The sequence below is a fragment of the Macrosteles quadrilineatus genome, unplaced genomic scaffold (assembly GCF_028750875.1).
Source record: "Macrosteles quadrilineatus isolate MER2022 unplaced genomic scaffold, UCM_ALF_1.0 Scaffold_1__1_contigs__length_201487025, whole genome shotgun sequence".
Classification (NCBI taxonomy): domain Eukaryota; kingdom Metazoa; phylum Arthropoda; class Insecta; order Hemiptera; family Cicadellidae; genus Macrosteles; species Macrosteles quadrilineatus.
The window spans coordinates 173,201,665-173,273,753 of record NW_026542594.1 but is presented as its reverse complement, the minus strand read 5'-3'; the positions used below and the strand labels follow the sequence as shown (position 1 = coordinate 173,273,753).

Sequence of the window (72,089 nt, the reverse complement as noted above, 5' to 3'; positions counted from 1 at the left end):
GAATTGTTTTTCACATTACTTCAGGCTAGAACTACGGGTGGTGGTTGACATTATCACATGGATAAAATTTATTGGTGATTGGGCGGGATTTGAACCCGGGATTTTTGGAACCGAAGTCTCTCACTCTAACCACTAGATCAGCTCACTCCCCCAAACATGTACGAGTAGTGATAAAAAAAAAAACTTACAATATGAAATAAAACACTTAAATATAGGATTTTGAGACACATATTAATACCAAAAAGTGATGTATCGTTGTCATTATTAAGGTCTTCAGGATTCCTTACTAACAAACAAAAATAGTCATTTCGTGATATATTCTTACTAGTCAGTATAAATTGAATCCACTTAATTACGTTCCTCCAAATATAATATAATGTTCTGCAGCATATTTTGTCTGCAATTCTTAATGTAGTCGCAATCACAATGTATTCTGTGGTCTACAATAAAACAAACTAATTTAAACTTAACAGCAGGAAGTGAGTTTTCAATTTAAAGCACAATGATCATCTCACACCACCACCTATACAATTACCATAACATACTCACTGTGGGCCAATGTTGATTGTCTTGTTTAATATTGTTTGATATCTCATATGAGAGCTCTAAACAGGCTATTTTGGTTTGTTGTATAATCGCACTAATAAAACCATTCTGATATCAAGATTCCACCTCAATTATTCTTTTTTGGATTTCTTGTGGGTTTTCAAAATGGTATTCTGATTTCTAGATACCAGTATGATTTGCTTTAGTCTTATCAAGACAAAATAAGTTTAAACATAATTTTTGAGTTGAAAAAAAAAAAATGGTAGTTTAACCTAATAGAACAATTTTAAATACGCTCCCATAATTTAATTAAACAACCCATATTTTATTCCCCACGGAGATTCGGTGTTTTAAAGAATGTAATAAAAACCTTCAAGATTAATAAAAGTGCAACGAAATCATGCACATTTTATCAAAAAAACATGGATAAAAATAAAGCACTCCTCGTGAAATATGAGTGCGAAAAGGTCGATTTATTTGAAACACGTTTGACCAACCGGAAAGTAGCTTTTGATGTCAAACAACTTTGGAAGAATGAACAACTTCCATTGCATACTTTACGTTATTATTACCTCCTGTTAACCTCTATCAAAACCAAAATAATTCGATTTAGTTTTTCTATTGTCAAACTAAAATAGTTCACTGAAAATGTACTAAAATAATTATATTTAGTTTTGGATCGATTATATTTATTACTATAACAAGCATATAACAATAACATAGCCGTTCATTTATTTCTCAATTTGTATTAGCCTTGATATAAACAAACATAAACTGTGAATATATTATTATTTATTGTTTAAATTATTTAATCTGGGCACTAGAAGAATAAACAGTTTATAAATTAAATGGTAATTATTATAACATAAATAATAATTGCCTGTAATTGCCTGTAAATAGTAATTGCCTGTATTACTGCTAAAAATAATTTAATGTATTACTTTAACATTTCATATATGGTTGAAACGGTTTTAACTTCATGAAATAATTATTTTTCAACCAAATTTTGATTTAATTTGACCTCTTAGCATAGATAAAATATATTTCCTTAAGTATGTGAACTTTATGGATCAGCTGAAGACAATTTTATTGTTAGTTCCGTCTGGTGCCGCTAGGATCGTAAGAGGATATCCCTGATTATGTGGTAGTTACCTCGAAACATGTAGTTTACCCAAAACAAACGAGAATATTGTGAGTTAACAAAATATATATATTTTTTATCTACAGATGTATTTTCATAGAAACCTGTAACTTAATGCTCTAATAGAAAAATGTCCTTAAACAAAGAAACCATCTAATAATTTAGTGGCATTTAAGGAAATACCCTTGTTGTAATACTCTTGCTGTAAAAAAAAGAGAAAAAAACAATCAAGTTAAGAGTGAAAAGAATAAATTGTATTATTCTTGTTTATATTAAACGCTTTGAGTCAATTCTCTTTAAAGACTTCTAGAAAAATCTGCCTTTTCATTTTTAGCAGGTCTTTACTCTTTAGTAAATTTCGCTTCTCATAGGTTAACGTGTTTAAAACTATTTAAAAATAAAGAATTATTGTCTACAAGGGATGAACGAGATGAAAGAGAAAAGGTTAGTTTCTTTGTATTAAATTAGTACTTACCACTCAGTCTGATAGTACTCAGCATATCATTATGGGAATATTTATTGACAAACTATAATTGTGTAATTTAGGCATTATCAGATTCTTGATGCATTTAACATTCAGTTTTGTATTTTCCCCTTTATTCTAATTCAAACTGATATTTGATTTCACTATTGGCCATGTAGATTTTGTGAATAGTGTGAGAAAATGAGAAATGAAGAATAAATTATATTTTAAAAATCATATTGCTATCAAAAGTGTGATAATATGTAAGGGGAAAAGGCAATAAAAAACATTATTAAATTACTGCGAATCAGTGATTACTATTTTTCAAATGCAACAAGTTTGAAAGTACAAACTGTTGTAATTAGATTTTAACTTATACGTTGATCTTAGCATCCTTTAGTTTTAACCCTCCAAAATATGGATACAGTATTGTTTTTTGAAATAAAGATCGTAAATGAAAATACAAGATTATAAAAAGATTCTAAAATTATAGTGATAAGATAAGAGAAATACGTAAATTACAGAGTACTGGAAATCGAGAATTAACTATAACCAAATTAAGAATTTTAGAAGTCAAATCAAAGTTTCTTTTTATTATATTAAGTGTTCTTTACTGACGGCTTCGTAAATATGTCTGAAATCTGAAATCTGCAATGTTTGATATAATTTTTGTTTGGATGCTTCCTTATACAAAGCTCTATTCGCTATGTAATTTAGATTACATTTACGGTTTTAATTTTATAACATTTAAGTAGTTTATCTATAAAAATATTCTGCATTACGATGTCTATTAATTAGTTCAAATTAATGATATTGTTTAATAACATAATATCAATCAATCACTTTTTTATTCAATCTTTTCAACACCATTACGAACGTTCTTAACTACCTGCAGACTAAGTGAATTTACATTTCCCTGGTTAGATTTTCACTAAAATATCAGATGTATACCCTACTTAAATGGTTCAAAGAATATGTAGTGCTGCTGCCACAGAAAAGCTTATAAAGAATTGTGTTTTTTTTTTATGAACATTGTTCGTTGCACTATCCTTTAGACCTCTTGATTTACAATATAATATGCTAGTTATGTAGTGCATCATTTTAGCAACGATACAGGTTAGAAATCTAAGGGTTTCTTTGATGAGTGGTTCAATTTAAGACCAGACAAGATACAAGTGAAGGTAGCATCAGTTCATGCCTGGTAATTTTAGATGTTGTTAGTAATTTCAGTATGATTAGGAAATTAAATTAATCATAATATTCAATACAAAATATTTAATTTAAATACTAGAATATAATGTTTTTAGTCCACTATAAATTCTTATGTTTTTAAATCAAACATTTTAGCTAGGTAGTTATCTATATTCTTAAAGGTAAGGTAGGTTTCTTAAAGGTATCGTTTAGGACCATTTTCTTACGAAATTTTAAACATAGGATTAATTTAGGTAGGCTTTGTAGGTTATCCTTTTGGGACTCTTTGTATACCTTAAGACTATGGAACATAGTCTACAAGTCAGTAATGGAATTTGTGTTCAAGAATTTACTGGCTGTATTTAACATGCTTTAACTAAAATTCATATTCATATATATGAATCATTATATATCATTATATATCATATATAAGTCCTATAATGGTTTTCCTTATTTTCGCGAAACAATTATTTTTTACTCCCAAATGGGATTGTATAAAACAAAGCTTTATGAACTTATAGCGACTTTTTCAATCGCTTAGGACTCTTAAAAGCTTTGAATATGTAATCAAAGTTTCAACGAATTTTGTAAACCTCTGCTAAATATTATTTCCTTCCCTAATTTACTTCTATATCCGTCACATAGGAAGTACCCAGTACTTTAAAGATAATATTTTGAAATGAATAGCCCTTTTAATAAACAGTTATCGAAACGTTTACAAAAAATATAAAACCTAAAAAATGTAAAAGACAATTCTTGAGCAAACAATCAAAAATATTTTAAATTTATGTATATATTCCAAAAAAATTTTTTACATGACACACCGTGGGTTTAATCGCTATTATATTTATTGTTTTTGTGCGTAAGATATATTTACACTCGGTGTACATTTTCCATTTATATTTATTATGCCCAATCGTCAAACCACAAAACATATAATCTCGACATTTTTCATTTAAAGTCAAGTATTGTTATTCAGGGTAATTCTAAACGATTGATCCACTTTTGAAACTTTATTAATGAAACAAATATACAACCTATCATCATGGGATGAGAATCAATTGAAAGAGGAGGATCTAAAAATTTGTTTGACGCCATTTTCGTAAACTCAGTCGCAAAATTAGCCTCTTCAGAATTTTTTACATTTTTACTACGATTTTAAATTAATTACACAATTTAAAATTGATGAATCTCTAAAATACAGAACCACAGCTTACAATAATGGTGTACAACAATAACTGAGTGGTAAATTATAGAACTAATTAATTTAAAATCGTGGTTAAAATCTAAAAATGTATGTAGAGGATAATTTTTCAGCTATGTTTACCAAAGAGGTGTCAAACAAAACTTAGAATCTCGTCTTTCAATTAGTTCTCATCCCGTGACGATAGGTTGTATTCTTTTTCATTAACAGAGTATCAAAAGTGTATCAATAATTTAGAATTACCCTGTATTTAAACTAGATAGCAATACCTTTTTGGACGTCTCGATTACATAAATACATTTTATTTAGTGAACTTTTGTTTTCATCCCGATAGATATTCAACGAGTAAAAGTAAAGTCCATATTTCAGTCTGGAAATAGATACAGGAATACAATATTTTATGCTCGGTGAAAGATGAGTGTGAAAAGCTTGATCCATCGAAACATGAATGACCGATCCGTTGGTAGAAGCATTTCATGTCGATAACTTTTATAGCATGTAACGCTCTCCCTTTTTTCTTTTTTCTTTTTATCGTGTGTAACTCTAAGTTACAAGAAGAATGTATTGAGTATGTATACTTAACGTTATATATCGTTTTGAACATTAACATTAACATTAAAGTGTTTATAGTGTATCATATTAGTGTATCAGTTTATCGTGTCCATCTGTTTTATTCATTTGAAGTATACTCAAAGGGCACTTAAAATATTAACAATTCTACTCCCTGTGTTACAATATAAATATATAGTAATGCAAGCTATATATTAAAACTTTAACTGTACTCCAATTTTATAAAAACCTGCTTTATAACAATAAGATATTAGTCCTTAAACATTCCAATAAATAAAACTGCTATGTTATTGGTAGCATAAGTAATTTATCATTAAAATATTATTTTAAAATACTATCCATCTACATATAATAAGCATAAATACCAATAATATGAAATACTGCGTGAGGATATTAAAAGGGGAAATATACGTATGAATAAAGGTCTTAAGGTTAAGCTGATAAGGTTTTTTTTTATGTGTATGGTGGGAGAAATCATCATTAAAATTTATGACATTCCATAGGTTCCCCTTGAGAGCTATTATTTTTCTTTATGGCACTTGGGAAAGCCATTTATTAAGACACAGTCTTTATATAAGGAAAATTATATATTTAGACTTACAATCCATACATATATAAAATATACCTATACGATTTTAGATGTCATAAGCATAATGTTTTATTTTTAAACAGAGTAAAACAATTGAAACAATAGGGTGACTGCAAATACATATTTAAGTCAAGGATTAGGCTCCTTGTAAAAAACGGCGAAACGAAATTTTAAAATATGCTAGTTAGCTAATAATGTGTTGTTTTTTTATCTCGGGGGCTCATAAAGTGGATGAAATATGCGAAATTTAATATTTACCAAACGCCTTATTTTTAATTTAAGGAATCATATTAAAATTTAAATGTAAAAATGATAATACTTTTGTTTTGTTGATGAATAAACGGATAAATAAACGGATAAATAAATTTATTTCCTATACTAAAAATCACAGTATTCTCATTCTTTACTAATGAGAGATTCAAGCTGCGAACGTTTTCAAGTAGTGTTACCTGTTACAGAGTAAATCATATACAATAAATACATTGAATTTTTGAGGCCAGCAAAATAATAGTATTGCCAGAAGGAGAAATTTCAAATTGATTTTTACCTCAAACATTTTCAATAATACATTATGGTAGAAACGCTGTGTAAGTAAGTATCCTAACTATTAAAAGTTAGAACAAAGAAAATGTGTCATGTGGAATATAAAAAAACATGGATGTTTTCTAAATTATAGAAAATAAAATTTATTTAGTTGTTTCTTTGATATTTCTTGATTCAAAATTTTAAGAAAGGCAATATTTGTAGATTTCGACAAAGCTAAGTCTTACCACACATGATTCCAACGTCGATCAGGTGCAAGTCACAACGTTTCATAGCATAAATCTAAGATTACTCTGCACGACTGTCAAGTAAAATTGGAGCTGACAAATCGGAAATTGACAACAAACTCGATTACTTTTGGTATCTCTTGTGTGGTGGGTTTGAATTTTATGTTTCATTCCATACTTGAGGAACGGAGATTGATAACAGCTTTGTTAGTTATTTGTTGCACATATAAATATTTTGATTCTAATTTCAAATCCGAGTTAGTTGTACTCAACACTTTGTTCTGGATTGCAGGAAGAAGTACTGGCCTACTAATACATTTGTCTATTTAAATATTGCATTTTCCAAGTAATTCTATCACTGAATGTTCCAAATCCATTTGTAACAACACTTTGGATACAAATAATGTTATTTACAAGTATAAATATTCATAAATAAGATACATGTTCCTGAAATTTCATGAATATCGCTATTACATTTAATGATTGCTGAAGATCTTTCTACATAGATCTTTCGAGGGTTAAAATCACGTTATAATAATCCACCCTTAGTTGGAATCAGATTGAATGGACCTCTATGAAACCCGTAGCCTTTCTATATAAACGTTGAACTAAAAACGGTAAATAAAAATAGTAGAAATTGAAATTGAGAGTAAGGTATGACCAGTTATGTAATCGTCAGTGAGCTGATTAGTCGCATAATAAACGTCGGGCCTTCTTTAATGACTTTGCCGGTGGAATTTCAAGTTTTCTTAGTAAGTCTTTACGCCTTAAATTGGCCTTTCTAGTGATAAGTTCAGCTTTTCATTTTCACACCCCTAAGGTTATTAAATATTTAAAATTAGTCTTAGGAATATCCTCATTTACTTAGACATTTCTGCAAAGGTGTGTGGAAAGAATATGTTTGTGAAATGTATATGTATTCTCCTTAAAGATTTCTTCGGCTTTTGGTAATTAAAAGTTGCTAAATACATTACAATGCTTATAAGAACAATAACAACATGGAATTTTGAATACATATTGCATGAAAAGGTCTAACAATTTCTTGGTCTATCAGTTTCTTGGTGCATTTAACATTCAGTTTTGTATTTTCTCCTTTATTCTCATTCAAACTGATATTTGATTTCACTATTGGTGATGTCGATTTTGTGAATAGTGTGAGAAAATGAGTAATGAAGAGTTAATTATATTTAAAAAAATCATATTGCTATCAAAAGTGTGATAATATGTATGGGATAAAGGCAATAGAAAAGTTATTAAATTACTGCGAATAATCAGTAATTACTATTTTTCAAATGCTGTAAGTTTGGAAGTACCAACTGTTATAACTAGATTGTAACTTATACGTTGATCTTAGCATCCTTTATTTTCAACCCCTCCAAAATATGGATATAGTTTTTGGAATAAAGATCGTAAATAAAAATAAAAGCTTATTAACAGATTCTAAAATTATAGTGATTAAAAAAGAGAAATACGTAAATTACATAAAGTACTCTGTAGTACTGGAAATCGATAATAAACTATTACCAAATTAAGAATTTTAGTAGCCAGTTTAAAAGTTTCTTTTTATTATATTAAGTGTTCTTTACTGACGGCTTTGTAAATATCTCTGAAATCTGCTATGTTTGATATAATTTTTGTTTGGATGCTTCCTTATACAAAGCTCTAGTCGCTATGAAATTTAGATTACACTAACGGTTTTAATTTTATATAATTGAAATAGTTTATCTATACTAGCTTAAAAGTACCAGATATGTTATACCTTATTTTCGGTAAACAATGATTCTTCACCCCAAAGGGGATTGCATAAGACAAAGTTTTATGAACTTAATGCGACTTTTTCTATCATTTTGGACTCTTGAAAGCTTTGAATGTAATCAAAGTTTCAACGAATTTTGTAAACCTCTGCTAAATATTTCCTTTCTTCTTTACTTCTACATCCTTCACATAGGAAGCACTCAGTACTTTAAAGATAATAATTTAAAATTAATTACCTTTTTAATAAACAGTTATCGAAACATTTACAAAAAATATAAAAGCTAAAAAATGTAAAAGAAGCTTCTTGAGCAAACAATTAAAAATATTTGAAATTTATGTATACAGGGTGATTGATATAAGTGTGCCAGCCGTTTTATTCGAAAACCATAATAAATATCAAAAAAAAGTTAAATAATAAGTTCCTTGGATTTTTATTTTAAAAATTGTAGTAAAGTCGGAAAATTTTTTTAGCCGCCATTTTTCCAATATGGCCGCCAACTTTGATTTTTCTTATGGAACACCCTGTATTTCATGATGTATTCCGGTAGAAAATGTAATTTTAAGACGATTTATTCTTGTAATTCTTTTCATAAACCTAACCGTTTCAAAGATAATAATGGTTAAAGTTGTTAAATTTTGAATAGTTTTTGAATAAAACAGCTGGAATGCCTGCTTAGGCCTTTATCGAAACTCTTTCTTATGCCTAATTTTTAAAACTTTAAACATTATTATCTTTGAAACGGTTAGGTTTATGAAAAAAATCCCAAGAATAAAATCGTCTGAAAATTACATTTTCTACCAGAATACATCATAAAATACAAGGTGTTTTGTAAGAAAAATCAAAGTTGGCGGCCATATTGAAAAAATGGCGGCTAAAATAATTTTTTTGACTTGACTAAAATTTTTAAAATAAAAAATCCAAGGCACTTACCATTTAACTTTTTTTGATATCTCTTATAGTTTTAGAATAAAACGGCTAGCACACTTATATCAATCACCCTGTATATTCCAATAATTTTTTTTGCATGACACACCATGGGTTTAATCACCATTATTTTTATTGTTTCAGTGTGTAAGATATATTTACACTCGGTGTACATTTTCCATTTATATTTATTATGCCCAATCGACAAACCACAGAAAATATAATCTCGACATTTTTCATTTAAAGTCAAGTATTGTTATTCAGGGTAATTCTTAACGATTGATTAATTAATTGATTGATTAATTAATTAATTAATGCACTTTTGAAACACTATTAATGAAACAAATACACAACTTATCATCATGGGATGAGAATCAATTGAAAGAGGAGAATCTAAAGATTTGTTTAACACCACTTTCGTAAACTCATTTGCAAAATTAGCCTCTACAGAAATTTTTAGATGTTTACTAATACTTTAAATTAATTACACAATTTAAAATTGATGAATCTCTAAAATACAAAACCACAGCTTACAATAATGGTGTACAACAATAACTGAGTGGTAAATTATAGAACTAATTAATTTAAAATCGTAGTTAAAATTTAAAAATGTATGTAGAGGCTAATTTTGCAGCTATGTTTACCAAAGTGGTGTCAAACAAAACTTAGAATCTCGTATTTCAATTAGTTCTCATTCCACGACGATAGGTTGTATTGTTTTTCATTAACAGAGTTTCAAAAGTGTATCAATCATTTAGAATTACCCTGTATTTAAACTAGATAGCAATGCCTTTTTTGTCGTCTCGATTACATAAACACATTTTATTTAGTGAACTTTTGTTTTCATCCCGATGGATATTCAACGAGTAAAAGTAAAGTCCATATTTCAGTCTGGAAATAGAGGCATACAATATTTAATGCTCAGTGAAAGATGAGTGTGAAAAGCTTGATCCATCGAAACATGAATGGCCGATCCGTTGGATTGAAGCATTTGATGTCGATAACTTTTATAGCATGTAACGCTCCCTTTTTTCTTTTTTTCTTTTTATCGTGTGTAACTCTAAGTTACAAGAAGAATGTATTGAGTATGTATAGTTAACGTTATATATCGTATCGAACAATAACATTAAAGTTGGGAGTTTATTTAATTGGCATGTTTATTTATTATTTATTGTTATTGTTTGACGTGGCCTATTGTTTGTATGTAACTGAATGGCCAATAAAATCATTTGAATCATTTGAAAGTGTTTCAGGTGAATTGATTTGTACATTTCGTCCATCTGTTTCGTTAACTTTAAGTGTCATCAAAGGGTACTTAAAATATTAAAAATTCTTCTCCCTGTGTAACAATATAAATATATAGTAATGCAAGCTATATATTAAAACTTTAACTGTACTCCAATTTTATAAAAACCTGCTTTATAACAGTAAGATTTTAGTCCTTAAAAATTCCTATAAATAAAACTGCTATGTCGTTGGTAAGTTAAATAATAAAATATTATTTGTAATACCATCCGTCTCTGATATAATAAGTATAAATACCAATAATATGAAACACTGCGTAAGGATAATTAATTTACGTATTAATAAAGGTCTTAATGCTGAAACGTTTGCACAATATTGGTTGGTAGGTTAAGCTGATGATGGTTTTTTTCTAGATTTATGTGTATGGTCGGAGAAATCATCATTAAAATTTACGACATTCTATAGTTTTCCCTTGAGAGTCATTATTTTTCTTTATGGCACTTGGGAAAGCCATTTATAAAGACACAGTTGTTATATAAGGAAAATGGTATAAATCCATGCATGTATAAAATATACCATACATTTACGATTTTAGATGTCATAGGTATAATGTTTTATTTGTAAACATAGGAAAACAATTGAAACAATAGAGTGACTGCAAATACATATTTAAGTCAAGGATTAGGCTCCTTGTAAAAAACGGCGAAACGAAATTAAAAAAATGTTAGTTAGCTAATAATGTGTTGTTTTTTTTATCTCAGGGGCTCATAAAATGGATGAAATGTGCGAAATTTAATATTTACCAAATGCCTTATTTTTTAATTAAAGGAATCACATTAAAATTAAAATGTAAAAATGAGAAGACTTTTTGTTTTGTTGATGAATAAACGGATAAATAAACGATGAAATAAATTTATTTCCTATACTACAAAACACAGTATTCTCATTCTTTACCAGTGAGAGATTTAAGCTTCGAACTTTTTCAAGTAGTGTTACCTGTTACAGAGTAAATCGTATATAATAAATAAATTTACTTTTGAGCCTAGCAAAATTATAGTATTGCCAGAATGAGAAATTTCAAATTTATTTTTACGTCAAACATTTTTAATAATACATTACGGTAGAAACGGTGTGCAAGTAAATATTCTAACTATTAAAAGTTAGAACAAAGAAAATATGTCATGTGAAATATAAAAAAAACTTGAATGTTTTCTTAATTATTATAGAAAATAAAATGTATTTAGTTGTTTCTTTGATATTTCTTGATTAAAAATTTTAAGAAAGACAATATTTTCATATTTTGACAAAGGTAAGTTTACCACACATGATTCCAACTTTGATCAGGTGAAAGTGACAACGTTTCATAGCATAAATCTAAGATTACTCTGCGCGACTGTCAAGTAAAATTGGAGCTGACAAATCGGAAATTGACAACAAACTCGATTACTTTTGGTATCTCTTGTGTGGTGGGTTTGAATTTTATGTTTCATTCCATACTTGAGGTTCGAAGATTCATAACAGCTTTGTTAGTTATTTGTTGCACATATTAATATTTTTATTCTAATTTAAAATGCGAGCTGGTTGTACTTAACACTTTATTCTGGATTGCAGGAAGAAGTAGTTGCCTACTAATACAGTTGACTATTTAAATATTGTATTTTCCAAGTAATTGCATCACTGAATGTTTACCATACACTTTTAACAACACTTTGGATACAAACAATTTTATTAACAACAAGCAGCTATACCCGTGCCTTGCAACGGGTTCAGTATACAAAAGAGACATTATCTGTTCTTTGAAAATGGCTTAAAAAATTGTTTCATTACTACCATTTAATTTAGAAACGAAATTTAACTGTATTACTTAACTTGATAATAGTACGTTTTTTACTCAGACTGAAAACACTTAGTTATGCTACCTATATAAAAATAAATTATACATTTTAAGGTATAATCATGTTGAAAATAACATGTTGAATGGTTTGTACTATAAACGAAAAGCTATCACAATAGTTCCAAACCTTCCAATAAGTATATTGTAGTGTATTTTATAACTTATTTTGGAAATTATAATCAGGCAAATGGAAAATTTGCTTAGTCTGCAGGTTTGCTACGGCAGGGGGATTTTCTTACTATTTACACAAAAATGTATTTAAAAATAATTCTCATAAAACTCAGGATATCACTAATACGTTTAATGATTGCCAAAGGTCTTTCTCCATATGTAGATCTTTCTAGGGTTGAAACCTCGTTATAATAATCTACCCATAGTTGGAATCAGATGGACCTCTATGAAACCAGTTGCTTTTCTAAATGTTAGACTAAAAACGGTAAATGAAATAGTGGAAACTGAAATGGACAGTAAGATATGACAAGTTAAGTGATTGTGAGTGAGCTTATTAGTCACACAATAATCGTCGGTCTTTATTTAATGACTCCGGTGGAATTTTAAGGCTTCTTAGTAAGTCCAAATATTTGTCTTCTCCTTAAACATTTCTTTGATTTGAAGAAATTACAAGTTTATACATTATAATGCTTATAAGAACAACAACTACATGGAATTTTGAATACGTTTTGCATGATAAGTATTAAAACATTGCACAGAAATATTACGTAATACGAAGAAGAAATTAGGAAAGGAGGGTAATTCATCTGTCAACAGCTTATAGTCAAAACAATTTAATAAAAAGTTTCTTAATAAATGGACAAACTTGTACAGCCCTACTAATACTATCGGCCTACAGATTACAAATAATTTCACTACCTTATCAACTACTAATCCCTATTCCATAACCTAAATCCTACATTCCCCTTTAGACTTAATGCGAAAGGTTTCTAAAAGCATTCGTTATCGAACGATCTACTAATACACACACGAGCTGTAATATGCAATTATATTGAAGTGGAAGTGGGGGATGTGAAGTGTTGGGGGTACTTGTTATCGAGCACACTTCATTATTGAGGTGGTCACTTGTGGGGGCGGTGGGTGGGGGTGGGAGAGGGGTTAAGAAGGGGGGGCACTTGTTGAGTCAGGTGGTGCTGCGGCGCAACTGCTAGTAGTAGCCTGGCTATCGTAGTGTAATCTCTGGGACCTATTACGTCACTAGTTTATAATCTACACGACCAATTACATATACATGTACAACTATGTGAGGTAGTTTTGTAAAATTATGTTTTGACATTTCAACACTAACAGTGACGCAGTATGACCGTGTGTTTACAATTGGAGATTTATCTTATAGAGTTAGTGAAACAGGTTAGTAGTGTTTTGATGTTTAACAATAATATATATAGTAAGGTAAAAAAATGTTTGACTAAGAAATTATCTTAATTGAATTATAGCAATTAAGATTTGTTTTAGCACGGTATTGTGTAGCATTACTATTATCGAAATCAAGGAAACATTTCAAATATTTCATGAGTAAACAATATAGCATGACAACATACACAGTAAACATAGCATAACAAAACATAACATTTACGAAAATAACTTTTCCATATAAATCATGATGAGTTCATAATTCATGATTCAGTGCAGTGTGGCAGTTTTTCACACACATATTTCATATTCCATTTCTGAAAATGAATTGAAGGGAATATATTTTACTTTTTTTGGCCATAGCCGTTTATTTTCAAGTAATACGTTGATAGCATAATACAGTTTCTTTCATATCGTATTGTTGGATAACCCACTTTTTGACATACCGTATCGTTAGCACTCATAACAAATAATACGAGTTATTGACTTGGGTTGACACTGTATAAACTGTATTTTTAACGAACGACTAAAAACTGCATAAACATGTACAATTTTATTCCTTATTCTATATATTGTCGTAGGCTTATGCCAATAGTTACATGAAAAAGTGGCACTGAGTCAAAGTCTAACCTTTTTACTTCTTAAATCATGATAAAAATATGAAACTATAAAAACGTCTTAAACTATATTGTAATTTTTTTTTTACTTCAATACATATTTAGTGTAAAATAGTTATTTTTCCATTGAATAGGCTTTCAAGTTTTTTTTTCAAACATTAGGGGTTTTTCCAAACTATTGACATTCTGTCAGCTGTCGATATTCATTACCGTTACACATCATATTGTATTATAAATATCCATCTGTTTGTAACGTCATTACTCGTAAAAGTATTAATTTAAGATTCTTGCATTTCTTTTATCACTTAAATACTATTTTCAAAACGGATTTTAAATGAAAATTATTACAGTTTAGTTACGGTAGCAAAACTTTATTACGATATTTTAAGAATCGAATCCTGTACAGCGTTTTGGTAATTTCAATGACCAATTTAAACAGAGACCCTGGTGGGAATTTTAATATTTTCTATTATGCATCCATCTTTTGGTAAACATATACACCGCAACATTAGTGGTTAGGCATGGATCCTACTCTTGTAATGATCACTTAGCCCGCTATAACTGCTTTTAGCTTTTAGGATTAACGCATTATCATTATTATTTGTATATAAGGGTTACTTTATGGATTGAGAATTAGACTGTCAATAATAATCATCTGTATTTAGACTACAAATAAATATTCAATTGATTCTTTTTAGTATGGATACAATGTTTTACAAAAAGAAAAATACTCTTAACTTAAACTAAAATAGTTTTTGAAACCAATAAGAAAATGAATATCAATTACAATTTGTAAATCAACGCTTTGATTTGGATACATCTAATATAGTAAGTTTAAATAAACGTATTGTACGTATAAAAATCAACGAATGTACAAAAACAAAACGAAGTATTGCTTCAGTAAATCTAAGTATTTCAATTCATTTATCTGTTATAAGAACTCAACAATCCAATTAAATACCCTATACCCATTAACTCTTTTCTTAACCCACTGACGATATACCATAGATAGACAGGTAGATAATAGAGGATTTTTTTATGTATATTTGTATACATTATAAATATATGTAAACGTTATACATGTATACGTTATTTTTCTCAGCCTAAGGAACAAAATCGCAAACTCTTCTTAGGGGGTTTGTATAAACTTGGCATACACTTTATTCTTTTGATCTTAATATCCTTCAACTTGAAACCAATACAGTCTGCAAATAAAGTATTGAAACAAATCTGTAATTTTAAAACCGAAATAGATAGAAACATTCTGTTTGTGGCATTGATTGTTAAAAAGGTTCCACAATTTTTTACATCAAAAATATTCTTTAACCCCCTTCACCTGGCAGGGGTAGAAGGTGACTTAAAAAACCACCTTTCATTTTGAAGGGTTTGTTAAGACATAAGCAACGGTGAAAACTTGTCGATATGTCACCCCTAACCAAAATGACAAGTATTAAAAAATTTGAATTCGTGAAATGGTTGCTTTTTTATCAAAACAAATTTTTAAATACCTGCCATTTTGGCTAGGGGTAACATATCGGCTATTCAGGTTTGCACCATTGCTTATGTCTTGACAAAACCTCCAAAATGAGGAGTCACTTGAGTGACCTCTACCCCCACGCTGTTAGTGGGTAAAAAAAATATTTTTTGTGTAAAAATATTACGGACTCTTTGTTAAAAATCAATGCGAAAAACAGAATATTTCTATCTATTTCGGTTTAAAAAATACAGATTTGTTTCAATACTTAATTTACACACTTTATAGTAAGTTTATACAACTTTCCTATATCTTGTTTAATTATTAAGTTATGTGTCCTGAGCTTAGACTCAACTTTCAAATCCTTCTTTTACACAATGGTTTCTTATCCTACTCACATATTTAAATCCTATATAGGATTCTGTATCTCGATCCAATTCAGCATTTTTCATCCCTAATTCAATTAGCATACCATATATCTGAGCTCCTTTTCCTAAATATAAATTTAAATTCAATAATTTATTTAAATTAACTACTTCCTGATTATGTATAAGTTTCATACATAGTTTAATCTTATATCCTGATATAGTTTTTAGGTGTAGTATCCCCAATGATTATATTCTATGTGCCTGGTTTCTCTAAGATAACTTACTTAAACCATTTCAGAAAAACTTAAACCACGTTATTTAAGAGCCAGTCATTAAGATTAAAATATTTTCCTGATTTTCTTGTCATTCCAAGCTTACTGTATTCTCATGTTCGCAACACTTAATTTACTTGTGTTTACTTTATGCATAAGAATGCACATTATTTATCATTTCCCCATCCAGATATGTCAACTGATATATCTAAATAATTGCAGTTGCAAGTCTTAAATATTTAAAATCACAATCCTAAATCATGATCTTACATTCACGTTATTTTGTACGAGTATTACCTATTACTTCATTCTAACTGTATAGTTTAATCATGTCAATTCATCCTAAACAATAATTAATCCTGGTCCTAAATAAAAACGTATAAAATACGCAAAAGATTAAATACGCTATGACATTTCAACTACGGCAAGATTTAACTGTGAACTTAATACAAAAAGTTAATATTTAGGAGAAATTTCATTAAATTTGAGGCGGGATTAAACAACAACATGCTGAAACCTGTTTGTTATCATAACTGATAAGCCTTGAATCTCATTAGGGATTCAATATTGCTTTGTTACTTCGTGGTTAACCTTAATAACGGTTGTAACAACACTAAGCCATCTTATAACCACGGTAAACCCGCAAACGAGCAAGACATTTGGTTTTATAAACCGTAACCTAGATAGCAAGTTTCTGTTGGTGTAAAGTCGCTCGGTTGTGGCAAAATGCCAATCGATAACTATCAATAATTTACTTTCGAACTCTGTCTTGACATTTGTTCTACTTGGTTGCCATCGTTTCCGCAAATAGAAGGATATAAATTCTCTTTGTTATATTTACTGAAATATTAATAGGGATTTAGTAGTTACCTAGTTTTGTGTTAATTAAAATTTATTAATCCTCGTAGAATTTTGATGTGTATAAAGCCACAGTGAAATTGAAACCTACGTTTTGAAGGTGAAGATGGTAGGGTGAGGGGTTTGAAATACCTTCCATTTTGGCTAGGGGTGACATATTGGCTATTCGGGTTTGCACCATTGCTTATGTCTTGACAAAACCTCCAAAATGAGGGGTCACTCGATAGGGATTGCTGTTTTTAAAAAAATGAGTGACCCCTACCCCCTACCCTGTTAGTGGGTTAAAAAAGTATTTTTGGTGTTAAAATATTGTGGATTCTTTGTTAAAAATCAATGCCACAATCAGAATATTAAACAGAATATACGTTTTGGCGGTGTAGATGGTAGGGTGAGGGGTTTGAAAAACATCACCACTTGGTATTTTTCAATAAGACCTAACACACAGTAGCCTACATAATCTTAATATCACCATTGATTATAATTTTTATTAATTCTTGAGTTATCAATGGTTATTTAAGTAATTCAATAACTCGCACTTTTAAATAATAAAACAACTAACTCATTACCTAATAACATACAATATTCAATTGTTTATTTATATTTATATTAATGTATATTATTAAATGTGACTTACACTAACCTAAAGGGGATATATTTACCTATTTAAATTCAAAAACTCATAAGCATATTACTTATACCTTTTACGCAACAATGTCAAGTACAGGGTCAAAACATTTAAACTGCTCTCCTGAAAAGATCGAAAAATCAAGATACGTCAGTATGCATCTTCCGTGACGATTTATATGCATTCTAATACAAAAATATTAGTACCTTTCCACAATAACAAAAACTTCCTTTATTATTTAAAATCCGTTGATGTAACTCGAACAACATTTTACAAATCCGCTCAGTTCTGAAAGATGAGTTTTAATACACTGGTTAAATAATTCAAACGAGTTATTAAGATGTAAAAATAAACAATGGTACGTTATGTAATAATGTAATAAACTCTCGTGCAACTATTGCTCTGATGGGGCAGTGGCGTGTAATATAATTGACATTTAGCAGGCGAAAATAAAGCTGCAAATGATAATGGTTTCGTGGAAAACAATTTAGCCAAAGAATCATGCATGAATTTATATACGGTTTAAACTTTTTAACAAATGGAAAGACAAAACATATTTAAGGTTAATGCTTTAACAATTCATCGTAATGTTTTAATTTCTTATAACCATGCAGTATTACAAAAATAAAAAACTACATTTTAGGAGTACAGTACCATAGTTTCCTGCCAATTTACTTTGTTTTCATGCCAATTAACTTGCTATCTATTATACAGAGTGGTCATACTTATCAGGCACATTGTAAGGGTACATAAACAAATAACCAAGTAACATAAAAACATGGGAATTATTTAATTGAAAAGCAAATTTTAAACAGTTTTATAACTGCAACAAATACTTATACAAATGTCAGTAACTATAAAAAGTAGTTATAAAAAGTGTGTAAACATCACTAAATGTGAGTGTATGTTAGATTTTTTCTCAATGACTTGTGTTATGGCATAGTCAGACTGTCAAAAATGGACTTTTGTACACCAGCTGGGCATGATATTTGGCGTATTAAACCTGTAACTGACTTAAGTAACAAAATTACTAATGTGCAATAAAAACCAAAGCCTTTGGTTTCATGAGAGCAAATCTGTAACTCTTGGAAGAAGGCTACGTTTAGATTATGGCTGTAAATCTCCGTGTAACAATTCTATTAAATGGTGGTAGAGGCAGTTCGAACAACGAGAATTGTACAAAATATAGTCTTAACATATTAGAAGGGTCCTCTCCTCACCTCAGGAGAAACATAAATTAAAATATCAGTTTAGCTGATTTTTTCAGTCTTTCTATAACTACTTTTCCTATTATTGAATTTTTTGCAGTCACTTTAATTTTTTAATTTTCTATTTAATGAAAGAATTTCCATGTTTCTATGTAGCTTTGTTATTTAGTTATTTAATCTTAAAATGTGTAGGGGGGGGGGGGTTATGACCACCCTTTATTATTAACACGGTAATGTCAAATTTGTTGTTATCGTTTTAAATACTTAAATAAATATATATAGGCTTATGTTAGATCAAAACGATGATTAGAGCTTTAAACGATTTGTGAGAACGAATATTCAAAGGACTTTGCCCCACATTCTGATTTCCTAAGGGCACAACTTTAAATAAAATATTAGGTTTAGTTTAAGTTTATTTTTAGAGTGTCTACTACGTAAATGATATTTATTTTACCTAATATTAATAGTCTACCTGATTAGAACTGTTTGTAGGGGAGGCTGTTAAAGGTTCAACTACAAAACCAGTTATCTCAATCGCTTCATCATAAATTGGTTATGATTGAGGCTTGGCCAAGTGCAGTATCAGGCAGCACTCAGGGTAGCTTACGCATAGCATACACTGTTGGAACTGTCCTTTTTGGTATCACTGATGTAATATATGTAATAGTATATTACATAACTAGTCCCGAAAATAGGTGTTTACCGGACGAGTGTGGTCGTTCCCGTGCGAGACGAACTCGGGTACGGGATCACCATACGAGTCCGGTAAACCCATTTTGGAAGAGTGACGTATGATATTTTACGCCATACTACTAAATCTGTACAAATCCTCATATAATACTACCTACTAAATAACTAACAATCCCACTAGTCATGCCCTCTAAGAGAGGTTATGTTTTTATTTATATCAGCTGTTTAGTGTCCGGTAAAAACTCATTACAGTACAGTAGTACGAAATGAACCACCCTATGATTAAGCTGGCGGTAAACAGCTATTTCTGGAGTAAATCCTTGCGTGGGAAGTTCGTCAAAATAGTGTAGGTAGTGTGGCGTAATATTATATTACGTTACTAGTCCTGAAAATAAGTGTTTACCGGACGAGTGTGGTCGTTACGGGATTACCATACGAGTCCGGTACACACATTTTGGACGAGTTACGTACGATAGTTTACGCCATACTACTAAATCCGTACAAATCCTTATATATTTCCACCAATTAAAGGACTAAAAATCACTAGTCATAACCTCTAAGAGAGGTTATGTTTTTGTTTATAACCACTCACTGCCACCTAAATACAGTGTAATCAGCTGATTGGTGTCCAGTAAAACTAATTGCAATACAGTAGTACGCAATGAAACCCCATTTGAATAAGCTGGCGGCAAACAGCTGTTTTCTGGACTAAATCCTTGCGTGGGAAGTTCGTCAAAATAGTGTAGTGTGGTGTAATAGTATATTACGTTATTAGTCCTGAAAATAAGTGTTTACCGGACGAGTGTGGTCGTTCCTGTGCGAGACGAAGTCGAGTACGGGATTACCATACGAGTCCGGTAAACACATTTTGGACGAGTGACGTACGATATTTTACGCCATACTACTAAATCCGTACAAATCCTTATATATTTCCACCAATTAAAGGACTAAAAATCACTAGTCATAACCTCTAAGAGATGTTATGTTTTTATTTATATCAGCTGTTTGGTGTCTGGTATAAACTCATTACAGTACAGTAGTATGAAATAAACCCCCATTTGGTTAAGCTGGCGGCAAACAGCTGTTTTCTGGACTAAATCCTTGAGTGGGAAGTTCGTCAAAATAATGTAGTGTGGCGTAAAGTTATTGGCATCTTAGAGGAAGACAAAATACTACAGACAAGGTTTTATCGGTATAGACTCTGCCCACGCAGAGAGATTTCAAAAATTCCAGATATGATGGGAGTTAGAATTAGGATAAGAAAACACCGTGGTTGAAATGGTGGCATTTTGAGTTGGGCTACTAACTCACGCAGTTATTGTCAAATCACGACTATTTTTAATTCGTACCTGATGAAAGGGTTCAGTTATTAGGTTTGTAGTGAGTAGTTATTGGACAATAAAGCCGCAGGAACATTACACGACAGAACGGCGTAAACACACCTGAGTGCGTAAACATGTTTCTGTCAAAAATCTATTTTACTATTCTCAACCTAAAAAAAACCTTTTCAAAGCTACTGACCTACCATAGTTTCATTGTTAAAGTTGCGTAAAACTGTTGGTCAGTCTCGTGAGTTACATTGGGCGGGTATCGATCGTACATTCCTGAGTCTATAGGGTAATAAACTTGGGTTGTTACACACGATATTCCTTTCCTGACCTCCTTAGACTACGTTTTGTATAATACTAACTTAATCAATTCAGTGAGTAATATCTATTATGTTGAATAACTTAGTGTTATTTATTTCAAAATGCTGTTTGCGTAAAATTCACTATACCCTTAAAACATTAAAACTTTTACGATTAAACTTTTTAATATTTTTGTTTACATAATATTACTAGGCTATATGGAATTTTTATTTTCCGTTTGATTTCAGATCGTCATGGAGATCTAGGACAACATGGGAGCACATCAGTCCAGGCTGGACAAAACATTAAGTAACGAAGAAGGTATATGTCAATTAATTTAATTAAATAAAAAAATAAACTAATTACAAGCAAAACTCACTATTCTCTTACAAAACGAAAACACGTAAAGTTGAAGTTTAGTCGTGTCTCCAAACACAAGATCATTTTATGTATCTTGTCAAACTTGTCAGTTTTACTAGCATGATCAGTTTGAAACAAGTAGTTTTGGTAAAAATTGTTATTATATGTGATATAATAACAAACCTATTATAATGTATAATTAGTACTTTAAGATATTGTGCATCTTTGAGTTTGTTAGATGATTAATAAATGAGTATAGGTAATGTACAGTATAGGTTTACATACAAACCCTTTTGCATGTTGATAGTTAAATTGTGATTCATGAAAAATGTACTACTCTGTAGAAAAAAGACGTATAAATACACAAAACGCGATATAACTTGATTTAATCTAATATAACAAAAATTATTTTATGTTATTTTTCAACAAACCTATAAAACTCTTACGATCGGATTTTGATAGAATTAACTTTTCTAAATAACCTAGAAACAAAATGTACGATAAGTTAATGTCCAATAATAAATTGTAACTCCATTTGTGATTACTTTTTGGTGTCAACTTATTCGAGATAGCTTTATTATTACATGGCAGTGTCTCAAAACCTATAACGATATAATACAGGTTGTTTCATTACTAAAACACAACCCACATATTACGACCAAGGTCGTTTTATGTCACGACTTCAAAAGTCATCTCCCTTTTACATGTCTTAGCTAAGAAACACATGACAAGTAGTCTTAATCAAAAGACCGCTCCTTTCAAACCTGACAAATGAAACCTATTCAGCTCTCGTATTTTCTTGCTCGTTAAGGACAGAGGAAAAGGGTTGGAAAGATATAAGAGTTGGCAAAGGTAGAAGAGGCAGACCATAGCAGGGATTGATTACTGTACCTTTGAGGTTATTCTAAAGATGCGACGCGATTTTCTGCACTGGAAAAACAATTATTAAAAGTGCAGCAGTCGCAACCGTTTGCCGGGGATAGCTCAGCCTACAATGGCTGGGTAAAGTTCCAGGGTCTGCGATAAGGTCAGGGAAACCACTAGGCCAAAAGCCGGGTCTAACCGGTATAGGACTGGCTCATACACGGGCACTGTGAACAAGTCAAAAACAAGTCACCAAAACAAACGTGCAATAATCACTACCAGGCCTACGCCGATTCTCCACACTCCTAGGGGGTCGTTGCTGACTACGCAACTCGGGCTTCGTCCTAACTATCCAATAGTTAAGCCCAGAGTGCCTAAAACACGGTGAGTTACACGACGACTTGCCAATAAAAACCACAACGCGTGTTATCACCAGGCGGGGTCTACTAGGCCACTATAATCCAATACACAACTCTAATGCCCAAGCTAAGAATCAAACAGTTCACTCAATAAAAATACCAGATAACAATACAAGTGCACTATAGGTAGAGTGACTACAACACCAGTAGCTGGTCTCAATAAATACCAAGCCAAACAAGCAAAACTAAATGGCAATGGCACTATTAAAATATCGAGCTACTTAGTAGCAGATAAATAAATATTAAATACTCCAAACACTATAGATAAATATATTATCTGATAGCCGGTACTCCGCTATCCAAGCTACCAAGATAACGTGTTGGACTACCAAACAAGCTGTTCAGGTTAAATTAAAATAATCAAATGAATAAACAATAACAACCCTACTACTGCTACTGCTACTACCAACTTTATGTTACTTAGCTGGGCTTCTGTTAATCGGCTAATAATATTAGCTACTAGCCTACTGGCCACGTGTTTCCAACTACGCACGCTAAATCGTGCAGCTTAGGTTTGTCGGGCCTCAGAGTTATATTAATAATATAACTAACTCTAGGTACAACGCAAAATAATATCTACTACAGTCAATTAAATTATATTATTTGCGCTCTAGCACCTGCCCAGAACCGTCAGGAATACACTTTAATATTATTCCTGACTAATATTAATCCTAACTACTGACAGGCTTTGACCAGCACGGTTACAACTCTAACTCTCTAACTCTCTTAAACCAAAATATAATAAAACGTCGTCCACTCACCACAAGTGGGTTACTGACTCACTACCCAACTTGAATGCCGACACTCACTCCTTGAGCACCAATATCACACGACACCGTACACTTCTCTGTACCACCCACGTACGCCGTCCGTCTCCACTGGACACCAACACTGCCTTCTTCACTGTACGGGATCCACCACTAGAATGTCCTTCTCGGCTATCCAGTAGTCCCAGGATACCCAAGCTTATCCGAACTGATAAGCCGGGTCAAAGGGCGCTAGCCAGGTTCGCCGCCGCCGCTCGTTCACCTCAACAATCGGTGCGCAGCAAATAGCGAAAATATACCCCCCTAGGAAAAAGGCTAGTTACATCCCCCACTTACATCGGGATGAAAAAAAGAAAACGGCCAAAAAGAAAAAAAAAATCTTTGAACTCCGGCCAAAACAAAATACTCCAACCCCTAACCCAATGGTGAACCCTACACCACAGGTCTCGAACTTTAAAACAAAGAAAAACTCTTCTACTAGCCACTACCAGCCAACATGGTACTGATAGATTTGGCATCAGGAACCAGACGGGGATTTCCATTGCAAGGGCCTTCGGGGTCTTCGTCACCAATTTTGACACTGTCTAAGCGGCCACCTTGGCCAGAACAGTCATCACCCACGCCCATTCTTACTACCTCTGTCTCACATGTCACCAATCCGAGGTCGTTCGTTTTCGGTGGCCTTGCCCAGTTGACCTCCTGATGTCTGAGCTGGCCTGCCGTTTCCCGCCCGACATCCACACTGATTCACCGTCAAACCAGGTTTGCCACATCCATAACATGAGATGGTCCTCGGCTTACCACAGCCTTTGGCAAGGTGACCGATCTCCTGGCACCTAAAGCACCGCACACCATCAGCATCTTCCCTTGTCATTGCGGGCCTTCGTACACGAGCCTCGATCGAGTATGAACCAACCCGCTGCCCAACTGACTTGGCTTCAGGAGACGGTCTTTCAAAACTACCTCTTTCGAACGTGACAGTCTCAAGATTCTTTTCAGCTTTCTTCCTGGGAACGTAGGCGGTTTCCAAAACCAGCGCTACATTTGGTGAAGGAGGAGGTCGGAAGGCCGCCTTCTCTCGCAGATAGGCCTCATAGTCTTCAGCCAACTCCACCATCTCGGCCAGGTTGCTGAAATCACGCCGGCGTACCATCAGCTTGTACTCGGGACGCATATTGTTGTAGATCAAGTCCAATCTACCATGCTCCGACAACGTACCGCTACGCCTAAGCAAGGTACTTATGGCAACGACGTAGTCTCTAAAGTGTTCGCCTTCACCCTGTGTCCTTTTCCGGATCTCCTCATCCAAGTTCCTCCAATATCCCGGTGGGAAGAACTGGATTTCAAACTGATGCCGGAAAGCTTCGAATGAATACAGGAGCTCCTTACAATTCCTGTACCATAGAAGCGCTGAGCCTTGCAGCAGCTCCGGCAGCGCTCTGAGCAGGTCCTCTGATGATATAGAGTAGGACCCCCTCAGCTCTTCAAGACGCTCCAGGAATGATACAGGGTCTCTACGGCCATCAAACTTTAAACCCCACTTCCGGACCATGTCACACATCTTGGAGCAATTCTTCGGCTGCACCCTGCTGGCCTCATTCGAGAGCATATCCGAGCCTCGTGGCAGCTTCAAGCTAGAAGGCCGGACTGGTCTCTCAGAACTATCATTGGGCCGCTGCCATCCCTCGGGTCTACTAGGTAACCCAAAGGTAGGCATTGGAGCAGCCACCACAGGGGACGTAGGGTTGGCGGGTCTTTCGAACCCATAGCCGACCCCATTACTCGGCGAGCCTCTCGCCTGTCGCACCACCGATGCCAGATGTTCTCTAAGAGTCCGGGTATCAGTCTCCAAAGACAACCCAAGGATCTCTTTAACCACCTCTAACTCCCTGCTAAGTCCCACTATCTCTGCTTGATTCGATTCCGCATTACCCAGTACCTGAGGTACGGTTCTCAGGGGGTCAGGAAGCTCCACAGTTGTAGTAGCGGGCGGTAAATATGTCGGTGCAGCAGCCCCAGCTGTACACAGCCTATCATCGCTGTACCGACGGGCATTCCGCTGCTTCCAAAACGACGAGAATCGCTGCCGTAATTCCGCAGAAGTACCAGTGGTCACCAAACCATACTGGTCCATCGTCCTCATGAGCTCCCCTTTCGAGAGGTCATAGATCCATCCCACGCGAACGTCCCGGGGCTGCGACCCCAAGGACAAAGTCGCTGGCGCGGAATAGGTCAACGAAGTTGTCACCGTCGTACATCGACATATAAAATTAACTGGATCGGCTGCTAGGCTCCGCGACCCGAGCCAACGACCGGGGTTGCGTTTTAGATTTTGCAGGCGTAATGTGGGATTAAGCGACTCGCTGCGCCACATCTTAGCATTGTCGCGGCCAGGACGATGTACTTTATCCATGCCCTTTACTCTCTACTAAAACGTTGTAAGGCATTTTAATAATCAATTTTCATGAACTTTTGTACAAGTAATAAAAATGTAAAAATAACGCTGTGAGAAGCCGAGTTCGGGTACTACAATTAATAAATATTAACTGACGGCGGATATTTCACACTGAGGTTTCTGATCAAATATAATTTTAATTCCGATTTTATTTTTTTTTATGATGGAATAAAAGTAATAAAATAGTACAATTAAGAAACCTTTATGACTTGGTTCTTTCTTCACTTACTACTCTAACGAAAACAATTATGTTTCAATGTTACAATACAAAATAGTCTATGTAACAAATGGGTTTTATTAGTTTCTCGTAAAATACAAAATATTCTGGGGTAAGGTATTAGTAAGAACAAGGTTAGATTGTATAAGAAACATTTTATTTAGGAAACTTTGTAAAACAAAGAAACATATTTAGCCTAAACATTGCTAAAAAGAATAAGCTTATTTAACTTCTGCCGCATACCAAGCTTTGATAGAGAAGCTTCTGCTGTTTTACGCTTAGAAATGCTGTGGCATATAATTTTGTTAAACATAATACCAATTAGTTTGATTAATTTCATGTCATGGCTTTCCTCGCCAAATTCATTATTACCTTTATGATTATGAAAAACGTTACCAGCAAAGGTTCTACATGCTAATAAAATAGTTTTTGAAGCATCAAATTTTTGCCAATCTTTGGAATATGCAACAATTTGATTGTACATGAACTTAACAATTTTCAGTACATCTGGTGAAGCCCTGATTAATTTTCCTTTTGATAGAAAATCAGTAAAATTAGTGCAAGGGCTTGGATTTGAATCGCCAGTTACCAAAAGATTACTGCATTCTTCACATTTCAGTTTAGGATCCAACTTTCGAATAACATAACCACAAATAAAATATAGTACATTGTCTTTATAGTAAGACGACTCTTCTATGCCTTCTAACATGTATGACATACATTCTATATCATCAGCATCATCGGCTTCATCACTATGTCCAACTACTTGGGATAATTCGTTGAAGCTCATTACAGAACTTTGTTGATTGAAGTCAAATGATAAGCAATTGCCTTTATCAGATGGCTGGACACTATTGCGAAACATAAGTTTTCTCAAAGCCCACTGGAACTGTTTCACATTTGGATTATTGTTATTTCCTCCTCGAGATCTTATACAGGAAAATAACAATTCCAGGTGGTCTTGAGAAAACTTGTACGTTAATATGTAATTAAATGCATGCTCCTCTAATACACTTTTCATCAAAATATTTATCGTGTGGATGTTGGTGATGAAGCCGAGAGCAAACGTTTTTCTGGCATGATGGAGAATAGAAACTTTTTCAATTTTCAAACAGGTTAAATAGTTCAAACATTTCTGTAGCATATCATTCATATACTCTAAATTGTCCTTCCGTATCGGTGCTTTGAAATTTTTCCCAAATGGATTTCTGCTGTTCAAAAAATCAAACAATTGATCAATAATCCTCAAAAACTCAATTGTTGCCTCACAACCTACGAAATCAGGATGGCCATTCTTTAGTAAAAACTCTAGCGCGTCGGCAACGCTTGAACTTAAAGTCTGTGCAGCAAGTTTGACATTCATTTTCCTATTTCTGAAAAATATGTGTTTGTCGGACAGTTTATTGGCTAAACTAAGACCCTCCTCATTTTGTAGGGAATTGAGTTTTTGAAGAAATCTAAAATCTACAATTCCGAGGTTATTGTAACACGCACGTGCGCCCAAGGTCAGGTGTCGACAACACGGTTTCGCGCGCTATATCCCACATGCTGCCTTCAATTTGCCCATGCGGCAACCCCGATACACACCTGTATTGGCTCGGAAAGCTCTACACGAGCCTTACGGCCTGCGCGCAATCCAGTTAGTTTTATATGTCGATGCCGTCGTAGCCACTACCGAAGAAATTGTCGGCCAAACGGGCGAAGACGCCGGCCACAATGACGATGTCGTCATCACCGACAGTTCGGAGCTAACCCCAGAACTCGTCGTAGCAATAGCAGACGTAATAGGCGTACCGCCCAGCACAGACGTCGTACTCGTAGTCACAACCATATTTAAAATTCAAAACACCACGACAAATCCGCAAAAATAAGGGCGTAACCAATTAAAATATATTTAACACCGTTATAATAAATCAAACCGATTATAGGTGTGAAAGTCAAACCACAAATACACAATAAGGGTTCTCACTCAAATAATATTCGATGATAAAGCTCAATTAATTAGCAAAATAATAAATCAAACCAATTATGGGTGTGAAAGTCAAACCACAAATACACAATAAGGGTTCTCACTCAAATAATATTCGATGATAAAGCTCAATTAATTAGCAAAATAATAAATCAAACCAATTATGGGTGTGAAAGTCAAACCACAAATACACAATAAGGGTTCTCACTCGAATAATATCCAATGATAAGGCTCAATTAATTAGCAAAATTAAAATTACTAACTAATATCTATGTATACAACCACTAAATAAATTAGGGTTCACAACACACCACGCTGTAAAAGAAAACAGGTTAGGCCTACCCAACCGACTATAAAATCACAGCAGGTCTGCCTAAAACTCTGCTCAACAGCTCAGGTCCGCAGCCAATCTGCACAAGTCCGCAGCAAATCTGCACAAATAAAATTATTTTGTTCGGGCGCCGTTAATACGTCAGCAACTCAGCACCACTGCCAACCTCAGTCCCTGTTCGCAGGCGCCATCTTGCGACGAAATTTTCTGCACTGGGAAAATAATATTAAAAGTGCAGTCGTCACCGTTTGCCGGGATAGCTCAGCCTACAATGGCCGGGTAAAGTTCCAGGGTCTGCGATAAGGTCAGGGAAACCACTAGGCCAAAAGCCGGGTCTAACCGGTATAGGACTGGCTCATACACGGGCACTGTGAACAAGTCAAAAACAAGTCACCAAAACAAACGTGCAATAATCACTACCAGGCCTACGCCGATTCTCCACACTCCTAGGGGGTCGTTGCTGACTACGCAACTCGGGCTTCGTCCTAACTATCCAATAGTTAAGCCCAGAGTGCCTAAAACACGGTGAGTTACACGACGACTTGCCAATAAAAACCACAACGCGTGTTATCACCAGGCGGGGTCTACTAGGCCACTATAATCCAATACACAACTCTAATGCCCAAGCTAAGAATCAAACAGTTCACTCAATAAAAATACCAGATAACAATACAAGTGCACTATAGGTAGAGTGACTACAACACCAGTAGCTGGTCTCAATAAATACCAAGCCAAACAAGCAAAACTAAATGGCAATGGCACTATTAAAATATTGAGCTACTTAGTAGCAGATAAATAAATATTAAATACTCCAAACACTATAGATAAATATATTATCTGATAGCCGGTACTCCGCTATCCAAGCTACCAAGATAACGTGTTGGACTACCAAACAAGCTGTTCAGGTTAAATTAAAATAATCAAATGAATAAACAATAACAACCCTACTACTGCTACTGCTACTACCAACTTTATGTTACTTAGCTGGGCTTCTGTTAATCGGCTAATAATATTAGCTACTAGCCTACTGGCCACGTGTTTCCAACTACGCACGCTAAATCGTGCAGCTTAGGTTTGTTGGGCCTCAGAGTTATATTAATAATATAACTAACTCTAGGTACAACGCAAAATAATATCTACTACAGTCAATTAAATTATATTATTTGCGCTCTAGCACCTGCCCAGAACCGTCAGGAATACACTTTAATATTATTCCTTACTAATATAAATCCTAACTACTGACAGGCTTTGACCAGCACGGTTACAACTCAAACTCTCTAACTTTCTTAAACCAAAATATAATAAAACGTCGTCCACTCACCACAAGTGGGTTACTGACTCACTACCCAACTTGAATGCCGACACTCACTCCTTGAGCACCAATATCACACGACACCGTACACTTCTCTGTACCACCCACGTACGCCGTCCGTCTCCACTGGACACCAACACTGCCTTCTTCACTGTACGGGATCCACCACTAGAATGTCCTTCTCGGCTATCCAGTAGTCCCAGGATACCCAAGCTTATCCGAACTGATAAGCCGGGTCAAAGGGCGCTAGCCAGGTTCGCCGCCGCCGCTCGTTCACCTCAACAATCGGTGCGCAGCAAATAGCGAAAATATACCCCCCTAGGAAAAAGGCTCGTTACAAAGATTATCTCTAGACTGCACTTCTCCATTCAGTCCACACTTGATTAGTAATTTTTCAATTGATATGCGGTAAATTAATTAAATTTTCTAAGAAAAACAAACATTATTGCAACAAATGCTATAATCAATGATCTGAAGGCTAAAACACGTAATTATTGAATTAATTTAGTCAAATGCATCCTTATCTATTTAAATAGTAAAATCGTAATTGTTTTATGTAAATTTGAAAATTCCTGAAAGTTTTAATGAGATGAATTGGTAATTTGAATAATTGATTTCAATTCGGAATGAACTAATATGATCTGTTGAGCTTTCACTGCCTTAATAATGACATAAAACTCGATGTAATGAAGCGTGATGCTATTTTTATGTTCTCTTTTCAGTTCGTTAAAATATTTGCAATATGGTCCTAGTCTAAGGTTAAAATATACATTATGTGTTATAAATTATTAAATTTTTTCAGTAAACTTTGACCACTTTCAAATACTTCGTGCTATTGGAAAAGGCAGTTTTGGCAAGGTAAGGCTTTAAAATATTTATGTTACTTACATAAAATTTTTGTAGCTAATAACTTATAGCAGGGATTTATTTTAACATTTAAATTCCTTAGACAATATAGGTTGTACACTTCTACAACACCGCCTTTACAACAAATAGTTATAGGAATGTTTACCTAACAACTAAACACGTTAAATAAATTAAGTTTGTTGAAGGAATTTTTTGTAAACTCATTGAGAACCCAATGGAGTTCCAAGAAGAGACCTGTACTGTATACGTTACTGTATTGACTAATATTTATTATGAACAAACTTTAGATTCACAAAACCTTATAAATATAATTTTCAATACTATTGTTTTGGATAGAATGTTTTAATATTGTAGGAAAAAGTGTTGGGGTTTACTTTTGGCGTAATAATATAGGGACATCCACATTAAAACATCCTCCACGTTATGACTAATTCTACAAAACCACAAATTCACTTCCTTCTCATATAAACCCAGCGTAAAATTTTATTCATACGCCAAAGGATAATAATTTGTAAAGTAAACTAGAATATTACAAAGGGTACATTGTATTTTTTTAAATCTCTATTAGAGTCCATCAAACCACTTTTCTTTGTCCTCTGTATGTTCATGTCTATGATATCCTATTATGGCTTCCTTTATTTAACCATGAGAACACTATACCCCTTTTATTTTGTAAGTTAACTATCTATTGGGAAGGTTCAGGCATGAACTTGTTTAAGGTTCAACTATTGTATGTGTTTGTATATTTTTGGAAATAAAAAATGTTGTATTTATCTAAGTAAATTTTTAAGGGATGAAAATAGTACATGATACTACTCAAACACCTTATGAGGACCTAATGACTGTTTTAAAGACATACATTGTGAATTGTAGATCAATCATTAATTTAAAAAAAAATTATTTTGGTTCATTAGAATCGTTGTGTGATTATTGTTCTTTACATCAAGGGCAGTTACCGCAATACACTTTAGCATTTTTGGAAGCTTTAATGCCTGAAGTAGGGTTAAGGGACTAACTAAAAAAAATATTTTTGCATCACAGTTATAGATGTTGTCCAGTTTTGTCCATCATTGTTAGAGTGTGTACAAGACTTTTTATGCTTTATGTGTGGCATTTTAGTAAAGCATTTCGGCAAATATCTCACAAGCATTATTCTAAACCGAATACTGTTCTAGTGTACTATTTTTACGTCCCTAGGTTTGCATAGTTCAAAAGAAGGACACCAAACAGATGTACGCGATGAAGTACATGCACAAGAACCAGTGCTTGGAGAGGGACGCCCTTAAAAATGTCTTGAGGGAAGTTGATATTCTTACCCAGCTAGAACATCCCTTTCTCGTCAACCTGTGGTTCTCTTTTCAGGGTGAGTTGTTATTGTATTAAGAAAATAATATATTTAGAATATATGTAGTGTTACTTATTTGATCTTGATTTCTTTTGTTTGCCAGATAAAAATTACCTATCCTAAATCTAATAGTATAGTAATAAATTAAAATCATAACAAATAAAAAAAGTTTTTGAGATTAGTGAAAAATCGAATTTACTAGCATCTCAGATTAACATAGATAAAAGTGGAATATATGTATGGGTATCGTATAAATACATTTCTGAACTTAAATTTGTTTTCCCAAAATTATTGAACGACTTTCGAGTTATTAGCACATTAAACAACGCTCGATAGTACTAATTCAAGAGTTGTTTGAGGTGTTTGTGTAGCTAATGACACTATAATGGATGTTTTACCCTCACCCCCCTACAATCTCTTAAATCGACCTTACTTCTCAGTCTTTTCTTCGGTTAACATCCTCTTCCCCCATTAACCAACGCTATTTCCTTCACTACCCTCTTACCAATCATTCCCTCAAAAGCCCCCACCCCCTTGTAATCCCACTACTGTTGTACCCAGTCAAGTGAGAAGCCAACAGCTGTTGATGTTTCTGGTCCAGCGCGTTCGCCTTATCTCCTCGCTCCATTGGGTCTACAGCTGTATCATTTATCAAAATACATTAACTAGATCTCTGAAAAAAAAATTGGATGCACCCATCCCTTTTAAGTTGACTTTAAAATTTTGCCCCAAAGCTGATTACATGTTTTATTGTCTTTTGTTCATAGAAAACGAAAACATGACTTGTCGCTCGTAGGGTGTTTATATGTCTGTTCAAATATTACTTTATTAAATTATTAAAGTGATATAATGTTATATACGTAAACGATACATTCATCGCTAGAAGTGTTTTCACTAGTGCTAGATACTAGTTCTATAACAAAAACTATCAACAATGAAGACTTTTTTTAAATAGTAGCCTATATAGTATATTTGTTTTACATTGAAACGTTGGTGGTAAAGTGACCACAACAAAATGGTTCCGGTCGCTTTACCACCAACGTTTTAATGTAAAATCAAATATATAGGGGGCTATACATCATTTTTAGAGAAAGTATTGTTTTCTTACAGATTTTTGAGTTTAAAGTTTGGGTGGATGTGTTTGTTTTGGGCCCCCCTTAGACGAAAAAAATTGGTTTTCCAAGTGATATTTGTGTGTGTGTATTTATATGTGCCTGCATGTGTGTATGGATGTACATAAAAGCTACAGACCACAAATTTGGGCCAACTTTGTCACGTGGGTACCAATCCATAATCTGTGTAGATGGTAATTTTTCATATAACCCGTAAAATATCATAAAACCGGGATTTCCACAATAAGGGCAAAATAATATTGATTAATATGTAATGTTGTATTTGATGCCCTATTTAACAAATTGGTACAACCCAAATCAAGTTTACCCGCTAACATTTATGTTAGCGTAATCTTTAGATTACGCTAACATAAATGTTTGAAATGTTTAACGCTACACGTAAAAAACTTAGATACACCGTCCGCTTACCCATTTTTTAAGGGGTTTTGAAAAGCTAACATGAGAAAGTAAATGCTATTTTGCTGATGACATTTATTAATTTAGTTATACTCCATAATAAAACCATATTATATTTGTCCCCAGATGAGGAGGACCTGTTCATGGTGTCCGACCTCCTGCTGGGAGGCGACCTTAGGTATCACATAGCTCAGGATGTGTCTTTCACTGAGGAAGGAGTCAGACTGTACATTTGTGAGTTGGGGTCTGCCTTGGATTATCTACAAAGCAAGAGTATAGTGCACAGGTGAGATAGGGGAAAGTATAGTCTGTTGTGGGGAAAAATGGAGAAGTCTTTATTATATGTGGTGAAGTCGTATCTCGAGCCTTTCTGTGGCATAGAGGTGTTATCGTAATTACCAAGCTTTTTTGTGGATTTTGTTGACACATTCGCTTAAGTTTGTTTCTGTCTGGTACCTACGTAACATTTTTGAAGTAAAAAAATAGATATACAATTGCTATACACTACTAAACTGTAGACGAAAGAAAATAATTTATTGAGCATTATTAGGAGCTCAGAAATACTGCGATACGTTTGTCAAACTAATGTATGACACTAAAATAGCTTACTGTAAGAGTTTTTGGTTAAAGTAAAAATACCTTCAGTGCTTAATCTTAAACTTTAATTTATATATGTGATTTTTGAGATAACCGAAGAAAATTATCATTTAAATTTTTAGTGAATTTCCCATATAGAGAATAAGCTATTACCTTACACTTAATGGTATGACCTGGAACTGGGACCGATTTACTTTTTTCTTTTTTAGGTCCCCAGAAGCCAAAAAACACAATCCACTCAAATTAACCACCACTGACCAAATAATAGGTAGTGTAGGATGAAAAAATTACCAAATTTATTCAACACATATTTAAGGAGAAAATGCCGAAAAAGTTTTTAATTTTTAATTTATTCTTATGGAGAATAAACCAACTGTTGTGTTATGATACTGTATAAATATATGTTGATCAAATTTGGCAAATTTATTCGTTTCACCAACACTATTAACATTTAGAAAAAAAAACTTTTTACCTGCCCAGCAGCAGCAAACCTTGGTATTAAAATTCATTTCCATTCTAGCTCCTGAGCTGTTGTATTCAATATAATAAATAGGTTACATACCTTATAAATCCGACAAACAGCTCATTTTAATTGAAGGTCGTTTACATGTTTCGGCTTGTATCGGCCATTGTCAAAACGTTGCAGTTGGATGGTGAAATCCTTGTCATTGTTTTCTACTAAAAGTACATACACAAACACATACACACGGACGGGACGAAAACATTACGAAAAACGAATAAAACTTTAAATATGCCTATTAAATACACGGGCAGGACGCACGCACACCGTTGTCAAGGTCAGGATGCAGACTGCACTAGTTGTGTCGGTGTTGTCTTATCAGCTGATGTGGACTGCTGACCAATGGGCGTCGAACTCTGCCTTTGTTTTAATATGCTATTGAAAATGTGATGGGATTTGAATTTAAGTTTTTCATTCAGAATTACGCTCTCAAAATTGTTGTTCTCATTAACCTGTGCCTTATAAATTTCGAATTCTTCGAGAGTGTTAAGACTGCTTCCCTTTTGGCAAATATGTAGGATTTTAAGGCCTTTACTAATATCGTTCATATCATGGTTTTTATCGACCAAATGCTGAGCAAACGATGATTTTTGTTTTGTATTACGAGGATCTGGTCTATGCTCCTTGTATCTAGTATTGAAATCTCTACCTGTCTGCCCAGTATACGTGCTAGGACAACTGGCACAAGTTAATTTATATACACCACATTCGTCATATTTATCACCACATCTGGTTGAATTGTTTAAAATATTTACGGAACGATTAGTTGTTCTGAAGGATAGATTTATACCATGTTTTTTCAATTGTTTGGATAGGCCGTTATGCAGAATGTTACTGTATTCAACGCAAACATACTTCTCATTGTCCTTTCTTGTGAACTCAGATTTACTGGCTTTTGATTTATGTTTGTGAATGAGCTTATCAATTAAATTAATATGGTAACCATTGGCTATGGCAGTGTGTTTTATTATGCCTATTTCTTTCTCATAATTCGCAATAGACATGGGTATGTTCAAGAGCCTATGTACCATACTGTTGTAAGCGGCATGTTTCTGAGATGGCGGGTGGTAAGATGAGGCGTGGATTGTCATATCTGTTGTGGTTGGTTTCCTATAAACACTTTAATCAAATTTGTTGTTGATTTTCTCAATAGTGAGGTCTAAAAAGTTGATTTTATTGGCGTTTTCAATTTCCAGGGTGAATTTTAGCTTTGGATCAATGCTGTTTAAATATTTATGTAATATATCAAGTTGTCTAGCACTTCCATCAAACAACAGTATAGTGTCATCGAGATAACGATGGTACATTAGTATTTTATTTTTGAGTTTATTTTTATCAGAAAATATTTGTTCATTCTCAATGTGGTTAAGGTATATATCAGCCAAAATTCCAGATAATGGAGACCCCATGGCTAGTCCATCACATTGTTTGTAAAAGTTGTTGTTGAAAGTGAAATAGTTTTGATTAAGTATTTCCTTAAGTAGAACTATTATTTCATTTACTGCCTCTGGTAATAAATCGGAATCGGATAATAACTTGTTTTCAATGATGGTTAATGTTTTGTTGACAGGGACGTTGGTGTATACATTTACAATGTCAAAAGATGCCAACGTTGAATGCATTTTTATGTTTGTATTTTATTGTCTTGTTGATAAAGTCGTAAGATTTAATTAAACTGTAGTTATTTAAAAACTTAAAGTACGTTTTCAAAATCTGTTCTAGCTTTTTAGCAACTTTGAAGGCTGGTGCTGTTGTGTAATTGACTAAAGGTCTGATTGGTACACCGTCCTTATGGACCTTAGGTAAGCCACGTAACGTAGGTGCAGAAGGGTTGATCATTCTCATGTTTTTTATTTCACCCTCAGTAAAAAGCAATTTACAACCATTTAGTATTTTCTTAATTTTCCTTTGAGAGGATTTAGTTGGATCATTATTCAATTTAACTATGCCGTTATCCCTAATAAAGTTGTTTACTTTTGTAATGTAATCAGTCCTTAGCAAGATAACAGTGGTGTTTCCTTTATCAGATTTACATAACACAGCATCGTTGTTTGAGAGCTTAAGTTTGATGTTCTTCAATATAACCATTTCTTTCTTATGCATTGGAGAAACTTTACTTGTGTGGGACGGATTGTTGATCTTATTATTTAGACTCCTAGTTATGAGTACCCTAGCTGTGTTTTGGTCATCCTCATTAGGGATGGCTTTTATAGCACATTCGGCTTTAATAAACTCGTCAAAAATGGCTTTGTTACCAAGTTTTGGGAGGTTATACTTTAGACCCTTTTCTAGTAATTTAGTTTCTTCGCAATCAAATACAATATTCGTGTTATTGATAACTCTAGGGTAAAAGTCAAAATCAGATAAAATTATTGTCTCTTTATCTTTTTGTTCATGGTTTATATGGTTAATGGTTATATTGAAGAACATCAAACGTAAGCTCTCAAACAACGATGCTGTGTTATGTAAATCTAATAAAGGAAACACCACTGTTATATTGCTAAGGACTGATTACATTACAAAAGTAAACAACTTTATTAGGGATAACGGCATAGTTAAATTGAATAATGATCCAACTAAATCCTCTCAAAGGAAAATTATGAAAATACTAAATGGTTGTAAATTGCTTTTTACTGAGGGTGAAATAAAAAACATGAGAATGATCAACCCTTCTGCACCTACGTTACGTGGCATACCTAAGGTCCATAAGGACGGTGTACCAATCAGACCTTTAGTCAATTACACAACAGCACCAGCCTTCAAAGTTGCTAAAAAGCTAGAACAGATTTTGAAAACGTACTTTAAGTTTTTAAATAACTACAGTTTAATTAAATCTTACGACTTTATCAACAAGACAAAAAATACAAACATAAAAATGCATTCAACGTTGGCATCTTTTGACATTGTAAATTTATACACCAACGTCCCTGTCAACAAAACATTAACCATCATTGAAAACAAGTTATTATCCGATTCCGATTTATTACCAGAGGCAGTAAATGAAATAATAGTTCTACTTAAGGAAATACTTAATCAAAACTATTTCACTTTCAACAACAACTTTTACAAACAATGTGATGGACTAGCCATGGGGTCTCCATTATCTGGAATTTTGGCTGATATATACCTTAACCACATTGAGAATGAACAAATATTTTCTGATAAAAATAAACTCAAAAATGAAATACTAATGTACCATCGTTATCTTGATGACACTATACTGTTGTTTGATGGAAGTGCTAGACAACTTGATATATTACATAAATATTTAAACAGCATTGATCCAAAGCTAAAATTCACCCTGGAAATTGAAAACGCCAATAAAATCAACTTTTTAGACCTCACTATTGAGAAAATCAACAACAAATTTGATTAAAGTGTTTATAGGAAACCAACCACAACAGATATGACAATCCACGCCTCATCTTACCACCCGCCATCTCAGAAACATGCCGCTTACAACAGTATGGTACATAGGCTCTTGAACATACCCATGTCTATTGCGAATTATGAGAAAGAAATAGGCATAATAAAACACACTGCCATAGCCAATGGTTACCATATTAATTTAATTGATAAGCTCATTCACAAACATAAATCAAAAGCCAGTAAATCTGAGTTCACAAGAAAGGACAATGAGAAGTATGTTTGCGTTGAATACAGTAACATTCTGCATAACGGCCTATCCAAACAATTGAAAAAAACATGGTATAAATCTATCCTTCAGAACAACTAATCGTTCCGTAAATATTTTAAACAATTCAACCAGATGTGGTGATAAATATGACGAATGTGGTGTATATAAATTAACTTGTGCCAGTTGTCCTAGCACGTATACTGGGCAGACAGGTAGAGATTTCAATACTAGATACAAGGAGCATAGACCAGATCCTCGTAATACAAAACAAAAATCATCGTTTGCTCAGCATTTGGTCGATAAAAACCATGATATGAACGATATTAGTAAAGGCCTTAAAATCCTACATATTTGCCAAAAGGGAAGCAGTCTTAACACTCTCGAAGAATTCGAAATTTATAAGGCACAGGTTAATGAGAACAACAATTTTGAGAGCGTAATTCTGAATGAAAAACTTAAATTCAAATCCCATCACATTTTCAATAGCATATTAAAACAAAGGCAGAGTTCGACGCCCATTGGTCAGCAGTCCACATCAGCTGATAAGACAACACCGACACAACTAGTGCAGTCTGCATCCTGACCTTGACAACGGTGTGCGTGCGTCCTGCCCGTGTATTTAATAGGCCTATTTAAAGTTTTATTCGTTTTTCGTAATGTTTTCGTCCCGTCCGTGTGTATGTGTTTGTGTATGTACTTTTAGTAGAAAACAATGACAAGGATTTCACCATCCAACTGCAACGTTTTGACAATGGCCGATACAAGCCGAAACATGTAAACGACCTTCAATTAAAATGAGCTGTTTGTCGGATTTATAAGGTATGTAACCTATTTATTATATTAAACCTTGGTACTCGTTAAATCTATGTTAATTAAATACTAGAAATCTGACAACTTCAAGGAAAGTTTTGAGTGAAAATGCAACTAGTCAAATGTAGATTAGCTTACTCTGCAGGTTTGCTGCGGTATAGGTATTAATCATTGGCTGTGTAATGAAAAATGTGGGTATGTTGCTAGTCTAACTGTTAGCAATACTTTGTAGTAATACTTTATCCCAAAAACAACATTTTTTTATTAAGTAATACTTAATGATTTTATCGTATGTTTGTATAGAATATTAGAGCCAAATTACGTGCTATATACTATCCTGATGCCTAAATGGATTCGAATATAAATAATGATTTTTGTTTAGAATAATTTTTCAAAGGTAAAGGCTAAAAGAAAGGATATTATCGTTTTTCCTACTCTGCAGCCCCGCAGCGAGTCATTTGTTACATTTCGTGAAACATTGAGTGCAGAACGTCTTGAAAGGGCAACTCGTAAATTGTGAGTAGGTTTTAAGAAACTTTTATAATATATGTAACAATACTTTTACTAGAATAAAGATCATTGCCAGACTGTGTATACATTATATTTCTTTGTTACAGGGACATCAAACCAGACAACATTCTTTTGGACGAGGAGGGTAAGTTTATCATAATACTTTATATAGCTTAATAGTTGCTATTCCTATCCAAGATTGTCAAGGAGTTCGATACGAAGATCCATTAAAGTAAATAAAAAGTAAATAATTGACTTTCTCAACAATACTTAGGTAACAGATTATACAATATTTACTACCATCATTCTTGTGAATAATTTAATTTATGGTTTTGAATAATGTTATTTACATAATATATAATTTCAAAATAGGCTATGATGCTTACGATTGAGTTTAATGCGTGATTTTTTGTGGACCCTTAATTTATCATTGGAATATCGTTTAATTAACGCTATTTAACAAAAGGTTAAAGTTGGATACTAAATAACTAAATCAGGGTTTGGAATCCTTAGAAAAAGGATAATGGTACATGAGAAAACTAAATAAGAAACAATATTACAAGCTATTTATTCTCGATAATTTTATGACTGGAAATGTAAATAAATCTAAAATTAAAATAAATTACTGAAAATTCATCTGTATTGACTTCATTACAACTTCATTCATTATGTACAATTCAAGTGCTACGCATTGGATAAACTTATTAAAGGATTCCCCCAACATGGTATCATTAGTATGCGGTGTTTCAGCTAGCTTACCGATGCGTGTAATCCAATGCACCCTTCCTGGGATCGGCTTTTCCTCCTTTGAAACCCCTTCAAGGGTTACTTGAATCTGTAAAACCTAATTTACCACAGGGGAAGAATGCTGACCCATCAATATTATTTTGGAGCACAGGGCTTTTTATAGTTTTTTTTTAAGCTAGCCTTTTCAATTCAGTTCTTAGAATTTAAAAGATCAGTATTGTTTGCTTACTTAACAGCATTGCTTTATTGCTTTACAGTACACGTTTGGACCAATGAGGTTCAAGAATTGAGAGTAAAGAAGTACAATTGCAATATTTCGAACTTAAACTTATCAGCTGTTAGGGACAATTTAATTGATTATATAATGAGTGGGTGGTTGGGACAATTAGTCGTTGCATCACAATCAGTGACAGTGAGAGGTTATAAACTACAACGTCCTCCCTTAGACGTTTTTAGTTGTGAATTAATTGTTAGTTAAAAAAAAAACAGCCGTAGGTAAAGTAGTGTTTGCAACTCGCGTAAATAGCCTGTAAGACTATCTTTACGCGATGGTTGCTTAAACTAATACTACCAGTGCTTGACAGTTTAGTAACTAAAATAAAATGAAATTGTACCAACATAAGAAAGATAAATAATATTGCAAAGAAAATATGTTTTGAATTAAAAGTGTTTAATCTTATACGAGCCAATAGATTCTGGTTATTTGAATTCAGTATCGTATTGACTTTTTTAGGGTTCTTCAACACTACATGGGCCTTCATATTCGACAGTTCTTTTTTTTCATTGATAGATTTGTAAACCGACTGCCAAAGGTTGTTTCCATTCTATCCATTCATTGTATTATCGAACCGCCAAAGATCAGGCCTCTAAAACAAAGTTTTAATTTATATACTTATATTATATATTAGTATATCTTATAATAATATTTTATTTGTCTGATTATTATATACGTTATCTTATTTTTTTATAAAACTAGTTATAATTTTACCACAGAAAATTATGTTTTTCTACTGCAATTTTTAAACAGTAAGAGATGGAAAGAAAACTTAAATACGTAAATTGTTTGTTTAAAAAGGACCTTTCACGTAATATGAAATTTGTTATACTTTGCTATTTAAGAATTTTGAGTTTTCAGCTTTCTTTTATTCCAAAATTTTAAGATTTTTTAATTTGGTAAATAACGCGGAAAATGCCCTTACCACAAGTTTGGAAAAAGATTTGGCGCTGTTCCATCCAGTAGTTAGGGTAATACGGTACTTAACTTCAAAGTACTTTTTAAAAAGTTTTGATTCACCCTGTAAATACGGTTAAAGATACTAAATTTTTTGCACCAAAATGATGGGGGTGATTAGACTTTTAAATTTATGTATCAAACAAATCATGATTACATTTGAACATTTCTCAAAAAGTACCCCTTTCCCTTAATTGGACCCTTTGGGGCATTTTTCTAAATTGAAAAATATTTTATTGAATTTAGCATGTCAAAATTAAGGGGAATCAAAAAGAACAAGTGTTAAAAGCCTTACTCTTGTACACAACAGATACGGAAAGTTTTCAAATGAACACCCTGTATTGTTACAAAAGAGTAATTTTGAATAATTACTCTACACGATCAAGGCATATTCTTGTGTTAGGGTAGTAGAGCTAGATTATGATAAACTTAGAATTTCTTCTTATTTCTTCTTATGTAGCTTAATGGACTATTCAAGCCAATACAAGAACGTAATAAGCTTTTTTTATTAACGTGAATCAACTTACTATTTTACTCTTATACGACAATTATTTTAAGCCCAATTGGATTAATGTGTAATGCTTTTATACCTGTTTCTGTTTTTATACCTGTTTTATGCCTGTTTCAGGTCATGCACATATAACGGACTTCAACATTGCGACAATATTGACAGATGGCCAACTAGCAACCTCCATGTCAGGCACAAAACCATACATAGGTAAGGTTTTGATTATTTAGTAAAACAAAATATTGTTGGCTTTGAAATAAGCCAGTATATATTTCAAGATATTTGATAGCTATCCTTATTTTTTTACTAGTACTTTTTATTTTCAAATTGTGCAACATGTAATCTTATAAAACTTAAATTATAATATTTTAAACATTGCAAAATTACTTTATGTATTAATCTTATAAAACTTAAATTATAATATTTTAAACATTGCAAAATTACTTTATGTATTAACAGATATTACCCATTATCTTTACTACTTTGTAGTTACGGTTTAAGTAAGGTAAAGGTTGTTATTAGGAACTAATGTTCTCGTTGCTTGAATTCGAGCAATTGCTAAGTATAACAGGCGTTATTTTAAAACGAATTTCAACCAAGTCTGTAAATGTTTGTAGCAAACTGTTAAATTAGCAAACTTATTTACTGTTTACAATTAATATATGTTCTTCTTATCACTTTTAATTTCTGACAACAGCTGGAGTTTCATAACATTTTTTGTTTCCCATGTTAATCTTATGGAGAAATATGAAACTTTAAAGGGCCCCAGGGCCTCACTCTTTAATTATTTCCCTAAAAAGAAAGTTTCCACAACTTCACGTTACGCTCTTTCTAATGACACCAAAAACGTGCCAATCGGTGAAGTAGTTTCAGAGGAGTAATTGTCACAAAAATCTTGCTTGCGTATTATTAAATAAGTATAGATTTTAAAATGCAATTAAATTAATATGAAAATAAATAAATAAAGAACCCTTCATGTTGTTATATAAAAAAATAAAATATTTATTATAACTCTATAAATTAATTGTAAAAAAATAAACAGCGAAACAAAAGAACCGGAGTGGATTTGAAAAATAAAGACTTTTACTATAAAGGCATTATAACAATACCAGAAGAGCCGGAAATCGAGTTGGATCATCGCCAAGCCGATGTGAAGCTCGGGCCATAAATTCTGCTTTCCTGTACAATTCTCTGGCCTACTGGATAACGTTGTGACGCTAATTACTGCAATTTGCGCTGATATCTTAATTAGCGATGATTCATCCAATCAAAGCTCCAGCTATCGTATTTCAACTTAAATATTTGCACAGAATTCTTTCGAGTAAGGGTTTTAACAGTAAAATATTGTGATGTAAATAAATAAAAACTTTTTGATTAAAGTCATAACATTTATATTGAAAAAATTTTACCTAATAATTTGTTCTATCCACACTTTCAGGCCAAAGGTCTAGTATATTAAGACCATAGCATGGAACTGCTTTATTTATTATTTATAGCTAAGCTTAGAGGGTCTTGGATTATCACGTGGATAAAATCCATTGGTGATTGAATAATAAATATAAACCCATTGGGGCCTACGTGATCTACGTCTAGACCTTGCTTCCATTAATCTGTATGGTCAGAATATTAATTGGACTTAATACGTATTTCAAATTGAAGCAATAACTTTTGGAATGTATTGTTAATATTTATCTTACATTTTGACAATCAAAAATGTGTGTTTGACAAATAAATTTTTTGTGAACCGCAGCTTTTAATTCTCAAAAGAGAAAATCCAAAATAAGGCTAAATGGAAAAAAATCATGAGTTTGCCATGTTCCTGGGATATCACCATAACTATGATCTTAATCACTTTGTCTCGCCGCTATATTAAAAGGCCGCATAATAGCCTACCTAAAATTGAGCTTAAATTTATATCAGAATTATATCTCATGTTACTGTAATGTGAAAGTATATTTACCTACATCAGTTCACAGTAATTGTAATTAGTAATAACACTCTAGTTATTAATAGTGAAAAAATATTATTAAAACAAGAGAACAATTTAATCCAACATAACAAAATTATTCAAAAACATTTGGTCAACTGTTCATTGAGGTTTTTGTTGGCAATGCACATGTTACGTTACCGAAGGAAATAGTCCGTGCATTACTAACCACTGGTTAAGAAAACAACAGGTTTTATGAATAGTAAGCACCCAAAATCTTCTATCATTTTCAGTGAGAAGGGAATCTGAAACAACATTAGTTCAACAGGAAAACAGTTGTAGGAAATTAAAACAATACAAACAACATTAGTTCACTGAGTACCAGGAAAACATTTGTAGGAAATTAAAACAATACAAACAACATTTGTTCACTGAGTACCAGAAAGACAGTTGTAGGAAATTAAAACAATACAAACAACATTGTTCACTGATTACCAGGAATAGATAGAGTTGTAGAAAATAAAAACAATTCAAACAACATTAGTTCACTGAGTACCAGGAAAACATTGGTAGGAAATTAAAACAATACAAACAATATTGTTCACTGAGTACCAGGAAAACAGTTGTAGGAAATTAAAACAATTCAAACAACATTAATTTTAAATACAGCTATTAAGCCGATGATTAACACATCCACAGATGCATATCAATTCATCCCTCGGTTCCTTTGAAGTTGAAAATCTTTGATCTGGGGCCCGGAATGTTCGGAAACTCCACTGAATACTAAACATACTTGTTTAAACTTTTAACAAATTTATGTCAAACATAAGAGACACTGTACACAATATCATTGTTTGTTCAACAGCACCAGAGATATTCGCCTGCGTGGTAGACGCCTGTGTAGGCTACAGTTTCCCCGTGGATTGGTGGTCACTGGGAGTCACCGCGTACGAGGTCCTGGCTAGAGAGAGACCTTACGACATACATTCTGCAACCTCCATCAGTGACGTAAGAGCACTCTTCGGTAACCCCATCACCTACCCCAAGACATGGAGCGCGGGGTTCGTAGATCTGATCAGTAAGGTAGGTTGCCTGTATATTTTTCAATTGCATATTTATAGCCTATAGCTACAAAGTAGAAAGAAAAGATACCTAAGTAGAAAAATTATGTAAGTTGTATAAGAAGTTCAAGTTGTACACTGTATTCACATTACTTTTGGAATAGGTAGCTGTTTAAAAAGTGCAATAGTAACGAGTGCTGGGATGGACATAGTTAGATTTTATTTTGGTGTACATATGCTAAGGTTTTGCATTTTTTACTAAGCCATTTGCCTCATTCAATGTTTATTAAGGACTGTGATGTGCAAGAAACCTTTTTCGACGAATCTCAGGATAGCTAGCATAAACACTTGGGATCAAGGCACTAACAAAACCAGGGTCTACAGGTATATATTTGTGTTATAGAGTAGTTGGTTAACTGTTGAGTAAGAGGACAGTGTTTTTCTAAAAAAACATACTTTTATAACTCCGATTAAATTTATTTATACTTGGGTTACAAAAGCTCACTTATAGAATGACTAACAAAAACAACCTTGAGGAAGTTCAGCCTCTGGCTAAAATATCCATAAAATAAATTAAAATTCCATCCTACTAAGTTAGCCCTCAGCGTTAACATAAACACCTTCAGCACGTTTTCCAGCCAGCACAACCTTAGGGGTCAACAACACAGCTTGACTAGCTTACCTCCCATTACAGTTCTGTGGCACATATGAAGAGCTCGAAAATGAAAAGTTGTTCCAAGCTGAACAATGCAATGTGCAAACCAAGATATTTTTATATATGTTGAAAAACTGTCGCATTATGTATTAGCAATTCCAAAAAAATACAAGAATACATCAATTGATATAAATGAACAATACACATTTTTATTCTATTTAAACATTAAAGAGTTTTTCAACAACCTTACAGCAAAATCACTTTTATACTCAAAGTTTTAACTGTATTACCTTAACAGAAAATATACCTTTTTAATGCTCTTGAAGTTCTATGTGTTTTTAAACTTGAAGATAAAAATTTAACTTGGCTATGAACACATTATTTTGATGGATATATTGTAAATTCTGATAACAATCACACATTTCAAATCGTATAAAAATGATAATAATGGAATGATCACTCTAGAAAATATCATGGCTGCTGTAAAGTTATGTATTGATGAGTTTGATGTTTGCAAACAGTTGTTGTGTGTGGAGCCTGGAGCTAGGGTAAGCAGCTTAGAGGAACTTCGACAGATTGCCTGCATCAGAAGAGCAGACTTTGAACAGGTTCTCGAGAAACAAACAAAACCAGCCTTCCAACCACCGGTAAGACCCTATTGTGTACCAACGCGGTTTGTAAGAACCTTTAATAATACAATAGATACCATTTCCACCATAATTTGTAAATGGAGAAAACCAAATGAATAGAAAGAAAATCCCAGTTGATATTTGTCTTGACTAGATTAGTTAACTCTAACTGATTAAGGTATAGTTAAAATCAGAGTTTTATGTGTCCTGTCTTTTTTTTCAAATTAACTTGGAATAAGATATTTTAAAACTGCCAAACTGACACTATTTAGAAACTGTTCAAGAGTTATTATTTAGTGACTAGAAAGATTAACGGTTTCGCAGAACTTCATTGCTGTGGCTTGAACCGTTAAGGAGTTATGAATGTTTCTTAAAAAACAAATACATAGGACACATGTTGCATAGAATTTTCTTGCTCATTTTGACCTCCCTATGAATCTAGTTAAGTTTGTCCCAGTTTCAGTTTAGTTTGGACATCATGTAAAATATATTATTTGAACTTCAAGAAACATATCACTTTTGTCCTAACACACAGGAAATTAAAAAGGCTATGAAAGACTTTTTGAAACCATTGCTTTTTTAAATGCCTCGTTGGGGTTAAAGAGTCGTCACTGTATTGATCAATCACACTATATGTATTTTGTATTTACAAGTAGTTAGCTAATTATGCACCATGCCTACAATTTGCTATAACACGTTTTCATTGGGTATTTAAACTTATAGTAATGAAGGATTCTTGAATAATTTTAGATTATATTGAGTGCAAAAAGACGAAATATTTATTATCTTAAAAGGATAAACCAACAAATAACCCAACCTGCTTTCCAACCAGGTCATTGTATAATATCAAAACTATGTTCAGAATGTAATGTAATCCTGTCCTACATATAGTATATTATTAAATAATTTATAGACGAAGTTAATAAATCCAATATATATATCCTATTATTGTATTATTTAGTAGTAGAATGCATTAAACTAATTGGATAAAGTTTTCGAATCAAAACTTAAAGCTAATATGATTTTAGATTGAAGGATATTTTATTAGCGTAATGGCATGTGTCATGTGCAAAAACATAATTGCAAATAAAATTACAAAAAAATGTGCAAACAAAGCTTTCTTATAAAATAATTTAGATAGACGTTTTCTTAAAATGTGTTAAACATTATACCCAATAATGATATAAAATAATAGTATGTGGCTAAGGATATTTATATTTTAACACATGAAATAGGGGGGATAATTATATTCTGAATAGAAATGAGAATTAGATTGTGATATTTATGCGATGGCCAAAAATTAAACAAGTTTTGAAAGAGAAATCAAGTGTTTTTATTGTTTGACCTTGGTGATTTCTAGTATTGTATTTTAAAACAAAGAATCAATGCCATCCAGGTATTATTTGGAAGTTCAAAAAAGCAAATTATCAATCCTGTTACCTTTAATCATTTAGAATACCATTATAATTACTACTAAATTATCGCATTATACTTACATGATTGACTTGTTATAGAGGGACCATCTCAATTGTGACCCAACGTTTGAGCTAGAAGAAATGATAGTCGAAGCCCGACCTCTACATAAGAAGAAGAAAAGACTTGCGAAACAGAGATCTCTGAGGGGCTCAGTTAGCGTTGACATCACGGTAATACAAAAAATTGTTTGAGTGTATAGTTTACATTTTAATTTAACATTTAGCCCTTTAACCGTCTACAAATATGATAATGTAGTTATTGTGGACATTTTGTGAATTTTGCTAGTAATAACAATTCACAAAAAAGTTTAAAAGATGTTTGCTTTGTTATAATTTATTTTCCCTTCAACAATTTAAACAATATAATTTTTTTATTTTAACATTATTTGGTCGACGTTTAAGCAGTTTTAAGGATCCAAATCAGCAGTTTTTAGTATCTTTTAAGTGATTCTGTTAGTGGTCTGACAACTTACAGCTTAGAAAATATATATAAGAACACCCCTTCCCAAGAAACCTGGGTACGACTAGACTCTTTACAAAACTCTAACGAAAATGTTAAAATGAAACAAAAACATAGATCTATAATCGTTACTTGGACAAATGTTTACCAACATTAAACCTATTAGGAAAATTTAGTTCATTGTTAATAAGCTATATGATTCCATAACCAACTTAATTTTACCAAAAATATTCCTCCATTTATTTTTTTGTATGTGTAGTAGCAGTACAGTTAGTTGTTTACATGGGTTCCAGGGAAAATTGACCTAAATTTAACACTCGATTATATATTACTTTGGTGTTAAAAATGTTTACCTGCTCATTACTGTGAAAGTCATTTATATTATTTATCTTATTCAACAGGATGCTGATCTTGATGATCATCTGGCAGAGTTCAGAACCTACAACAGAGAAAAGGAATTGATAAGAAGAGAGATGGAGAGAAAAGAACAAGACTGGGAACAGGAGTTGACGCAAGCAATGAACGCCTCCTCAAATGATACAAAGTGATTATACTTTTATTTATTTAACATTCTTGCGAATTCAAGAAATATTTTAACAACAACTAACATTTTGGACTCGGTTTTCTGTTTAATTTTGGGTTTTTGGGATTGCATACTATTAACAAAGACCTTTAATTTGAAGGGCATATCAACCTATGCTTAAAAACCGTCCCCCTAAGGTGGTAGCGTATCACATAATGATGATTGAAAATAAGTGACTCTGATTCAAATTTTGTAGCTCTCTCTTTATTATTTTTTGAATTATTTAGCTGCCCCTAGGACCTTCAAAGCGTAAACAATAGACCAAAAATTGCCATTTTTGTTTGCATGTATCGTAGGTAATTATTTGTAAATATCGTGTTTTGCACTAAAGTACATGTTTATCGAGATACAGAAAACTTACCTCTTTTTTCAATTTAAACCTCCCCAGTACTCTTCTCCCTCTAAACCCGACCCTCAAAATGGTGTAACTTGTTACCATACAAAATGTCAACTATGTTGAAAAGTTTAAAATATATAGCTTTCACTTTGGATGTTGAGGTTTAGGTCTAATCAGGCCATACTATTTCTGTACCCAGTGATAAACAGTTCTTATCCGAAGCAAACGTAAGTTGACTCTATGATCCTACTAAACGAGTTCTCTGTAAAGTCTTAAGGCTTCTAAAATAAAATAAAAGTTATACCCTTAAACTTTGAAATTGTTTCAGCTGTCCTCAGCCTGGCCGAAGTTTGACGGTACCCAGTCCCAACCGTAGAAGATCATCTTGCAAGCTGAACGTAACTCCCTCCAGTGTACAAACCAGACTGGCTGCAACTCCTTCTAGAGCTCCGACCACCACTCACAGCCCTAGCAGTCCTCCAAACACCATCAAGAGCTTCAGCAACTCCCCTACGATTGTCGTCTCGGATGGCACGGCCATGCCATTCTACTAACACGGGTGAAGTGAAACGTGGTTTCAATTGTTCATGACGTTCACAAATGGAAAGGCATTACCACTCTAAATACTGATGTAGAAGTAAAAATATATGTCTCATGAAAAGTGATTATGGCTAAGCATTACGTTTACTGATATTTTTGTCGAAACAAAGGGATTAAAGGGCAAGTAAGGAAGGAGAAAGGGATGAAAAAACTACGTCTTCGATCAATGATGGTTTCACATTTATTGGATAATTGGTCTTATAATTGCAAACGTATGATGGATTGGCCAATTTATTTAGTAAAACCATTTTATTACAACTATTTGAAAGAGGGGCTGATTGGATGGGAAAGGAACGAATAGTGTTAACGTCTTTTTTGACCCCAAAATTAAAAGCTATCAGTTTTAAACCAGAAAAAAATGCAATTAATTCTTTTTTATTGCAGCTTCTTTATGGACTAAGGACAATTTCAATATCAAAAATACTAAAATGATCATCTCTAAACACCATTAATACCTTCCACTTTCATGATTGCAAGCCATCTGACTCTGAGGTACCATATGCATTTTTAACATTTGTTTAAAGTGTGTAAGTTTAAGACACAAGCTCATAATAACAGTCCTTACACCTTCTCGACATGCATATCATATAAATCAACGGGTTCTGTCAATTTAAATAGTAGTCTTTTGTATTTTTTTTACCACACGCACATTTGAATTGCTTATCTTAAACAATTTAATTTTTTCATGATTTTGTTATTAATAGGAAAAATGGTAAAAACATTCGGATTTTAATTGTGATAAGCTGTAAGGCACGATCAGAGTAAAAAATAACTCACCAAACTATGAAACGAAATTAGACTGTGCATACTTTACACAAAACATGTACTTCTTACTCATAGTATTCAATTTAGTATCCAGAACATATTTTATTAATGTTGAAAAAGATGTATAATTAGAACAGAATGGTGAAGGAAATGAGTGGGAAAATATACCTTGCTGTAAATTACTCGTAATACAACTACATACATCATTTTGATCTAAAGTCCATTTAAATGTATAAGAACAGTGTGTACTTGATTAATTGCATCATTTATTCTGTGTAACATAATGTTTTAATATAGGAAATTCGTTATTTTTATATAATATTTAGTTTCCAAAGAGAGAATTGTATTTGCTGGACCAATCATGATATAGAAATTAAAGCTGAAATATAAAAGAGAAATCCATTGTGGCTCACACAAAGAGACTAAGAGTTGAATAGTTTCATTGTTGCCAACAGTATTTCTGCACAATAATGACAATCACACAGGGCCAGAATGCTAATAATGCATTTGCATTGTTCTGGGCTTCATTTAAATGTACCCCTTAACACTAGGCTAGTAAAATATCAATTTTATTACAGTTTAAAACTGATTATTTTCTCATTTTATTACTAAATAGAGCACAATATGAAAAATAGATTTCTTTTAATAAACAAAAAACATATACATTGAACACTTGAGATATTTCGTCATAAAAAAATTTAAAAACCATGGCATCATATGATGCTGTCATATTTTGCACTCGTTAGTACATAAGTTCAGGGAACAAAGAATTTCATAAAAAGGGGCAAATAATATATGTTTTCTTGTTTCCTATTTATTGTTATTTCTATGTCTCCAAATTATAAATGACAGCACCTTGAAATGTTATTAAATAAAAGAATAAGCTAATAACTATAAAAACTAAGCTGTAGCTTTCAATTTGTAAAGGACCCACAACAGTTAACTACTAATAGTGAACTGTATAACTATACCATCAATGTTATAGTTAAGAGTTACCCATAACTCTTATTGTCCTTTATCACTAATTAGTAATTACAAACCATATACTTGTTTGATTGGGAATATGTAAGAATATTATAATACAACTGCCATTTACAGTGGCCATGCAGTTACATTATAAAACCAGTTTAAGGTGGTTTTAGTAAATTTTCGTGCAACCATTTATTAAAAGATGTCAATGTAAATTATCACATTATATTATTAACTTAACACAACTAAATCAAATATATTGTACTACACAGTATCATACAAAACATTTTATTTTTTTCATATAGAGTTATATAATTTATTAGAGCTCTATACAGCATAGGTAAAATTATTACAACTCTTTTGATTGCAAATAAGTAAGGTTTTTATAATTCGTCTATATTCAATCAATTAAAACTAAACAAAATACAAACCCCTAAACAAATCACTAAAAATGTATAGCACTAATCATAGATATGTTAAACTACTCAAATGGTAAAAATCATGTTACCATTGTAAAAATGTAAATAATAAATGCGACCACGGTAAATATTTTATTACTTATAAAAAAAATCTATGTCTAGAATACTATATGTTACATAACTCATTGCAATTAAAAACCAAGCACTTGTGATATGTAGCAGCATAATTTGTAAATAATGTTAGCAATAACTTTTGTATTATATAAATTAGATGTATGATTAAATTTTATATACGCCAATGGAATAATTATACGATATTTAAATGTAACTATTATTTTTATGAATAAACATAATATTAATAAATCATTTGTTTGGTATTCTTTTTCCAGTACCTTATCTTGGATAATGAATAAATAAAAAATATGGGTTTAAAAGGACTTGTCTAATTTGTTATCAAAGCCATTTAAACATATTTATGGTTTTCAAGTTTGTAAATCTAGGTTTAAGTTCAAAAACCTACAATTTTGTATATAAAAATCAAAATGCAGAACAATGTATTCTAACTTTATATACCGATATCCTGAATTTTAGTGTAAAATTTTATTTATTTACAAAGTCAAAATTGTAAGGGGTACAGTATATCTGTATTTCCAAAAGAAATACAAGAGTTTAAAGAGTGTACAAAATAACTCCCAAAAAAGCCTAATTTTAAATAAACTCAAATAGCTCAAGTGATAAGATTATGATTCTAATAAAATGTTTGTATGAAAAATTATTTTTAAATCATGCACAAAAAGAATTAGAGCTATTTTTGGATTGGATAAATATGAAAATTGAACATTTTACTGTATGTTTTCAGGCCATCTAGTGTTTTAAAACATTAAATATATTTGAAAGTAATTTGTTGAGGTTCATTTATAGAAAAAAAATTAAATAATTATTGTTGGACCAATTGTCTAAAAAGAATTATAAATGGACACAATGCGAGATTCACTCTGATATCTACTTATATTGTATACATGTATAAATTGGGTACGGATTTTTGAATAACCAGGTATAAATTAATTAATGTTCAAGCCTTTAAGTATGACTTAGTATGACCTGATCTTATCTCCAAGTATCATATTTTACAGCTGTTATCTAGTCCCCCCAGTTGCCCAACTCCATTCAAACTCTTTATTTTAATTATAATTATTTAGCCATTTAATAATTTATATTTACGCTTACATACTATAGTATGTTGAACATGCACAGTATAGAACACACTTTGATAACAAAACCAAGTAAAATCAATCAACTTCAACTGTGAACTTAATTCTGAGAAAGATTCAACTTGTTTGTTATTATAACTGATAATACGTTAATATCATTAAATATCCAATACTTTACGGTTAACCATAACACCTTTGTTACAGAATGAAGCCATGATATAACCACAGTAAATCCAGAAACGAGCAAGACGTTTGATTTTATAAACCGGAACCTCGATAAACAGTTTCTGTTGGTGTAAAGTTACTCTGGTGTGGCAAAATGCCAATCGATAACTATCAATAATTTACTTTCTAACTCTGTCTCTGACATTCGTTTTACTTGGTTCCTGTCGTTTCAAAAAAAAAAAAAAAAAAAAAACTACTATAAAATTATGTTATTTATTCGTAAAGTATGTATCAATGGAAAATGGTTTTGACGGAATAGCTCCCTAACTCATCTTTAAAAATAACATTAGAAAAGAAACGAAAGGGAAACTGAAAAGCCACGCAAGTATTCATCACATTTCACATGGAATTACGATGTATAATAATGCATCACATACTTGAAAACAGGCATTAGTAAGGGCGTCCTATATACAAACGTTAGTCACCTAAGAAAAAGCTTTCCGTTGGTAGTTACTTGGGTGCGACGGGCTGTAAATCAATAACTAGCAATAATTAATTTGAAACTCTGACGTTCGTTCTAATTGGTAGCTCTAGTCTCCGAAAAATACAAAGATAATAGAGCAATAGAAATTGCAGTTTTTACAAAACGTCTGTAAAATATTATGTTAAAAGAGAGAAAATATATTAATAATACGTGTAACTATTTCTTAGTTTTACATAGGAAGTATTATTAATGAAAATACATCAAATACTTCAAAATAGGTGGACATTAATAGAGGAAAAAGTAAAACCATTTTTGTAAGAAAAATTAGGGAACTTATGACAAAACATCATAATCAAAAGAACCCTCGCCTCAAACCTGACAAATGAAACCTATTCAGCTAACGCTCTCGTATTTTCTTCCTCGTTAAGAGCAGAGAAAAAGGGTTGGAAAGGAATAAGAGTTGGCAAAGGTAGAAGAGCCAAATTATTGCAGGGATTGATTACTGTGCCTTTAGGTTACTATTTATATTTCACCTCAAGGCTTCATTAATAGGGGGGGGGAATGAATTTACGGTATATCTCAATAGTTAATTAATCTTTTAGGGGTTTTCTTGTTTTATCAAATCATTCACATAAAAACCTCTAGTAGTTCTCCTAAATATACAAAATCCCCATAATAGTGTTACATGTAGTTTCATCGGTATTACATCTATTAGGTGCCAGATTCATTTTATTTAGGAGGCTTTGATTTTAAAGTGAATAATTTAAATGTGGTTTTTCTAATACGGAATAACATTATAGACACACATAATAAAACTCTAACGCCACTAATTCACTAATGGAGCAGTGGCGTGCAACATAATTGACATTTAGCAGGCGAGGATCAGGTGCACATGATAATGGTTTCGTGGAAAATGAATTATTCAACGAACATGTGGAGAGTTATGAAAATTCTTTCACTTGAATAGGGTAAAATTATGACTTTCAAAGCACACTTTTTTATTATTTGTATTATTCACACCATAAATATTAAGAAAAAGGTAATGAAAACCCCATCAAATATGATAATCACTGTCTACTGTATTTGTTTATAGTTACTAAATGAAATTGGTGTTATTTACTTATCATCATAAATTCGTAAGTTCTTATATACACATTATCTTGGATCTTAACCTTCAAATAATTTTCTTGTAAATATTGCGTAAAACAGTTTGTTACCACATCAGTGATCAGGGTATTGAATTCAAGTCATAAATATTCCCATAAATCTTTACATCCTGAATTTATACAAATCCTGCGTAGTTCTACACTGCGGGTAGTAAAAAAAAAATTGGGTTGTCTCGATGTTTGTTTTATGTAAGTTTTTTTGCAGTAATAAATCATTATTCTCAGTAAAAAAATAACAACGGGAAAAAGAGATTCAGATGTACATTGTAGTTTTGTCATCCATGCACCTCAGTTTTTGTCTTTATTTCTCAAAGTATATGGACTTGTACTTTCGTATTCATATTTTTTTTAATAACGAGCTTATATTATAGCTATCAGCTTTGAAGCAATCCTACTTAACCTCAGTCTAATACAGTCACAATTACACAATGTGAAAACAGTTGGTTATTCACGTGAGTAACAGTGGGTGAGTATCGATTGTACATTCCTGAGTCTAATAGGTAGTAAACTTGGGTTGTTACACACGATATTCCTTTCCTGACCTCTCTTGACTATGTTTATTACATGTCTCACAAAGGCAACAGTAACACCACTTACTTGATTATTTGAAAGAGAACATTTAGAACCATCAAACAATGAACATTTGTGTCAACCTGTAAAGATTTCCTTTATTAAAAACATACACATTGTTAATTATTCAGGCTCAATAAACGATTTGATTTTATTTATAACCCATACAACTTTTGTGAACGTCGTTCAATTCATAACATTGAATGCAACAACGTTTTGCACATTGGTTCTGCTAATTTTTGTAGGAAATGCAATTATTCCGCTCTACTGTGCCGTTTTGGTTAGAACAAACCTAATGGTGGGGCTTGTAGCACTGCATTCTCGTATTAGAGACTTTTTATTAAGTATGTTACTCAACCTAGATAAGTCAGACTGATGATAAAGCAATTTTTCAAACTATATTTGGCATTTTACATTTCTGCTGCCATTATCATGTATAGATAGGTGCCTACCACAAACCGCCATGGAATTAGTAGCGCTAGAAATATTTATTTTTGCCAAAAAGGAAAAAGGAAAAAAATATAAATTTTGTTTGTAAATTTTTGTGAATCAATTGGACCTCACCGACAAGTTTTGTAAGCTTGGCGAGGCCAAGATGTTGTATTATTACAAATAAATATATTTGAATTTGAATTTGAACCTCTGCTTAACCACTTTCTTTGTTCAGGAGATCCCAAAACAGATATATCCACTCAAAACTCAAACTTGAAAATTTTTACGAAAACAACCCTTTCTCCATATACTATGAACAGGGGGAGAAAGTAAAAATGAATAGTATTCTGTAAAATGTAATATCACTGTATTCTCGTAAAAAATATTTTTTATTTATCTTTTACTTATTTCTAAATGTAGAGTTTTAGTTCAATTACTTATATGTAAAGCTAAAATATATGCAATGGTTAAAAAACAATGGCGTTAGGCCCAACGGTCTTTTTGGATTGTGTATACCTACTTCACAAAATAAATATTACTCTAAAGACATTTTTCTGAAAGTACTAACTGAAGGTTTTGCCCTAGTATATTACATGCAAAGGATTTGTCAGTTAGATTTTACCGTCATGGTAATGCAGTACAAAATGGAAGCACATTAGTACAGGCTGGATAAATATCCAGTTACAACAAATACATATTATATAAATTACTCGCCTCAGTCTCACTGGGGGCTCTGCCCCCACACACTATGGATTGGTTCATACATACAAAATTTCATCAAAATCAAACTACAGGTGTGGTGTGTAGCTCTGTACACATCCACACACACATCCCTTTTTGGGGGTTCAGGGGGACCCAAACCGGACAAATCTACTCAAAACTCAAACTTGAAAGTTTTTACGAAAACAATCCTTTCTCCATATACTACGTATAGGGGGGAAAGTGAAAATGAATAGTTTTGTATGATTGTAAAACAGAGATCGTTGGATATGTACACATTTTATCACAATGGCATTATTTAACTTAATTTTGTAATAGTGTAAAATTAAACAAGAAACAAAAACTAAATTAGAGAACAAATGACAAAGCGTCAAAATCAAAAGACCTCTCCCTTCAAACCTGGCAAAAGAAACCTATACAGCTAACGCTATCGTAATTTATTGTCGTTAAGGACAGAGAAAAAGTTTTGGAAAGAAATAAGAGTTGGCAAATGTAGAAGAGCCAGACCATAGCAGGAATTGATTACTGTAGCTCGAGGTTATTCTGCAGATGACACCTCAAGGCCTCGTTAATGAATTGAGCTCCCTTCTTGTTTATGTGTTCAAATTGCTATTTATGTTATTAAATCGTCTGTCGTCATACATTGGTAGCTACGAAATTTCAAGTTGATATTTTCGCATTTATTAAACTATAAATATCCAGGTTATGCAATAAATATATAGTGATTTCATTGGCGTGTAGGTTAAATCCTTATTGTATTTCGTGCCATTTACTTGTATATATGCAGTAAAACAATTTCATAAATTAAAAGGGATCAATGTATTTCAAAAGTATCCTTAAGATGAATCTTATCTAACGTTTGAAATATATATCGATATTCTAACTATTTATTCTCTCAGTAGATTACAAAATATTTAGTGTGATTGGGAAAGACAGATTATGATGGTAAAATTGTTTTTTATTATAAAATTACATTTAATTCTGCACAGTTTAACAGCTCAACCTCAACTGTTAAATAATGTATGGGTATATAACAATAAATTTGTAACATATGATTTGTACTTGCTAATCAGGGAACTGAAATGTCGTTCAGAAACTGAAGATAACTTAATAAAGAAAGCCTATTGTAGTTGACACAAAGAGATTAAGAGTTGAATAGTTTCATTGTTGCCAACAGTATGTCTACACAATAAAAATAATCAAACAGGACCGGATTGCTAACGATGCATTTGAATTGTTTTTTATGTTAGTCAAACCCTAAATTAATTTCAATATGCATTGAGTAATTTTATTTTATAATTTTTTAAACCAACTTATGATATTGAAAAATTGCTTATAGCTAATTAGAAAAAAATATAATGCCACCAACCTCTTTTAGTTAAAATACCATTAAACAATATAAATACTAAAAAAAACTGTCCTCCAATGGAAGTCACAATATGTAATTTCCTAAGTCTAATGGAGTGTACAGCATAAATTTGGACGTGGGAACCATTCAGACGGCTATTGACATAACATTATCACAACCACAGTGCACTACTGGTTTGGTCATTATAATTTTCAACACGGTAGTTTCAGTTGCAAGCAGATTGATTTTCTGGAAAATGGTTTAAATTAGTAGATTTATTTCTAAAATTATGTGCAATAGCAACTATGTGGGAATGTTTTATCACGTATAATTTTTACATTATTTAAATTATGGGTCATTGGTTTAATTTATGATTGATCTAAAATTTAACATTTATTATGCATTTATCATTTTAATTTTGTTTATGGTTTTGTATAGTTTAACGATTGTAATCTTCGGTCTTACATTTTCATGACACGTCGCTAACAGGATAATTTTCCGAGTAAGGTGCACATTACCTAAAAAAAACCATTTCATATTGCGTTAACCTAGGTGCAATAGTAAAATTAACTATTATTGTTTATGTTTATACTTAAGTTGGGATTTATAGGGAAACAACCTTTAAACTCATTTTAGATTCAAATAAGCTAAAAGAAAGAGTGCATATTTTATTCACTCAAACTGTCTGATAACACGCAAAACCAAATGACGTCATTGCTCGCCTGGAAGGGGGGTTGGGGGGTGTTGTGGGAGGGCGTTGCATAGAAAATATATTACCATAAAATAAGGAACTTGCCATTATAAATGCATGCATTTACTCTTTTACTATATTTCTTGTAGTTTTACCATTTATTTATATTTACATTTTTGTAACTAATTTCACTATGCTAATCATAACTTAGTATGGTTATTAAAAGTTAGTAAAATTTTTACAAGAACTATTCGTCTCAAAAAAAATATTGTTTACAGCTTGTTTTTTTTTACTATCATATTTATTTTTAAGAGTTAGTTGACTATTTTTAAGAATAATAAATCATTGTTTTAGTATCCCTTAAATATGCAGCCTACCTTTACTAGTATTTATTTTGACAACTTAAAACAGGATTGAAGGGTGAAAATCTAAAAGTGGTTTTCAAAAACTGTTTTATGTTTCTGAAATTCATCAATATAAATAGTATCATATAATCAACAAAACAAGCTTATTAAAGAATACATTTACATTTCTTTCGGCTATAAATCCTTTAAGGAACCTATTTTGATAGTGTAATCAGATTGAAAGATAATTTTATTTTTTAAAACATCTAATTATTTATTAATCCAACTGTTCAAGTATTATTAAACATATCTTTGCGATAAATTTGATTAAAATGAATAATTATAAAAGAAATTCACACTAATAAGAAATTTTACGTTATGGTGTATTCATTAAATTAATTATTTAAATAATATACTATTAAAAGCATGTATCGTTTAAAGACTTGCCCTAGATATAAACTTTAAGGTAAATAGATTAAATTAAAGCTATATTGACTCTCCACTACAGGATGTTATCGATGGTTAGGACAAGATTTGCTCACTTGACATTTTCTACAGCAAACTATCCTAACTTCTTTAACTAGATAAGATTGGTTATTCAACGTCCATTACTAACGTTTACAAGTTCAAATACTTGAGAAAATAATTTATAAATAAAAAAAAAATACTTACTTTCAGGAAGAAAATTAAAGGCTGATTTAAAAAAGTTATAGTAGGCCTAGTACCTTTTCTAATAAAAATTTAAAATACATCGAATAATTCTTTCATTCTAAACAAAAATATCAAACAATAATTGGTAGTCTCTATAAGGAATAGGGATATTCAACAACATCGTACGAATATTAAAATTTATAAAACTAGGATTAAGAACTTGAATTGAAATCAAACAAATAAATTATAGTAGTAATTTTGATTTAAGTTGAACAAAATTGTGTCGACAGTACAAAGAATTTTAATTATTTTAAATAACTTTATGTTATATTATAAATCAAGAAATGGCTGCCGTTAATGTGTTAAAGAACTACATGGTGAAACTCGAAAAATAACATCTGAAATTGCTAACGTTTACATCATATTATGCTTTTTAATTTGGTGAAATCAGAAGCATGTGCAGATTCAATACATCTTACTTCTAAAGAGATATGTAATTTACATTTCAGAACTAATCTCAACAGTCGATACCATAGATATAAAATTAATATTTTCATCTTAATATGAATTGTATACAGTAAAGAAGGAAATATTTCAGCTTTTACTTTAAGTAATATACATTACCTTAATAGTATACGTTACTATTGTAGTCTATTTTACAATAAAGTATGCAACTTCTCTTGTCTACACCTCTTGGCATATACATTGTTGCTACAACGCTCTTTATGGTGAGGGAGCTAAAAATTTAATGACAAGATGGAAACAAAATGGAGGATAGTTAACTTAAGCTTATTACTTATACTTAATTTATTGCCAGATGACTAGTTTAACTACGGTTTCTTTTTAACAACTGTTTTGTGACATACATACTAAAGTGAATAGCTTTGCAATAGTCTTCTACATATTCATACATGAATTTCAACAGTAAATTTAATATATCTTACTCACATTACGCTTCTTCATGCCTTAAATGCACAATTCATATTTTCTTTACGAATTTATAAAAAACATTTGGAATACATATGGAAGCATAAATTAAACCTGGATTTTTTATGTTTGGCAAAATCCTGTTGAGTGTATCTCACTTAAAATATATATGGTAGCTAAATTTCGAAAGGAATAAAATACAGCTTTGCCTTTGTTAAGAAGAGATCCGAAAAAAATAGTTAATAGTTGCCACTACATCCTAATACAATTTTATAAAATAATCCCTGAGGGGAATTAAAGCTGCAAAACAAGTGCCGAAGTGATTAAAGCCAATTACAACTTCCTTTAAAATCATTACAAGTTCATTTTCAACGGATCACTAACAAAAATATGAAAGAATAACGAACACTCTTTCTTAAAATATTGTATTTTAATTATTTTGTCGAAACAAAGTGCTACATGTCAAAGGACTAAAGACTGTAAAAATGCGTTTAATGCAGTTGTAAAAAATAAAAAAAAACATTTGTTTACCGATGTTGCATAAATGAATCATAGTAACAAAACATTATTATTATCTTTAGTATTATTATTATTAAATAAGAAATATATCATAAATTCCTATTTAAAACAATGTTTATAAGTATTTTTTATGTGTTTATAAGATATAACGAACGTTGTTTTTTATATTAGTTTAGTTTAAGCTTAATAGATTCCACGAGAACATTTGTACTGGTTTGCTATGATAAACTCTTTGAACACATTATAAGTTTAGGAAATCAGTTTCGGAATTTATACAGTATTTAATGCCATAGATTTTACAGTGAATTGTGATTTTCAAAAAAAGCAGTTTTGCTTGAACTGATATTTTTTCATCCGTGAGTTTATAATTCATTATACTTAGTTTTATTTGGAGCATAGCGGCCATCTTGGATAATTTCAAGCAGATGCTTAAGAATTATTTATCACCCACAAATATTTGTTCAGACACCAAAGTGATTTTAATTTAAATATCTAGTATACTGTGAGATTAAAAATATTCCCTGTAGTTTCGAATCGTTCACCAAGGGAGTCCAAGGAAGCTAGCGGTAATCTCAGATTTCCCACCATAAGAGCAATGTTACTTTTGTTATTTTCAAACAGCTACTGAAAAGTTTTTTACCAAAAATATGTTTTCAAACACTAGAGTGATTGTAATTTAAACATCTTGTACACTGAGGGATTAGACATTTTCGTTGTTGTTCTTTAATTTTTTTATGAGGTAGGACATCTATTCTCCAGGGACTCTTAAGTTAAGGCCCACTCACAAAAAAATATATTTTTATCATCATTGACATAAGCCAAACGTGAGTCTTTTTATTGTAATTCTGAATAATCTAAAAAAATGCTTAAAACTATTAATTTACTTGTTAAAATCTTGGAATATTCAGATTTAATAAAAAAAATTAGCTATAATGCACTTTTTTAAAGTTATAATTCGGCTCTGAGGTGTAAAGTATAAACTGGATACAATTATATTACATTCTCTTATGAGATGTAATTCCTACCGGTAAACTGTTACTGTCACCATAATTAGATTTGCTGAGCCGGAGCTCTTCTTACATTATATTTATTAATTTACAGACTAAAAACAAGATTTCTAAAAGTATTAAGTTATTTTTTTCGACTAAAATCTTATTTGCTGTTTAAATCGGTGTTATGTATGCGAAATTATGTTCTAGTATTAATGCTATATATTTCAACATAAAATAGGTTTCCTGATTTCATAGGAAATACAGTTCTTGTACACCTTTGATAGTCTGAATTCCGTGTAGAGAAATAAAAAAAAACTCTTTAGGTCACTCATATAGAAATAATTCTGAGTCAACCCTTTACTACATAAAGAGTCTTATTTTTATCTTGTTTTTCTTCATTTATATTCTGTTTAAATAGTTCGATATGACGTTTAAAAAGTTATTTAGAAAACTGGATTTCAAAATGAGTCCGGTTGTTTACCATAGGCCTACATGTAAACATAACTAAAAGATGGTCAGATGGTAAATATGTAATAATATGTGGATAACATATCTGCTCATGATAATAGAAAATAAAAAAACACATAAAAAGTATTAAGTAAAATAAAATAACAAACATTTGTTATTACATAAATAAAACAATATAATATACTTTTCACTTCATTACTCCTTCTAAAAAAGACTGAAACGGCTTAACTACAAGATAATTATACTTACTGAGCCAATTCAGTTACAAAAAAAAAAAAAAAAAAAAAAAACACCTCCCATACTGCGAAAACCATATTTTTTTTACTTATAAAATATTATTTTACAGAAAAATGAATCATGATATACAACCTCAGGCTGCCTTTTACTCAGAACCAGACGAGAAACCCCGTTTTCTCATATTCTTTCCATAATGAAAAACATTTCTTCTTGTTATTTGAGTAAACAGCTTTTATAACATTATCTTCTGTTTAAGAAAATGCCATATCTAGTTGTAATTATTTACGAATTACACTTTAAATCTAATTTTTGAAAATGTATCTTAAACACAATTAAAGATTAAATATTACAGTAGCTAAGCTATATATAATGAATAAAGAACGCTTTTGAAAATTAAGTGTCAATATTTTGTTCACATTGCGTCAATATTACTAAAGCATATCATTCAATTTTTTATAAATAAATTGTTATAGTTTCGTGTTAATAATTAATGCCTTCTACAGCTATATAATATAAGATTAGTTTATTACATTGGTTATCAAGTATTATTAAATCGTATTAGCCTGGTCGGATGGCATATAAAGGGATTTACTTGTATGTTTTCTCTTTACAAAGTAATTAAATTCAAAGAGTATTTTCATCGTCTTGGTGGCAAATCGTTTACGTAACAAAAGATGTTGCAGTTTCATTTCCGAAAGCTGTGAAGACATTATAGGTTCTTTGATGGAGTAATTAACTCTCGGAAATTGTATTGCTCTCGTTTCCTTCGTGATTCCTTATTAAGTTATAAGTAGCATTAAATACAACACGCTTAATATTTTACTGCGTTTTAATATTTTATAAGAAAACAAACATGAAGAATAAATGGGTTTCAGTTTGCCTGATTATATTTTTACTATAGTATCTAATTGAAAATGTTATACTTACTCCCTATTTATATAACATTAGTTTAACAATTATATAGATTCTCTTTCTACTAAGAAAGTAATAGAATGTGGTTTATTAAAATTATATAGTATAGTATGAAATAAGAAAGTTTTCCAAATTTGGTTTGAATATACATAAACAAGCTAGCTAGAACATTTTACTCAGTTTCTGTAAGAATAACAAAGACATATACAATTTACAGAAGTTTTGTTTACTATTTATACTCTTGGCCACAAAAAAATTGTTTATTGTAAATAAAATATTGTATATTGACTGGTTGTTGTGTATCAGCAACAGTTCAATATACACAATTTTTAAGTTGTACCAAAAGGGTTGGAAAGAAAGTGTAAAACTGTAGTTTGTGGCTTCATCATTGACTATTGGATACTGTTGTTTTAATAGTCAAAGGTGTTATGGTCAAAAATGAAAAAAAAATCTATTTAAAAAAACCACAATCTCGTACGGACAAACATAGGTTTAAACGATTGTTTAAAATGTTATCAAAATCAGATCATCTTTGCTTGAGTTGTCACGCTAACGGAAATATATGAATTTGAACCAATGGTGTTTCGGACTTCAAAACCGAAAAGTAAATCGGGCCTGGGCCCAGGTCTTACCATGGGACCAAAGGTAATAAATAGCATATGCTCTATATAATAAATTTGCTAAAATTTAAAATTTGTAGGCCTAAACCTAGAAAACATTTCGGAACGATTTTTAAAAACTATGTAACTATGAAATTTAGATTTATTAGTAACTATCACTCCCATCACACCAAAATCTGACTTTGAAATTGTAGTGTCAGAATAATGGCCATCATCTTAGTAAGCAAGTTGCAGCCAACAAGAAGACCAAGCACAAACAACCAATTATTTTTTTTCAAAACAAGGAATTTAACCTGTCTCTTACAAAGTGTGAAGAAACCAAAGGTTCTCAGCATACTTGTGGACACAAGTGCTTTCTTTGTGGGTTAGTAAGTGATTGACCTGTTTTAGATATAAGATATTGTTAAGGTTGTGGAGCTAAACTTCTTGATCTTAACTTGAGTGATGTTGTTTTATAGGTTAACTTATTACTGAAGTTGACAAGCTTCTCAAATTTAAGTGCACATCGAGTGCTCTCGTATAACGTGTACAAGGGTATCCTGTACTAAGACAATAGTTTTGTTTAAACATGTAGATATTTTATAGACACACATAGTTGGCTAAAATGTAAAGGATTGATCTTGAAAATATATATTCCTACAATAACTCCAAACAGTAATTAATTTATTAATATGTACTTTGTTGTCTCAATATTTAATCAAAATAATCAATTAGGTAATTTTGACTCATTGTATGACAAATTGCACACTATCTTTCAAACGTATTTTGTACAGTAAAATATATTTTTTAAATCTTTTTAACAAGAAAAACCATATAAAAACAATGCTGTCACTGCTGCTCGTCTGTCTGTTGCATGGAAACATCAAATAAATAGGGGATAACCTTTTTCAAGCTTTGACAGTTTGAGTAATGTTTCAACGTCCAAACAATCAATTTCGTAACCAACCTCACTGGCTTGCCATATATATGAGACTTTTTTTCTAGGTGTTGAGTTTATTGGGGTTACATTTTGATTTGACTTTTGCTCCGTGAAAAATCAAGTAACTTTTTTCAACCCTAGTATAAATCATTATCAGTAAACATTGTGTCAATATAAACATTAGTCAATATTTTTTTAAATTACTCTATGTTTACAATATCACTTGTGTAACCAACTAAAGTTATAACCTGACTTAGATTTGAACAATAGGGGTTTACGCAATAGTTTACTCTGACCCCTGGATTTAGTATTAAATCCATAATAGTAGTTGTATAGGCATTGAAATATGATGCAGATAGGAATGAAAGTTTTGTAATATTGGACATTTCTGAGGGTTGAACTCTCAGCTTTCTATTAACTCCATAGTCATCTACTTATTTTTGAATGTTTGATGTAAATGAGATACAGTTATTATGTATAAAGGTATTAAAATAACATATCAGTTACCAAGAAAAATACAATTTTACGATAAACTTTACTAAAACATATTTTCAAAATACAATGCATTTTGACTAGAATATCCTTGTAAACAAAATTTCAAAAATAATACAATTAAGAGGAATTTAATTCCAAAGTCAAGAAACGACTTTGTGGCCTTGGACATTTATTATTTTGATACCGAGATAATTTTTCTTTCAAAAATGTATAACTAATAAAACTACACTTTATGATCCTAGATAGTATTCAAGAGACTACATAACTATGCCCTTGATTCCTAAATACATAATATTTTACACATTTATTTACCTTCTACTTCCGTTTGTTTCCGTCTGAAATTAGATACATTGCATTATAACAAATAAAAAAGATACAGGACATAATTTTCATTTTAATAGTTTGTTCATCCCAATACGTTAATTACATAATTGCTATCTGGTTACAAAGGGGCCCTGTGATTTTTATGATTCGGTCACGATATTCAATCATTGATTCTATAATCTTATATATATAAATACTTCCTGTTCCGTAAGTATGGTATTCAATGGAATATTATTCAGTTTTTCTTTTTTGTTAGTTGGACTCTTAATTTTTCTTTCTGTTGACGTTTCAAATCATATTGTAGATGATGTTTAGTATCGGTATATAATATTTACTCAAGTTTGATAATGGTTTTAGTCCAAAACATGTCACCTCATTAACAAACAAATATAAATTATTTTCCGGGCGCTCTGTTGTTTTATTTACTACTTAATATATTAGAAGCCATAGTTCGTAAAAATCGCTGAAAATAAGATTTAACCATGCCGAGGCACGGATAATGTATTTCCAGTGTAACAATACGTCCTCAATTGTGTAACTGATTTATCTTAAGATAGTTTGGCAGTTAATACAGAGAATATAAATTGGGCATTTCAACTCATGATATTTATTTATTTATGGTTATTTATTTATGATTTAGTAAAATGTTAAAACATACGACAAATTAAATTGTTATTAGGTATTTATTTGGTTCCTGGTAAACATTGTGAATCAGAATTCCAAAAGTACTATTTTCAACTATTAAATCTCTTTTCTTAACACTTATTCATCCGTCCTAATTAAAATTATTAGTTAATGTAAGTCCTTAAGATTACCCTAGTGAAAATATTTGGTTATACGTCGTTGATTGGGTGTTAAGAAATTGTTTTACAATATATAATTATTACTTAATACATAATATTCAGTATGTGATGTGGGAAAGGGATAGTACAAAACAATATTTAGTTTAAAATCTGGGAAACCGATTAGGTGAGTGTTTTTAGGTGTTAAATCAGAATTGGCTACTTAAAATCCCGAACATTAATCATCAAACGAAAAACTTAAAAAGTAATAAAAAATCCATCTACAGAAAGATTTTTGCATGAAATAAATATGCATAGTAAGCTGCATATTGTTCAGAACCCAAATCCGATGATGCGGCTTAACGGTGCTGAGCTGCCCCTGTTTTATTGTTGCTAAATTATGTGTTGATTTATCTATTATTTTTGAAAATTTGAATAATTAGTAGAATGAAATATTAATTTGTACATTTCCATGTATCTCGCTTCTTTTATTTCTATTACCACGTCATTACAGTAAAACGCTATTACATAATCAATTTTCAATCGTTAATATTTGTTTAATTAGTGTAAACACAAATTTATTATTGAATAGTTTTAAATCAGTTGTTATAGTTTATAATTCAAAAACAAAATGCAGTTGGTATCAAATAAATAATACAACAATTAACAATTTATCACATCGACAAGATATATATTTTAATTAATAAAGGATGTAAAATGAGTAGCAGTGGAATCGTCAATTCAATTGACATTTTAAGCAAAAGTCTTGTTAATTGAAAACCGATATTTCCCTAGCTTTAAAGATTTAATTACTTCGATAAATTAATGTAATCGATGGAAGTAGCTTCGTAAAGTTTGTTCAAATGCAATGATAACACTAATGTTTGTCCATATAATTTTGCTGGTTTACAACTATTTTCCTATGTTACTATTGAACGCTTTATACAGTTAGTGCTATGCACATTAATTGTTTCTAAAACATTGTCTTATATACGGTGCTACTATCTCTGGAATTATTTATTTAAGAAACTGCATTGCTTTATGACTACAGAGAAAATTTAAGAACGTTATAATTGTTGTAGACACTAAGTCTACACTCACTTAGACTTAATTTCACGGGGTTTTCATATTTATTCCACACATTGGCAACCACGAATAAGGAATTACACCCATAAATTCAAGCAGTTGACACATTTTTTTATTAAAAGCCGATTCATATTTTTAAGTTTGTGTGTAGTGTATTTGTTTCAGACTATTATGAAGATGTTACAATTATAAAATACAGTTGCATGACTCAAAATTATAAAATACAGCTGCATGACCCAAAATTGCTCAAATGCAATAAACATGTTGTATTTGTTTACTGGTATTGTATTAATAGTAGAAGTAAAATTAAAGCACAATAAATTATTTACTGAATTAGTTGTTTTATCAGGAATTTATTTCAAGGATATAAAGGATCAGCCTCCACGTATAACCAGAACGTTTTGCTGCTGAATATTCATAAGGTTTTGATTTATGTCACTTTTCCTCTCTTCCTATGCTACCTTCAAAGCTTCCCATTAAATCGTTTCATGTAAGCCGAATATTTTCGTGACTATGGTTTTTAACTTAAATATTGTAATGCTATTTGTATTATTTAGATTTTTTAACAATTTTAATGCCTTGAATGGTAAATCAAAAAGCATTTTATAGTTATTAGAGCATTTAAAAAATAATATAAAAAATAAAAAAACTGTTAGTATTGTAGTATTTTTAATAAACACGAAAATCGACTGTTGATAGCTAATTTAATAACGTCACAATTTATTACCATTATATTAAAGTCTCTACGAACGTATACAATTTTGTACGAATAGATAAAATTATATTTTACTAATAATATATTATAAGCGGTTTGTTGTTGCGTTTATCATTTCTAAATCGGCCTAAAAGATTTATGAATTGATTTCTTATAATATTTGATATGAGAAATAAATACTTGAATCAACCTACAAAAAGAAAGTAAATTAATAAAAATAATTAATGTAACACATTTTTACAACCACTAAATACATTTTTGCTTTCAAATTCAGCATGAGTCAGGTTATTCTGTAAAATGTTGGCAAAGAAATATTGAAAATAAAAATTAAAATTCACAAGAAATTATACTTCCAAAATAAAACTAAACCAAAATACTTCCAAAATAAACTTCCGGAAAAGTGATTGCCATAAATATCAAGCATAAAAGATATAATTTTCACCAGTAATTAACGAAAAAGTACACAACAAGTAAATACATTACTACTACACTAGTGAAATTACATTTTTTTACTACTTACTTTCCATGTCCGGAAATCAGACTTCGCTTTTCAAAAAACTAGCTACCGTTATGGCTTTGTCTTTTTACTGTTATGACTATTTCAGAGCTTGAAAACAAAAATTAATGTTCCAAAGAGTTTGTATGGGTAATCTTTGGGATCATGTGTAGTAGGTGTTAACAAATAAATCATGTTACATGACATGTTCTTATACCTGTTAATACTGATTCTTAAGAGGATTTACTGTGATTAAGGAAAAACGTTGGCCTTAGTCACTAAAAAACTACAAGAGCCACTCACCCTACACTCATCTCCATTCATACTTGGCTTAAAATACCTACATTAGTATGGTCGCAATTTTAGATTAAAGTATTAAAGTACATAAAGGATAGTAAAATTTATTTCCTAAGCCTGAGAATAACCGGAACGTTTTCCTACTGAATATTGAATATGTTTTATTCATACTCTTGCCCTGCCTCTGTCGTACATTCATTCTGTTACATTTAATCTTTTGATATAAATAAAAATCTGCCGAAAAAATAATGGACAGTATTCTTCTTGTAATATTTAAGTTCTCCTCAACTCACTCTAGTAAATACATTACCTTGGCTAAATATATGTCTTTTAATTTAAATTGATAGAAAATTAAACTATCAGTAAATTAGAGTTCTTTAATTTTTTATATTTGGTTTAAAACACCAATGTTTCCAAATAAAAAAAGTGGCATGTGTTAAGAACTACTTGTGTAGAAGAAAAAATTCTACTATGTGACTACAAATTGAAGGCAAAGTTATAAAAATAACTTGCAGAAGTTGTCAAAAATCAAAGTAAGTTGCATCACAAGAAAACTTAGATCGTTCAACGAATACAGCACAGTACAAAAATAGTAGTGGAGATATTTTTTTGCGGGAAAAATAATTTGCCGGAAAGCGAATTTCGACGATAACAAAGCTGAGAAGAATTTCATTCCGAGTAAACAAAAAGACGTTGTTGCCTTTCTTGTATATTTCGTCTTACGTACTTCTTTCCTTTTGCTACTGTAAAATGTTTCACTCATTTGATCGTACAAAAATTATCTTGAGTTTTGTCCTAATGTATTTGTTTGTAAAAACCAAAAACAAATGCAGTACAACTGATTTGATAGCCGCTACACAAAAATGCTTGCATATAAGTACTTTTAAATCTTACTCATCAATCGATGTATTTCTTTATGTTGGCTTGAACATATATTTGTTTGATTACTTTTGTAATGTATGATACGCATATACCATTTGTTGTATACCTCATACACCGTTTTATTGGGATGCCAGTTCAATAATCAATACCTCAAGAACAAAAGTTTGGAAAACATAATACATGAATGTTTGAGACCACAAACCATCTAGAAAATAAAAAAATACACGTACATTATATTAAAATTACATTTTTTAACATTCCACTTTCCAATAAAAATTTCAGTAAAATACAAAAATATTATTGGTTTAGTTAAGATTCTAGTGTTCAAATGCAGTATGGCCCAATGACCAGAGTGTATTATTTACTTAATTTACTGGACAGCGTAATTCAGTTTGAAGCTAAAATATTGAACATAAGATCGAAACAGACGACGATTGACATAAAATAATCCCGACCAGATGGTCGGTTACATTACCGGTTTGTTCATTATCATTTGGATCGTTTGATATCATCCACAATTGGAGCAGCGTGTTTTTGTTGTTTTTTATATTCTCCATTTTTTATTCCCCTTTTAAATGTTTATCTACCACCACAAAATATTCCTATAAACACAAAACCCATCTGTAAAAATGTTAGGAATAACCTTTTTTTATTCAAAGTTATAGTCTATAATTACTTCCATTAATATTGAACTGAAATTTTATTAACGTGTGTAAAATGTTTAGTCATTTAAAAGTTGAACATTTTGTTAATTTTTCAACAGAAAAAGTCTAGACAAGATAATATATACTATTCAGTATTAAAAGTAATGAAACAAAGCCATTCAAGTTTAAGTACTTTCCTTTTGAATCTTGCCTAGATTAATTCTAAGTAAGGGTACGTATTTTGTACACTACAGTAAATTTGAATAGTTAATTCTTGTTCCAAGTTTTAATATGAAACTGACACTAACCGGGAAACAAAAGCTTAAGTTTTAAGGAGATGAAAGGACTTAGAAAAGAACCCATCTAGATTTACCCGTTATAAATATGATCTAGGTCAAACAGTTTTCAGTACTTAAAATTTTTGTTTCACGGATTGTCACCAATGGAAGTTTTGATGAATCGATGAATTGTTTCCTAATTCTATATCTAAAATTGCACAAATATAAGTTATCAATACCTATATGTTCTTTTTCAATTATGGTTTGCGTATCATAGTTTAAGTTAAAATAAGTTAATAAGTGTAATAAGTGAATAAGTTAGTTTAATAAGTCTTACCAACACACATACAACTATTTTTATTTTAACTTTTAAGTCTTTCGTATTTTCAGTGACAAATTGTATATATATACTTTTGTCGTAAGAAGGAGAAAATTGAACAT

At 31.6% G+C, this 72,089-nt stretch overlaps 1 protein-coding gene across 1 annotated transcript; it reads left to right on the top strand.

The window, feature by feature from the left end:
- The first annotated feature begins 13,498 nt into the window (after positions 1-13,498).
- On the top strand, positions 13,499-50,244 carry LOC128983211 (serine/threonine-protein kinase 32B). The gene is made up of 12 exons (XM_054402422.1): positions 13,499-13,655; positions 21,647-21,719; positions 30,895-30,950; positions 32,157-32,322; positions 33,960-34,119; positions 40,015-40,052; positions 42,514-42,603; positions 45,186-45,403; positions 46,558-46,683; positions 48,180-48,311; positions 49,002-49,144; positions 49,849-50,244. The coding sequence occupies exons 2-12, from the start codon at positions 21,671-21,673 to the stop codon at positions 50,072-50,074; spliced, it is 1,404 nt and encodes a 467-aa protein (XP_054258397.1). The 5' UTR covers positions 13,499-13,655; positions 21,647-21,670; the 3' UTR covers positions 50,075-50,244.
- Positions 50,245-72,089: the final 21,845 nt, after the last annotated feature.

Bases quoted from the DNA above. Each gene is read 5' to 3' on its own strand.
- LOC128983211 (XM_054402422.1), top strand. From the start codon at position 21,671: ATGGGAGCACATCAGTCCAGGCTGGACAAAACATTAAGTAACGAAGAA. The intron at 34,120-40,014 runs GTGAGATAGGGG...TCTTTGTTACAG, and splicing joins AGCAAGAGTATAGTGCACAG to GGACATCAAACCAGACAACA. The intron at 45,404-46,557 runs GTAGGTTGCCTG...GTTTGCAAACAG, and splicing joins TCGTAGATCTGATCAGTAAG to TTGTTGTGTGTGGAGCCTGG.